The sequence below is a fragment of the Xiphophorus maculatus genome, chromosome 17 (assembly GCF_002775205.1).
Source record: "Xiphophorus maculatus strain JP 163 A chromosome 17, X_maculatus-5.0-male, whole genome shotgun sequence".
Lineage (NCBI taxonomy): Eukaryota > Metazoa > Chordata > Actinopteri > Cyprinodontiformes > Poeciliidae > Xiphophorus > Xiphophorus maculatus.
Window position 1 is genome coordinate 13,465,507 of NC_036459.1, and position 72,089 is coordinate 13,537,595.

A 72,089-nucleotide genomic window follows, 5' to 3' on the forward strand; every position below is an offset into this window, starting at 1 on the left:
ACTAAAACTACATCCACACATCGAGATACTTTCAGCCGAGGCAGTTAGTGTCGACCTAAAGCTTCTGAAAACATAAAACAGAGCAAAACAGGAGGGGAAAAAAGCTTTTACGTATTTTAAGAATTATTATATTTTAGGTTCAGTTATTTATTACATTCTCCCTGCTGCAGGGAATATTTTCCTCCTCGCTTTTCATATCTTGGCTCTTGAATGCAACTACACTGGTACGCAAGTCATTCAGTCCAACATGGAGTCTTTGTAGGGATTTATATACCGATGGAAATTCGATGCGACGACTTTTGGATGGCTTAGATTGGCACGGAACAAAAAAAGTGCATTTGTATGACGGATTTTGAAACGTACAAAAACTTCACTCTTTGTAGTTTTTGTAGTCATAAAATTAAAACTTGCCTAAAGTTTTAATTAGCATGTTTTTAACCAGTGATTGATGGGATTTCTCTTGAGCTTTTTCTATACAATCGAACTCTGAATCATTCTAGCATGTTAAAAAGCTCAATGTTCACTGGCTTAATCGGACAGAACCAGAAACGTGGTACGTATAAATAGATCAGGCATCGGACCGATAATGATTGAACAGCCGACAAACAAAAATCAAAAAATCTTTGAAAGACTTTTAGGAAGCATGGAAAGCTACAGTCCTAAATCACTTTGAAAGGTAACAAGAAAATCCGACGCTTGGGAAGGAAAAATACAAAAAATGAGGAGTAACAGTTCAGGTTAAAAAAAAAAAGTTTTTTTGCAAGACTCTGATTTTGGATCAAAAGTATTCATACACTGTTTTGGTTAATTTTGTACTAAAAAGGAGCTGAAGATGGAAGCTTGCAAATAGTAAAAGGATGGAAGAGTACAAATGCATGCCATGGCGAAACATAGTAGTGGCAGAATGATGCTGTGGGGATGCTTTAATCCACAGGGGACATGGAAATGTTTCCTATTGAAAGGCTCAATCCAAGTCCAGACTCAAATCTAGTACAGAAACCATAGCTAAATTTCACTTCTTTTTTCTCCCCCTCACCCTGAACACACCATTCCCATGGTAAAACACGGTGGTGGCAGCATCATTGTAACAAACAACAACTTTGTGTTGGTCTGTTAAATAAAGCCCACCGAAATGCAGAGAAGTTTGTTGTTGCAACATGAGAAAATGGGAAAAAGCTTAAAGTGCTTGGGATACTTTAACAAAGCGATGAAAAGCAAATAAGAAATATGATTTTTTTTGTAAAAAGTGCATTGTTAAAGAACATTAACTCATGTCAGATAGTGCGCAACACAGTGAAAAGATAAAACCGTAGACAAATTAAATACTAACCAAACTTTATATGAGCCCAGCAGTGTAAACTTTAGAACCAACTTTAGCACATAATGTTCCAAATGTTGGTTCAGGAGGTTTTATCTTCAACCAGGTTGCCTTCAACGATCGCGCCGTTTGTCCAAGGACGCCGTTCATCAGCAACTGAGCCTTCAAATGCCACATTGTGGCAAAACGGAGAGAAAAAGAAAAAAAAAAGCAGCCGACCTGTCAGCTGGGTCCAAGTTCAGACGACGGTGGCATGATTCTTGAGATAAGATCGGCCAAACAGGACGGGAGAGAAAGAAAGGGTGAGAAAAGTAGGACAAGAAAGAAGTTTTTCTTCCCCTATTCCCTTATTTCACAAAGTCCGGGTGTAGTCGTGTGCATCGCCGCCTTTTAAAACCTTCAAACATCAGTTTCTTCAATTTTAAACCGATTCAGAGAAACGAAGCACCAGCAGAGTATGTTTATGTTTTTTTTTTCTCCTTCATTTTTTTTCTCTTTTTTTTTTTAAAAGGGAAATAAATAAAATAGGTAATCAGAAGGAGTTTTCAGTGTTCGGGACTTATCGATCCGGTTCGTTCATGTTTACGGGCCGCCCTGCGGGGACCGGGTCAGGGCTGCCGGTTGCCGTACATCAAGGGGATGATGAAGACGGAGATGTCGTCTCCGGAGCCCAGCCGCTCGTTGGTGATCCTCCAGCCTCTGTCTCTCAGCACGCCCCGCGCTCGCATCACCAGGTCTTGCGCCGCCATCGTGTACCTACGGGCAGAATTACCGTTCGGACTCATTTCCGCGTGGGAGAAGTGGACAGAGAGGAAAAGCCGAAACCACGCGGGGGAAAGCGGGAATCCTCACCTGTGCAGGTCGTCGGGGTCGCAGTTGGACAGGAAAGTGGTGACGGCTTCGGCTACCTCCTCGTTGGTCAGGACGTCCCAGAGGCCGTCGGTTCCCATCACCATGACGTCGTCGGTCCCGTGTTCGTGCTGCGTCAGGTTGTACACCTTCACCTGTGGAACACCGCACGCCTTTGGTGAGTCCATGTCTTCGAATGATTTTAGATTTTTATCGAAGTAATTTAGACGCTGGAAGACTCACTCACTTCTGCCACCGTCCGCATCCCCGACGGTTCCCGTCAAATAAATCGAGTTAAAGCGATGTTGTTTTTGTGAGATTGTAACTTGAAAGCCACGTTTTAAATCAAACGAGTTGTCCAAGAATTTTTAATTTGTAATTAATGGCCCACTGTTCCCCCAAAGATATAAAAACAGGGCTCCCACGCATTTGTTACAGAGTCCTTTCTGTGAAAAAGTTAATATATAACTTAAAGGAATTTGTGTAGAGAGCAAACTTTACATAAACCCCATACCCAGAGGAAAAATGCAAGAACGGATGGACAGAAGGACACAAGAAATTAAATGAGAAATTAAGGGGAGAAGGAAGATTTAAAAAACGACACAAAGGACAGAAGGAAATAAGGAAGGAAACAAGAAATTAATTGTGGAAGGAGAGGCGGGGAAATAAAGACACCAAAAATGAGGACGATTAAAAAATTAAAAGGTGCAAATGGATAATGAGAAAGATATAAAGGAAACACAGACGGGAAGAAGGAATTACATAAGGAAGGATACAAGAAAGAGAAGGAAGGAATAATCCAAGGGAGGGAGGATGGATTGAAGAAAAGAAAAGACAGATCAATCAGTGGAAGATAAAAGTGAGATGTTCTAAACTCGTGCCAAAAACTAGCAAATTGTATCACCAAAATGTTTTTTTTTTGTTGTTGTTTGCTTTTATCTTGTTTCTTATACAAGCTAACTCCCTGCGTGTTTCCAAAGTGCCCGGTCCTCCACACGCCTCTTTGTTCTGGATGTTTCCATGACTTAAGGAATTGAACGGCGTTATCGTAGCATCCCGACACAAACAACACACAGGAGGCTCCGCTGAGCGCCGCGTTAGCGAGCGGAGGAGGAGGCAGGAGGTTTGACGTGAACCCGCCGTGAACCCTGGTGATAATGAATTAAAGATCAAGCGCAGAGCTCAAGAGAGGGAAAAAGAAAACTCAATAAGATGAACTACTTCGGGAGATGAAAGCGCTTTGAATCCAGCGCCAGACGGTTCAGACAGGTGAGTTCAAGTTCTCCGGCGGCAGAGAAGCAGCGTGATGAGTGCGGTGCATATAGAGGAGGACGTCGTGCCTCCTGTACAGCGAGACATAAAATAAATACACAACTCTGCACGAGCAACTGGAGCAGAGCAGTATGGACCAGCGAGGAGGGATGGAAAATCTGATCTCTGGAAGCAGATTCAGCTTCTCAGAAATCTTCTTTTCCTCCTTTTTCTGTTTTGGAGTTAAATAACAGAGAGGTGTTTGCTCTGACCTCAGGAATACAGGACAGGAACGGCTTGATGTAAATGTTGGAGTCGTGAACTTTGAGGTCGTGGTCACCGAGCCCCCGGGTCACTCCGATGGTTGCCAGGACCCGCGCCTGATAAACAAAACACGTGAATGATTGACTTTAGGCGCCCAGATTTATGCCAATCATGTGAAATGTGAAAGCTCCGGGCATTTAAATATGAAAACTAAAATATGTGCAAGTCTAATATCTGCTTCTGAAGCCCTGGATCGACTCCTCTATGATGTGCTGACATCTTCTTTTGAAAATAGCAGCTTTCATTGGAAATGAGGCAAACTGGTTTATGCAATGTTTGCACTGGAGAGGTGACTGAGTTCATGTCTGGCTGCAGACTGCGCCGCCTAAAACTCGCCGTTAAAACCTCTTCCTGCGTCAAAAGTTCTGAAATGCAGCCTTAGGTTCATGAATTAAGTGGACAGAACTTTCCAAGATGGAAAATTGTACAATTTTTGAATATGAATCAACTCTGTTTGAGAAAAAGAAAAATCTGATCAAGTTTGGATCATCTGATGCCTGTTTACATAATTACCCCAATTTCTCTAAATTTCAAATCAACCTAGATAATATTTTCTTAACCTGAACCCTACTATGCTTGTTGATTCATACCTGGTTAAAATAATTTAAGAGTGATAAAATGTGTGGAAATTAGTATAGTAAATATGTAGTAAATTAGAATACATCTGCTGATGAGTTTGTCAGACTAAATGTTTTGACAATAACAGACTTTTAGCAGCTATTAAACAGCCCGAGGTTTTTAAAATATATTTTTAACTGGCCTGATGTAATATACTAATGTTAAATGATTTGTTTTCATTAGGTGTTGGCAGAAAATCATTGTGACTAAGAGAAGTAAAGTTGTTAAACCATCCCTCTTTGTCTAATTAATCTATGTAATGTGATGGAGTTACTGAAATGCATAAATGTGCAAAAATAGTCTTTTTTTTTTACAGATCTGCATCTAAAATATTCAAGAAAAAACGCAATTGGAAAAGCTGACATGTCCGGGTGCAATGCTACTTGGCCGGTGTTTAAAAGCAGAGTCAGTGAGTGAGTGGTATGCATGCCACACTTTCCAGATTTCTATTTATTAAAAAAGGAGGAACTCGGTAGAGAATTTTGCCTCCACCTAACAATTATTACTACATTGTGCATGTTGGTCATAAAAACATAAAGGCTAAAGAACCAGTTACCTTTTTGCCTTCGCCGTAAATAAGAGGAAACTTGAGATCTTCATCCTCAACAGTCTTGTATGCCCTTGAAGATAATAAAAAAGACTTTTAAGTGAAGCATAACCTGCCATCCTTCATTAATGGAAGGTCAACAAATACAATACGGTTCAAATTCGAATTAATCTAAAGGCAAAGATAAAAAGGATGACTTGTGTTGTCTGAAATCAATGCGTTTTCAGACAAGTAGAATTCTGATAAACATTTGAGACTAATTGATATGTTGGTTATAAATTAATGTAAGTTGGCATAGCTAAGTTATGACAAGTTATTCTACAATGATGGAGAGACATAGCTAACTTATTATAAAAATGAAATAAGATGATTGACTAAAAATTAGCATCAAACAAATGAGGTCAGCTTCACCAATATTAGCAACATGTCAGGAACAGCAGTACTTTAAACAGATGACAGAGTCATTTAATAAAGTTAAAGTTTATGGTGAACTTAAAGTATTCAACAAAAAAATAGACACAGCTTTTTTTGTTTTGTTTTCAAGCTAATAAAAAAGAGCTAATAGCGTCAAGGAATAGTATTTACAATATAGCATTTCTGCTATGACTAGTCTTTTAAATAGGAGCTAACCAAAAATTAGCAACACAAACATTTAAAACTAGTGACTATTTTACCACAAAAGGGACATTTATTGATCAAATGGGTAAAGACCAAAAACAGAACAAAAATATTTTATGCATGTATAAATGCTAGCTGAAAATTTAAAGGAAAAAGTAGCATTTGAAGCTTTTCATGCTAGCCCAAAGCTAACCCGTAGCTGTCTGACCACAACACACCTTTTTTACACGCCATTTCAAGTTCATCAGTCCTCTTTTTTAAAAAAAATATGTTCATTTTCAACACCTTTTTGAATTGAAAATGAACCAAAATGTGTTGAAAATGTGACTTTAAAATCTGTCAATCTTGTCCAATTTAGCCTAAACAAAGACCGATTAGCTCACTTAATACATCACTTTAGACGTTTATTTAGACTTCTATGTTTAGATGAGGTACTTGAAAAAGAATATAAACTATAGGCCTCCTAGAGAACGGTATGTATAAAAAGTTTTACTAAGATTTTTTCCTGACAGCAACAAAATTACAATATATATATATATATTATTCCAGCTTTTTTGACCATAAATTAATTCCTGCATACAGTTATAGCCTCAAAAAACAAATATTTCGCAATTTTTAAATATGCTTAACAACAACTTTTATTTTCGTTAGTGCAAATATGCTGCTAATGATATTTCCCATCCTCATTTTATACAAAAAAATGAATAGATTGTTATATTAGGGCTTGCTTTTTTTGGTCAGATTGTCAACAACTACAACAAAGGTCAGAGGAATTTGGTCAAATAAATACAAATAACACTTAATTCAGTTTCTCTTTAAAAAAAAACACCTTTGTTTGCAGAAAAAGACAATACTGAGAACAAGAGGCTGGGAGAGTATGAAGCATTCAAAGCACAAATTCAAAGAGCAAATCTGAAAAAAACAGATTTAATACTTTGATGTCGGCTTCAAAAACCTCGTAGCCGCTTGCTGATGTGCTTCAACCGACGAGATCAGATTTGGCACCGAAAGTCAGAGGAAAACATTAATAACTTCAAACGGCTTCACATCCACCCAGAGTTCCCTCTCTCTGTCAGACTGTGCTTCTGTCTGGCCATTAATCTTTCTTCGACGCAAGCGGTGAACTTTTCATGACCTCCCCGCGCTCAGAGCAGCAGATTCTGTCTGTCTCTCTTTTATTGTGCCTTTAAGCAGGAAAGTGTGAAACACCAGCATCAGCAGTCCTCCCACCCCTTCTCGTTCAGCCTCTCGTCACACTCTGAATTGTCTTCATAGTCTTTAAAATAATCCCTGAGCACAATCCTGCTCTAGACGACACATCTTGTTTAAAACGCGTCATCTGTCTGTTGGCTTCTGCTGCGTGGACCGTATGGAACGGCATAAGAGAGAAAAAAAAAAAAAGAAGTCACAACCAGACCTGAAAGAACTCCAGCTTGTTCTATGGGGGTGATGCAAATCTTAGCCCAAACATGCAACACTTGCAATGCTCAGAGTTTACTCCTCATTACAGAGAGGAGCTAGCTTGAAAACGGCAGCACTCTGCAGAGCCTTGTGGAAGCGCTCTGCGACGGAGGAAACTCACCATCCGTTCATGGTGAAGTCCCTGTAGAGCATCCGCTTGCCCACCTCCTTCCTCTGAACCCTGCGGGGGAACTCCAAATGCGTGAACTCGTTCCCCAACAGCTGCGGCTGCATGTAGCCCTGCAGGACGGACAACGACGACGCATCGAGTCAGGCAGAGAAACTTCATCCGCACTTTCAAACAACTCAGATTTTCTCGTTTAAACTTTTCCCACATTTTGTCGACCGCGAAGTACTTTATGGGACAGACTAACAAAAAGAAGTGCAAAGGAAATTCCTGAAAGTTTCTGAAGAGCATGGTGTGCATTTCTTAACCTTCATTTCCCCCGATGCCCCTAGATAAAATCTAGAAGAAAAAAAAATAACACATGAACCTTCATTCCCAAAGTGGGAAATGTGAATGTTGCATAAGACATAAAAGATATGCTCACAAAAAATTATAAACAAAATTTATAAAAATCAATGTATGCATAATATGCCGAAAATTTTATTTCTGCTCACGTTACATTTGAATTAATTTAACACTGCAAGCTTGTGCTAAAAAAGTAAACGACGGTCTCACCAACTCCACTGTGAAATATGGTGGTGGCAGGATCATGCTTTGGAATTTTTTATACATAAAAAGAACCTTAAAAGTGTAGTATGGATTAATATACATTTATTCTGATGCCCCAAAATAAAATCCGGGCTAAACATCTGGAAATTTCAGGAGAAAACATATAAGACTTTTTCCTTCCCCTTTACAAATAATGCACTACTTCCCCCATAAAATACATTAAAAGTTTGTGTTTGTAATGTGACAATGTGTGGAAACGGTAAAGGGTTGTAGATACACTGAATTTACCACGTATAACAAAATATTCCATGTGTTTTGAAAAGAAGAATCAAGTAAAAAAAACCATAACTGTCCAACCAGGAACTGCAGTCGCTGGCGTTCTGACTCTGGCGTGAACTCCGTCGACATGGAGACGATCTCGTTGCCTCTAATGATGATGGCCCTGCAGGACGCGGCGTGGAAGTTTTGCGATGAGAAACGACAGAAGCTTCTCAGTCATCAAAGAGGCTTTGACTTCACAGTCGAGTCTGAAACGTACCTGCTGTCGCCTGCGTTCCCGACGTACAACTTCCCCAGCAGGTAAACCACGGTGAGCGCCGTGCATCCGCCGCTGATGCTGTACACTTGTTTCTCCCTCTCGAGCTGGGCGTCCTGAGAAAAAGGAAACCAGCAGACGGTTTGATGACACACAGCGTAAGAAGACAATCAGAAAGTCTCCAACGTCCACCCAAGCTCATGTAGACAGCAGGGGGGGGGGACACGTTTCTATTTTTGGCAGAATAAACCTTATATTTGATTCAAAATGTCCTGGAATTTCAAAAGGGTTTTCTGCCACAAAGTTCCCAGAATCATCTTTCGCTTCACAATAGATCCAACAGATGAGTTTGTTGCTAAAAAAAACCCCCCTAAATGTAACCAAATTAGCTAAACTGACATGTGACTGCAGGACAGAAAAACATTCTCCTCTGTATAACATTGTCAAATTTATGGGAGTGGTTATTTTCTTCAACAGCAACATAAATAATTCAGATATTATATTTTATAGAGGTTTCCATTTTAAATATAAGAGCTTCTTTTCACTGTAAGAATAGCAGAAACGGGGGTTTAACTTAGAAGCTTCACATTGATTTTATTTTCTGAGCCTCAGCTTGCAAAGCCTACCACTGCCACCTAGTGGACACACAGCAGAAATGCACCCCAACGCCTTAAAAAAAAATCCCTCAACGTCTTAAAAAAAGGAACTCGCTAGTCGTTGTTTTAATGAGAAAATAAATATTTGAAACATCTGAAAAACCCCTTTTCCATGGAAGGAGAAGTGAGTGATGCAGCACCAGTAACGGAAACATGAGACATCTCATGTTTGGGGTTTGCTTCTTACTCATAATTTTGAATACCGTCACAAATGAAGATTGGGGTCGCAATTTTCCAGCGAGGCTAACTCTTCCCAAAACCCAGGGACGTTAATGTGAATTTTCCCGCTTGATAGCACAAGACAAAACAGATAGTGAAATGTCAAAAGCTACAGGGGCCATTCTCAAGAAGAGAGGAGATACACGAGAAAGTCAACACACTGACTGTTTTCTATGACAAAGAAAACAGGGAGAGGTCACCGTAGTTCAGGGCTCAGAGATTGATTTAAAAAATAAAAAAGCTATGACGAAGAAGTGTCGGTCAAAACTGTAAATCTAGACTCCTTCAAAGGAACTGGCAAAAAAAACAACAACGTAATTTTCTTTTCGAAACTGCAAAAAGAGCTTTAATTTAAGTTAGGGAACAGTATTTATCATGTCGCTGATCATCTAAATACATTTTTTAGAAGGTTTTTAGTGTTGTCGCAATAAAGTCCAATTACTGATGCTGAAAAACTCCTAAAACTCTCTGTATTGTCAGAGATTATAATTTTTTTTACTATTTTTCTAAACTGTTTGTTTTGATAAATATCAGTAAACTTGAAAATATGATTAAATGCAGCCACAGTGCATTTTAGACATACAAATCACAACTGTTGATGTGACTGGTGTACTACAGAAGAGTATCATTTATTTGATTTTATTTTTCCTTTATTTAACCAGGTAAACCCCATTGAGATCTGGATCTCATTTTCAAGAGGGACCTGGGCAGAAGTCTGCAATACATAGCAACCTGGTTACAAAATTATAAATGGAAATGAGTTTTTAGAGCGTGATTTGTGTTTGTGTGGCTATCGTTGCTGTTCCATGCAATCACAGCAGTAATAAACGGTCTGCATCGTCGCTTTTTATCGCCGATAATATCGTGATAAAACCTGAAGTCTGTATTTCTAATAATTTGAGTTCCCTGAATGCCTCCAAAGCCTCGTCCTCCATCACGCACCATCTCCTTGAAGGCGTTCTCTATTGCTCCGATCACCAGGCTCTCGTGTTGGACCTTCTTCTCCATGTAGAAGCGCGGCGGAGGTGGAGTGCTGCACGGCGAGCTCGGGGCGCCGGCGGCCCCCCGCAGCGAGGCGGCCCGCGTCAGGGCGCGGTGCGGCCCCGGGGGGTTCCCCTGCAGGTAGGGGCTGCTGTCGGGCTCCTCGCCCAGCACGGTGGGGGGCGGCGAGTGGAGGTTGCGCAGGATCTCTATGACGGCTTGAAGCTGGCAGGCGATGTGGTGCTGCAGCAGGCGGGAGGCGACGACCGCCGCGCCTGAGCCGGCGTGACCGTCGAACAAAGCCCAGTAGTGGAACACGAGCCCTTCGCTCTCCTGCAGATGAAACGTGGACATGTAAAACTCTGTGTGATGGAAGCCTAAGAATATAACTCACCATTGCTATAATGATATGTAGTAGAGAAATTGAGAATATGAAAGTTCACAAAGTTACCTAACAAAGACGTAATAAAGACTTCTTATCGTCACGTTTATCGTTATCTCAACAGTTTTGTAAAATATTGTGATAAAACTTTAAGCCCCTTTCGCCCATTCCTCCGCCATACTCAGCCTGAGCAATTTTCAAGGTTTTGGCAAGTTTCAGTAGGTTCAATTTGAGACTTTTAAAAATCTTTTGGATTTAAATTTAAGATTGAAATGTAATAATTGATCTTAGGTTTGAACTATTTGATAGGTTAAATACAACTTTGTCAACCTTCACTGTTGCTTTTTTTTGTTCCGGCAGCCTGCTTCTGTATTTTACACCTAGATTTACTAACATCAGACTCTGGGGAGCCTCAGGATAGTTCCTGAAGCAGGGTTATATCTAAATATTACATCCTTCATTTCAAGGCAGCTGTAGACTTTCCCATAGTGACGGAGCTGTCAGAGAAAATGCAGCAAGATCATGTGCAAAACTGATAAGAGAATACCACCAAAACTCTTGCAAAAGGGTGACGAAAAGGGTGGTTCTGCTAAACACTGATTTATAAACGATCGTAACATTTTTCTGACTCATTTTAAAAAATGTTGAAAACATTGCTTGATTTCTCTTCCACCTCAAAATCCAGCCCCATTTGAAACCACAGCGAAATATAAAGCAGTCTGTGATTGTGAAGTGACGTTTGCAACACACTTTTTGTAGGTAAATGGGACAAAATCATACCAGCAAATGTGAGCTTGTGTAATGGCAACGTTACGCAGAATTCCTCTGGGCTGTGGCTGCTAATCTCCCTATAATGTCATCGTTAGCAGCGTTGGAGGAGGTTGTAACCGATGACTAACGCTGGCTGGCTGGCGTTGCTGTGCAAGGAGACCCGCCATGACTCCTGCTTTCCAGCAGTGAGGGAGCCGGTGAGGTCAAATCTCCATGTAGGAGCCGTCATCGTTTCTGCTCAGTGTTATCGGGCCGTCACAGAACAGAATTCCGTTTTTTTTTTTCTGTCTGTGATTTCAGGGTGGAAGCAGGGTGTAGATGTCTGTGTTTTATCTCTGTTTGGATGAATCCTTGACTCCTACGTCTCTGTTGCTCCTATTACAAACACAAAGTGGGATTCAGGAAACGCTGCTAATTCGTCACAGTTCGGTTAACCGAATATCTGGAGAAGGTCAATGAACTCAGTCGCCTGCATTCTACCCCTATTAGACTGGTTAAATCATAACTAAACTTTGAATCGTAATGACTAAAATATGATGACGCGTTTATGTGATCAAAACATTTTTTTTAGAATATCAGAGTTTACTGTACTGTTGCACTTTGCTCAATTTTCAAAAAACCGCAACTATTTTCGTGTCATCTGACTCGCTCTGCGTACTTTTACACCCTACAGCAGATGTCTGAGAGTGAGAGATTTCCAGTACTCTGTCAATTTTATGACGTTCAAACAAAAGCATGAGAACCAACTTGTTCTGTAGGTATTAGAACTGCACTGGAATGAGTTAAGAACTGGATTATCAACAAGTCACATCAAAACAGAGAGTAAACATGTCAACGTTAGCCTAGCATTTTAGCAGAACATCGTTAGCAGGATCAAGAGTTGATTGAATGTCTTGCGTTGCGACAGATAGGTGGCATTTTAGGTGATCTATTGCCGGAAGCAAGTACAAATTTTTATAAAGCACTTTTCACAGACAATGTCACAAAGCGCTGTGCAACGCAAGTCAAAGTTATACAAAGTATTTGGTTAAAAGCTGACCCAGATAATCAGGAGGCTGGCCGTTCATAGCCTTGTAGGTGAATACAAGAACTTTGACACAAATTCTAAAATACACAGAGTTGGTATAGGACCGGGGAGATATAAGTGACACAAACAGATACAACAGGATATCATCGGCATAGATGTGATAAGGAATGTCACAAAAAGATTGAATAATTCGAGCAGGATGAGGAATCTTGAAAGAAAATAATAACGGGCCAAGAACTGAGTCTTGTGGAGCCCCACAGATTAGAGCAGAGCAATCCAGCATCATATAGCGATCAAAATATTAAAGTGTCACTTAGATTAAATCAGTGCAACTTCAAGACACTTTCGAGAATTTAATCTGTCTGTCTTTTTTGAAAGAGAACTACTTGTTCTCTGGTTTGCAACCATGTTCCTACCTCGCCCATCATGTGTTCCACGCGGAGGCCCAGGGCCTCGCCGTTGGGGAGCGAGTTGCGTCTCTTGGCCGTCGGGGTCTTGCTGGGCGTGGACGGGGGACAGTAGCTCATCGGTCTCCTTCTGGCCACGACCACCTCGCAGCAGGCCTGGTCCTCGTTCAACGCGCTCTTACCAGCATTGATCACCCTGAAAAAAGAATGTAGAGGTTCTCAGGCGATATTTAACTGGAGGCTTGCCCTCCGCTCTTTCAGAAGGAGTTTAGAACATATTTTAGTACCCAGGTTTGCGCCACAGATCCCAGGTGGCTGTTTGTGGATCACTGCAAGGTCACAGCAATTACAACCTCTACATTTATCGGAAGCAGCTGCCTCTGCCAGTTTTTTTGTTTATAATCTAAATCAAACTGTTAGTTTGTGCTATTGCTCTGACTAGAAAGCTCTTCCTTATAGCTACTGCTGAAGTGGCCTGCAGCATCATGCATTTTCACCTGCACTGTAAATATTTGTGTGTCATGCTTAGATTAATATGTCTAATATTTGGAACTACACAGCTGTGACTAAGCCTGTCGCAATAGCCAATTAATTGCGTGATAAATTAAAAGGTCAATAATTTCCATCCTGACGATGATACTTTTTGAAGGGCAATTTTGTGTACAAACTTCCTAATCAATTTCATTTATGGTTTCTGTTATGTTTGGGTTTTTGTTTCCTTTCTGTTTATTGTGTTGGGTCATTTATTTTTCTTTAAGTTATTTAAAATATCTTCCAGCTTCTGTGTTAAATGTTCTGTACAAAATGTAGTGTTTATTGATCTCTGAGAGGGCAAACTTTGATTACTGTGCTGTTATTAACATATTATTTGAAAATGGTCTTAGAACAACAATGTTGCAGTTTATCACAATAATTTCTGGGACAAATTCAGCAAAATTTGTCACTGTGACTGTGGCCAGCCTCCTGATTTTCTGGGTCAGCTTTTAACCAAATACTTTGTATAACTTTGATGCACTTTGTTTAACTAGATATGATTTGCTTATCTAATAATATGTTTAATGGGAGGAAATGAAGCACATTGTGTGCCTGACTGTAACAAAGTAGTTAAATATTCATTAGCTTAATTATTCAGAACATAGATTAGAGGGCGCTCCTGTTGGAGGCACTTCAGGCACTTAGCTTGTTGATATTAGCGAATCTTCATCGGTACAGACAGAGAATCTGCATAGTGTTACATGACACTAAATATTATTATCAGTTAACTTACCACAGTCAGTTAAACTTCGTACTTTACACTAAGTACACTTATTCACTCTAGGATTGAATGGTGGAGCAGCAGCCCTGATGTGTTATCTCTTACTTCCACAACTTAAAAATATATTTTTAGGAATAATCGGAGTGATTATATACTGCTAAATCCTATTACCAAGGTTTCCCCCAGAAAACTTGCAAAGCCCGGTGGTTGGGTGCTAGGGCAGTCATTCATCCAGTGGCTTTTTGTGTTTTTGAGTTAAAAATGTTTAAAGTTCACAGGAAATTTGAAAATATCACTTGATAATTATGTGTTATTGGAAGATTAATATCTGAACACCAACTATTAAATCTTTAAAAAATGCAAACATAAAAAAAACAAAAAAAAAACTTAAATAAGCAATGCTAAGCCTGGTGGGGGCACAAGTAAAGCCTGGTGGCCCACCAGGCTTATAATACACTGGGGGAAACCTTGTAAGAAAAAAGGTAAAAGGCTATACACCAAGACATAAAAAATATATATTTAGTTGAAAGGTACAAAAAACACAGTCCTTCTGATTGTTTCATGCAAAGCGTTCCTATCATACACCCTGCATAAATTTGTTTTAGCTACCCTCTCAATGTCATTAAACTTGTTGAAAAGCAGTTCAAAATAGCCAGTTTAATTAGACTCAAGAAAACAGAGGGGATAAAAAGAAAAAAGTAAAGCCGGCGTGTCTGACAGACGTATCTGGAGGCTGTTGTCAAAGTGTGATTGTGTGAAATTGGCAGGTCTATTAATAGACTCAAACTGTGGGCTGTTTTCTGCTCGGCGGCGTCCATCTCTGCTCCTCAACCCCAAAGATCTGTTAGCTTCAGATAGAAATAGAGATAACAGGAGGCAGAGGGCTTGGAAACCAACATCACTTAATCAATTTAATTCTGATGTTTAACAGTTTTTCATTCATAGATTGTCTATTTTTACACGATTAAAGGAGTTTCAGGTTTGATGTGAGTGCAAAGACTAGAAAAAGACTAAAAAGACGTGTAACTTGGTGGTGAAGATGGTCACTGTGTCTCTTGTGTGGCTGTATCAAAAATGTTGCCAACAATTTAAAGTGGGCGTGGCTACTGCACTGAAGTACGTTCTGTTGATAAAACTGGTGGCCTATCGCACTTATGGATGGAATATTTAGCGCTACAATAAGATCTCTCTTGGTGTTTTGTCAACCTTTTTAATCATTGTAGTAATTCGTTGTGTCACTCAGAGCATAAAAGCCTTCAGATATGAGAAACTGAGCACAATGACTCAGCCTGGCTGTCAAAACAATATGGACCAGGCTTTCTGATTTCTACCCTATTATCTGCTGTGCAAACTTTGCACGTCTAAACGCTGATTGCAAAATGGCTCTTCCCATATACGCCGATGGTATATTGTCTCAGCTGTGTTGCACTGAGGCTGCAGCTGGTGCCTATGTTTGCATTGGAAGTGCTCCCACAACTCATTTTGTCCTGACTTCAACATTTGCAGAAAGAAAGACTTCACTGCCATAACCAGTCAAATTTGTAGTTTTACTCAAACCTGCCATTGTGAAACGCATCTCATTTTCTGCGCTATTGTAAGGCCTGTCATGCTTTTTTTTTTTTTTTTAAGCATAAGATTCGATGTAAAAGTTATTTTAGGCAAACCAGTAGGCTGTAAGATACAAAAACCACAAGTACAGTCCTTATGAAATTAGGACATCTAGCCAAAGTATGTATGTTTTTTCTAAAGTATGTGGATATTTAACTTTAAGTAGCAGAAATAAATAATAACAGGTTAAAAAAAAAATATTTTAACATATGCTTCTGGGAAATAATAATAATAATAATAAGATAAAAACTAACTTTTACCCACTTAAAATGACCATACAACATCTAAAATAATCTTAATTAGCAAAACAATCTTAATTTATGCTGTTTAAACTGATTGAATTCACTTCAATAAAAAAACAGGGTCCCACTGTGCCAGGTAGTGAGTAATATAGCAATCCCCTCAAATGTACACTGTGTGATAGCATTATAAAACAGCTTCTCGTGAGAACAACTTCAGTTCAGATGAGACGCTGACTTTTAACTTCTTTGTATTTTATTATCAACTGGAAGGATATTAAAGTCCAATGTGCCTCCAGAGGCAAAATGGTTCCTGTAATGAGAAGAAAAGGGGCTTTAATTACAGATAAACGCTGATCTGAGCTGAACTCATTACCTCCAGCAATCCGCTCGAGACCCTCCGTCTCTTTTCTGAGGATTACTGCGAGATGAGCGCGCGATAAATTAAAGAACAGACGGAAAGAGGCGTGGTATTTTAGCATCAGGCAATTTAGGTTATTTCTCAAGGTTAGCAAACTTTGTTGCGTTATGCTACAAAAACATCCTTTTGATAGTTGGAAATAACCCCCCAAGCTTGTTAAAAGTAAGTGCAGGTCAGGAGTTGGCAGTGTTTTGTCTCCCAAGACTCCAGGTGTTCACGAATAGTGTTTAAGATAAATTTGAAATTAGTGTTCACTACAATAATTTTCTGCCTGTTTTTCTTTTTATTTTAAACCACATGGCCATAGTTAATAGATAAATCACTTATAATGGCAAAAAATTATGAAGCAATGCCTTCAAAAATTAGGATTTTTTTTTTTATGGAAACCTTTATAGCTTCCTGCTGCAGGCAGCTGCAAACCGTTGGAGAAGTTGGACAGGCCAAAACAAAAGGAACAAGGCGGTGAACTGGAAGAAAAGTGACAAATGTTAAATAAATGTGAATTCATTTGTGATGTGCACATCAAATTGTGTCGAACAATTCTCACACCTGTGGAGGTTTGCAGCTCCTCCAGAGTGACCGTGGGGCAACTGATTAATAATAGATTGTCTTCCTGAATTGCTCTGACTGAATGTAGTTCCATTTATCTTCTCATTAAGCCTGACCAGTTTAAGTGTCTCTGCTTACAAGCATCATCACATTCGGAAAGATTTATTAGGCTGCAAAAATGCTTCCAAAGCCAGTTTGACCGACGAAGAAAAAAAAAGGACAAAACAGAGAATTTTTTTGACCACTCCCTAAATTTGTATTTTTTGTAGGATTTCAAACCTAACTTAACCTAAAACCTTAACTACCAGAATATTCAATAATTTTACTTAACTCCAATCCAAAACAGCACAGATTTCTGGGGGATGTAGGCAAAGGAAAGGTTTTAGACCCCAACCTCTATGCAAGGTTAGGTGGCACCAACTCCCTCACTCACTCTTTGGTTACCTAGCAGCAACCTGTTGAGTAAGGCAGCAGCAATTTCATGTGCCTAATAACTGCTTAAAAATAAAATCAACGTTGTTGAGTGAAAACTGGATAAAACAGAAAAGGTCACGTCACCATTGCGGCGGTATTTCGGACATTTAAAATAATAATCATTATTGATATCAGCCGATATGAAAGGGTTATGTCCCGATTGTACGGTTTTTTCAGCCATATCGTCCGACCCAAACTGATATTTGCAGGAGAAAAAGCATCACCAATCCGCACGTGAAAACCCAGCATGTGCTCGGAGGACGGTGGTCCTTTGGATGCGCTGCACCCAGCCAAAGGCTGCGTGGATGTGGGTCACAACAGGTGCAGCCTGAGCCCCTGCAGCTTTACGTTCCCCTGGGGCCCCCAACAGCCAGCGCACAGCTCACATATTCAGTAAGATTCGCACAAAGAACACGGGAGCTGCTTTGAGGTCAGCTGCATTACTTACTCAGCGTATCCGGTGGCCCACGGTAATCTCCTGGTTTCCTTCAGGATGAGGATGGGCCGGGCTATGTGGTCCGCGGAGCACTCGATTTCATCCGCGGACAGTCCCAGGAACTCAGGTCTCATGTAGGGAAATTTCATCGGCAAATCCGAAGACGAATTCCCGCCCCCACCGGAGCTCCCCCCGGTCATGATCCCACCCATGAACCCGGCCACGGCCGTCTTGACCCGGGTGAGCATGTTGTTGTTGCCGCCGCCGCGCCGCGCCGCTGTGTCCGTCGGCCGGTGCGCGGCGCCGCGGCTCCCTTTCCCCGGATTCCCCCCCAGCTCGTCCGCGCTGCTGCTCGACGACAGGGCTCGAAAGGAAGCGGTGGTTGCTGGGGGGATGAGGATGAGGATGAGGAGGAGATGGAGGAAGCTCCTCTGGTAGTTAAGGTCTCATTGATTCAGAGCAGACAACAGTCAGCCGCCACCGTGCAGGGCGATGATAACAACAACAACAACAACAACAACAACAACAGCAGCGACGCCGCTGCTGGTGTACCTCCATAAAGAGTCATTGATAACTGCGTGAACGCGGAAATACGGTGGCAGATTAAGGGGTCACGTGACGCATCCATGGATGAGCGCTGCAAAAAAACAAAACAAAAAAAAAACCACACAGCCTGCACCACGCATAAACTGCAGGCGTTTGAGTTTTAATGCAAAAACGCACTATATAACCTACATTTTGACTCGCCACTTAAAATTTGATTTAATTATTCATAACAGATAAAAAAAAACAAAAAAAAATCTTCAGTAGGTGACAATGATAATAAATCCCATTATTTATATTGCTCCCGCAGCAGTGGGGTTTCAAAGCGTGTTGAATCCTCTCTGTGGTTAGACTTAAAGGCTATTTTTTGCAGTGCAGAGTGAGCAGCTTAAGGGACTTGACAGAAGGTCAAAGGTAAATCAGTCCCTGACAACCAGAGAGATCTGAGAGGACTCCCACTGCTGCCACTCATCGGATGATCTGAAAAATGTTGGCTGGTCACATCATGAATACGTGTAAACAGGATTTTATGAGGCCGGTATAAAATGGCGTGCAATTGTTAGTTGGTAGAGGTTATAGCAATATTTTCCTTCAGAATCCGTTTTTAAATATGACTTCCAGACATTTCTGGCAGTTTTGATGTCATTGTGGACATTTGTGTACTAGACATTGCACTCATTTAGTTAGGTCAAAAATCACTGGTCCATATATATATATATATATATATATATATATATATATATATATATATATATATATATATATATATATAAATGGAGAGAATTAAAATGCTGCCAGTAATTATCAGATTTTGTATTTTTTCAGCATAAAGCAGGCAACCTAGTATTCACCAGCAAGCTTGTTGAAAGGACAACAAACAGATGAGATACATGTATTCTTTTTCTGGTTCTCGGGTGTCCCGCCCCTTTCTAATGCCGCCCTGGGCAACCGTCATATCAAGAACCGCCACCAGTGATTAATAAAGCCAGCTCACACTTTGGGTGGATCCAAGTGACTTAAAAGCAAAATCCATTTATCGTCGCTAAAACATCCATTTGTCAGAGTGATCGGAGCCGCAATTTAAAACATCTATTCAGAAAATGTGTTTGAAATTTAGATTTAGTATCTTATATACCATAAAAAATGAGAAAAGTGAGAATTTTATTTCAACTCCCACATTAGCTTTGGGGATAGAAGCAAAACACGCCATATGAGCTCCTTCATTAATAGTTAACTTTAACTTTTATGCAACTGCTTTCAAAGACATTCTTTTTTTAAGTCAGTATCTGGAAGCTACAATATATAATAATTATAAAAGATTCAGTGGTAAAAAAACAAAAAACCTTTTCATTTATAAATACTGTGTTGTTAATAAAAGATTTGTGCAAGCAAAATGTTTTCACTACATATTCCATACAGCTGCACTTTATGGAGCGGCACACTTTCTGCAGTACGCCCTAATTCCTTTAGAGGGCGCTCTAACATCAAGGTGCAGAGGGAAATTCAATATTAACCTTTCAGGGACAGTCGAGGGGCTTTCACAGCGTGTTTCCAGGAAAAGCTTCAGCCTCTTCTGTGGAACACTACAATAAAGAGGTCTTCCCTCAACGCTCCAGTCCGTCTGCTATGTTGTCTCAACAATTGATCACATTTTTGGCTCTGAGCCAAATGAATAATGTTTTTTTTTGTTTGTTTGTTTTGTCCATTTAATCATGTTTGGAAAAACTGCCAGGTCTGTCTTGCGTTGTGGGCTTTCAGGCTTTCATCTTGTTCTGACATCATTGTTTTCACCGCTATCATTAGAGCCACATGTGACTGGATTGCGTCTTTGTCATTGTACTTAAAAACTTTTTTTCCCCACACCCTCTGGGTAATGAAATGGTGAGAATGTAGCAATCTAGATCATTAGTTCCAGTGAAGCTTGTGATGGGCATTTATGATCTTTGGCTAGATTTAAAACACAAACAGCAGCTTCTGCTCCCACAGGTTTTTACCACGACCCATATTTCTTTTCATAAACTGATAACATGACTGTTTAATAATCTTTGATTACCCTGAAAGTGTTGGGTGCAACGTGTCACACTTCCTTTCCAGCATCAGGTTCGTGTGAGGATCGAGACAACTTGTGGTGGTTCCTTTCTCAAGTGCGGGAAAATACGGGCTTTGTGAGAGAATGGGGACATGATGTATTGCACACATCGAGGAAGGAGCATACGAGGAAGTTCTTTAAAGGCACAAGCATCTTTAAAAGATTTATAGCGAGGACATGAAGTGGCGCGACGCCCATTATGGTAATTTTAAGATTTATTCAAGGGGAAATGTCGGATATTGTTGGCGATAATCAAAAATGACATTCATGTGATTACTGTTTGAGTTGATGACATCATAACAGGTGGAAACAGAGGACCAGATAGGTATGCAAAAGTGAATACTATGGCCACTTTCATGTACTTTCATATTTCAAGGAGGTATTTGATGAATCAATAATAAGATATCATTAGAAATATGTGTATAATAAAGTTTTTGGTTTTTTTTAGGGAGATCAAATTGAAAGGCTGCTCACAAAATGCTGCATTTAAGGTGAAAAACTCTATCTAAAGGGACTTTGATTGAATAGTCTGGCTTGTAGTTTTAAAGGAGCATTTACAGGATAATTTGCTTACCAACTCTTCAAAGGGAGCCTTTGAAGTATTTTGAGCATTGTTTCTCCATATCTCAGAAAGTAGAAGAGCGTCGAGCTGAAGAGGAAGCGGATTTCTTGACATTCATAGGGAGTTGCCAGAGGCAGCAGCTCTGACTAAAAGATGGAAAGGTTACATGTGGTTTGAAAAATTATCTATTGATGGTAACCAAAACAACACACTCTGAGATGTTTTTTTTTTTACCTTTAGGCAGTATACAGGAAATATGTCTCTCTGTACAGCGGCTGCTTTGCCCCGTGGCTTTGGGAAAGGTTTGCAACAATGAGCTCATCGTATCTGAACGTTTTGTCTCTGACAAGAATTTTATTGCATTCTTTTCTACGAGGTAATAGCTATATATATATATAAATATATATATATATATATATAAATAAACACAAACGTAGGTAAGTTATTGTGCTAAACCTGAATATTAAAATGACTTCTAACATTAAGATAATGAAAGACTGTTGAAGATTAAACCCTAACCTAGCTTACTAAAGCAGTAATATTTAGGTTTAAATCTAATTATTTGTAAGTTTATTCAAGCAGTGTCAAAGAAATTGACTTCATACTAAAATGGTTGTCAACACAGCCCAATATTAACATAATTCTGTTTTTTTTAAAGTTATTTTTAAACACAACTGGGTTACAATTTTTGACCCACTGTTTGTTTAAAGCTGCCCAACTTACCTTGTATTTGACGTAATAAACCATCAATTTTTCTGCTCAAATGTAGCTAACACTAGGTCATGCTAACCATTCTGCAAATAAAAGGCAATTTCTCTCCCTTTAATTTCACTCTGGGATCAAAAAGGTATTTTTGAATTCATAAACGTGTTAGCTTTAGCCAACACTTAACAAACCGTGTTTCCTGCTTTAGAACTTTAGTTCTTAGCAAAACCATCTGACATTAGGGTCAATACAGAGCATCATTTTACTGTTTTCCCAAGGCTGGGTGTGATTTCTGGTCCAGTATGTGGTTCAAACTAGCTAACCTTGTTTCTAGAAACATTAACTCAAAGCAACAACATATTTGTGTATGCTAATGTGAAGTACAGCTTGTCATCTTTGCTATAAAATGGACAACTTTCTCCAGAGAGCCAATAGTAAAATTCCTAAGTTACAACAGGTTTACAACCTAATGATTAAAGGTTAGAGGATGTAGTGCAGTGGAGCCCCGCCTCCTCTCTAGCTGTCACTTCTTCATGTGCTCACCCACGCTCCAAGCACAGATGATATCCCCATCCTGCTGCCTAGCAGACCTCGCAGACCTCACAGACCTCGCAGACCTCACAGACCTCACAGACCTCACAGACCTCGCAGACCTCGCCCAGTTGTGGATCCCGGCTTGACAGCACGTTTAAAAAGGAGCAGCAGTTCAAATCTAAAAAGACATGATTCACTGGATTGCCTTGTTGATTTCCTGCTGCTGCTTGAATGGAGCTGCAGCAGAAAGCCCTCGGCTAGAGAGAATCAAGAGATGTCAGACCAGGTGTTCTCAGGTAAAGCCTTGCTCTCAATTACTCTCATGCTGTCACCTGTTAACTAGCTACAATTAAGCCTCCATCTGCTGCTCACTTCACTTAGAAAACAAAGAGATTTCCAGTAAAACTTATCCTTGTGCAGTTTCTCTTCCCTCTGTGGTCATACAGATACTGCTTGCTTTGGTTTTCGGGGATGTTTGCTTTACTTTCAGTAAATCTTTCTGTGGAGTTTGTAAGCCAAGTGTTGAGGTAAGCACTGTGAAGTAGGGATAACCTTTCAGTGCTCTCAGTGACAGTAAGGAAAAGGACAATAATGAAAGAGCATAGTTGGAAGGTGACTTCCCCAAAACTGAGTCACTTGGGATAACAAAGACATTCTCATGAGGCAGCATACTGGGAAACATACCCAGGTGTTTAGGGAAATTGAGTTTGCTTACGAGTAGATAAAAAGAAAAAAAAAGAAAAGAAACAGCTGACCCGTGTCTGTGTTTACTTCTTTTCATTCTCCCTTCACTGGTGCTGTTTCAGCTCGCTCTTAAAACAACTTTTACGGGCTGTGCAAGTTTTATCTTGTGAGTTGCATCTTTAATCTTTCTTACATCACTGTTGATGTCTTCCTAAAATATGCAGCAAGCAATTCCCACAAAACGTTCAAACATTGTGACGTTTCATAACCCCGTAGGCTGACATCATCCTCCTGCCACCCAAACTGTGTGACTTACTTCACGTAAACCGCTGTTGGACGTTTGAATGAAGTTCAGACAGGTGCGGGTTGTTTAGTATCTCTGTGGTTTTCATTGTAGGAAGGACCCGTCTCTGACCCTTCGTTGTTTTGTAATTTCGTAGTTGTCGTATAAAAAGAATGAAAACATGTTTTTTGTTCTGACCACCCACCAGTTTCAACCACCAGTTTTGGGTTTCTGTATGACTGACCTTTTTGGGTACACGAGTGCTGGTCATTTTGCAACTTTTTCTGGTTTTGTAGCAGTTCTTTTTCCGAAAATACATTGATTCACTTTTTACTTGGCCTTTTTGTGGTAATTTAGAGCTTACTGCTTTTCCATGACAACTCTTTCCTGCCAGAAGTGATGCTCTCTGTGTACTCACTTTGATTTAAAGAACATAATCTGCACTTGGTTCACCATAGGAACATGAGGTTATATGACTTGAATAAATAAAAATCTAATAACGTCTCCTGTCGTAGGTCATAATCTGTCACGTTTTATGGGACTGGACTCACCCAGAGAGGGATCAGAAGTAAAACAAATCAATCTCCATAATTTCTAAAACTGCTTAACCACCAAGAGGGAGAAACTGTTATCTAACGGTTTAGGTACATGCAAAAAAAAAAAAAAGGCAAAAAAGTTTCAGGTCCAAAATAGGAGACCAAAAATGGGAATATCTACGTACTAAATGAAGGCATAAATCGTCAATGGGGTGACTTCATCAGGAGTCAGAATTTGGTGACTCTTGGTCAGAATTTCCAGAGGTCAAAACTCTCATGTCTCTGTTGATTTAGCCGACATGTCACACATGAGTCGAGATGATCACATTTTATTCCAGTCAATAAACACAGTCTGTCAAAACATCTGTGGCCAAAACAAAACAAAAGCATTTCCAGTCCGATCACTTCCCTGGGATGACAAAGTCAGGAGGTTTTTTATTTTTTTATTTATTGTACGTCCTCAGTACTACTCACTGATTTACCCCATTAGCAATCCAAAGCCGTCCCGTCACAGAAAAAGAACAAAAGCAGAAGGAGGCACCGGGCCAAAATTAGAGACATTTAAAATAAACATCTTCCTGGTTAGATTTTTACAAAAGCTGCGCACGTGTCCACACCTTAAAGGAATGAGGATGCGGAAAAACCCTTCTTCAGGTCACTATTTTTGTTGGCTCTACTGCTCACAATAATAATGGCAAAGGATTTCACCTGACCGCCTCCCTTTCTTTTCTTCTTTTTTTTTTTTCCTCCGCAGGGACTCAGCTGCAAGACCCGTCCAGATTGTGAGTATGAATGACGCGTGCGCAAGCGTCGTAAACGTTTCTGTACAACACCTCAAGACAACATCTCAATTTGTTGAGCAACAAAAGACTGTTGTTCTTTTGTACTCTGATTTATCCAGAGTACAAAATGATTCCAGTCATTTTACTAGGATCGCAACATCACCAAAGTTTCACTTGTATGCCAAATATGTCCTCCAAAGCATCCGACTCAGCGTCCTCGTCTCTGGCTTCAACAGATTGGTTCGCGCCTGCGTGTCACGACCCCGATGAGGGCCTCAACATCACCAGCGTGATCCACAACGTGAGCATCTCCACCGTCATGAAGTGCGAGGACAAGCAACAGTGCAGACTCCACCTGAAAATCAGCACGGTTGTGCAACTTATGGGTAGGTAGCGCCGACGACTACATTGACATCAACTTTGCCTATGCAAAGTTTGTCAAGTTCTGACGTAGCTTCCACGTAAGCTGCGCACAACGCCTCTCAGAGGTGTTTATGTCCTTTGACCTTTTCAGGGTTCTGCAACGTTTCAACCACTACAACTCTGATGCAACTTACCTGGTTAGACAAACCGTGTTCTTTCGTGCGTTTCAGAAACAATCGACACTTTTGAGTGGGAGGCAAAGGAGAAAAGAAGCAGCAGAGTCATTCCTTTCATCCACAACAAACCCCAAACATACGGCCAGTCCTATAAAGCATAGTCATGTGTGGTGGAGGGATCAGACCAGAATGCACACAGGGAAGCGGAAGTCTTGTGATAACCAAATTAAAGAATAGCTTCAGCAAAACTCTTCCAGTAACGCACAGCGAGAGAGAAAACCAGATGAACACAGGTAACATGGGGGAAAGTCTGATAAGGACGAAGGGTGGGCGTGCAGAAGCAACAGCTGGAGGAGCGATGAGGAGATAGAAAACAGCAACGCTGAGAGACAGGCCGAGCAACGGAACATAACCAGAGCGGAAGAAAGGAGAAAATAGACCTAAACGAAGGGAAAACGATGAAACTAACAAACGGTGACGCGAAGAAACTATGGCTGTAACGTCGTCGTTCAATCTTTGTTTCCGTCTCTCCTCAAATGTAGGTCTGTATGTAGGTCAAGCAGAAGGCGAAAGATAAGTAATAAAAAGAAAACAGGAAATGCTAATTTAATTCCCGGTATGAAGCCATAAAAGTTAAATATGGTAAAAACTCTTCGCTTTATTTGAACTATCCCGAGGGTCAGTTCCTGCTGACATTTAGCCAAAATCAGGAGGCCATAAATGGCCTGACGTAAAGTCGCCTTAGGTAACATTTGCCACAGATTTGACCTCCATGTAGGAGACAAATTGTGGCTGGATCTCAGAGAGGCACCTCCAAACAAGCCAGTTTCATTAAGCCCCTTGGGCTAAGTTTAAATTCCCAGTCAGGTCAGCGTGCCTGCCACACTCCATGTTGCTACATGTGATGCATGCAGCAAAGATCCACTTAAGTCGTTTGCATTGACTATAGAATTGGGCAAATTGAAATTCTGAAAATAAATATGCTTAATGGAAACACGGCAATTTTGAAACAGATAAACCTCAGGTTTTAGCGCTGCGATGAAGTGGTTTTTCCAGGAATATCGAAATAGATGGTCTGTAATGGAAAGACTATTGGCAAAAACCACAAAGAAGCCGAGAGGAGGTAGTCTTCTTCGTAGTTTGTAGTTTGTTTTTTCCCCCCAGACAATATAAAGCATTCCAACATGTCGAATCCCCTAAAAACGCTGCATGCGCTTCCAAGTGAAGCGGGGGCTTGTCGCTCCAACGCCCGAATAAGACGCTAACGTCTGATTCATCAGCTAGCATCGCATGCTAGCGCCATGGCTGAATTATGAATATATCTCACATAGCTGTTTAAATCCGTCGCTGCCGTGATTCTTAATGACTCAATGCGAGAACAGGCTTACTCAAGTGTGATTTTAATTTTATTTTTTATGTAATTGAAACACAACAATTGCGAAATGTTGTGTCTTTGACATTAGCAGGACACAGACAAAGGTTTGCGGCCATTTGTGTTGAAAACGCAGCTTGTGAGTCGAGCTTGTAGAGTAACTGTGATCTTCCTGGAGAGTGGCTCTGTTCTTGAATTTCTTTATTGCTTTTCGAGATATTTTTGCCTGCTTCCTGCTGTCTGACAGGGTCTTTTAAGCGATTTCTGGCTGAAATCAGGCCCAGATGTGGCCAGTCAAATTAAAATATGTGATTCCTGACATGAATCGTTGATATGAATCGCATAAAGCGAGAATATTTTCCATCTGGCAAAATAAACAACCCTCTTCACTCATCAGTATTTTTTTTCTTATTATAATTGGTGAAGCATGTTTTTATCAGTGTTATGAGTAGAAAGCCTTATGCATACAGTTGCCGTCATTGGAGCAAAAAAAAAAAAAAAATTAATTAGCTGTTGACATTAATACATCTAATCAGATCCTGATGACAACCAACTCAACTGCCATGTCTTGTTTTTCATTTTTATTCATCCTAAACAAAGACGAAGGTGTGGTGGAATATCAATCACCAGCTGTGATGGTGGACTTTTAAAATAATGCCGAGTTCCTATGCACCACGTTCAGCTGCAAAAGCACACAGTTGAGTGAGAATATGCCCTTTGCACCCGGAATAGGCCCTTCTCTTCTTATATAACCCGAGGAGGAAGTTGTAAGAGTAATTCATAGGCTGTAGTCAGGCAAGCCTGGAGATTAGTCAGGTTATGAACACATTTGGATGCAGGGGAGTGGAGGAAGTCTCCCCTGCGAAACCCGTCGCGCTCCAATAAAAATGGCCTTTGAAGGACAAAACAGGCCAAATTGACATTTCATGTTTCTAGCAGCACTAATAGTGTAAACAATAAGGTCAGATTCTTCTTCCTTTTTTTTTTTATTAAAAAGGGCACATGCAGACATATGCATTACATCCTTGTTTGTGTAAGAGACATCCTGCAAAGTTCTTCCCTGTTTGGACGGAAGTGGGGAAATCCCTCAGGTTGGACTGAGTGTGCAGTCCAGTCATCTAGTCACTTGCCAAGGCTTAATAGTTTTCAACAGTTCGCTGACTAGTGAGCATTTTCTTTGTCATAACCAAGTTGTTTTTTCACTGACTTGTTTCCTTCTTCGTTTTGGATCCAGACTCCGTCAGCGGCGTTTCCATTTGCACCAGCACTGCTGGGATGATGACAAAATGCCAAATCGTGCAATTCACCAAAGCATCGAGGAGATCAATGTCTGGACTGCCGGTAATGTTTGCAGACACTTATGCTGCTCTGCAGTACATTTTTAATAACATACAGCATCCTCCAGGGTCCAAAAAGAAGCCTTGCGGTAAATCATTGCTTCATCATAGCAACATGATGTTACAGAAAAGCATTGAAAAAGCCAACGTTTAAGTACATTTTTCACATTAGCCTCACTTGAACACCTTAGTTACTGCCCTACCATCACAAAAGTAAAAGATTTATTGGAATTTTGTGTGCTTTATTCATAGAAATCAGACATTCTGACTGCAAAAAAGTTGAGTCGGATGGGTGTGAATGAATCGAAAGCTCAGCATGTAAAAAAGCACCTTGTCTCCATTGTTAAGTGCAGATGAGGACAGCTTCTCAGCAAAGTTTCATATGCAAGACAAATTTAAAGTTAAATGTGTTTTGTGAAGGGTTCGTATCTCGTAGCTCATTTAATGCCAGGAGATATCAACACTCAAATTTCTATTTTGCATCGCATTCACACGAGAATAGCTGTATTCAAAAGATGGTGAAGTCACTGAAGCGTGACATGCATGTCATAACCGGAGTTTGTTTCTTTATTTTTTCCTCCCCATCTTTTGCCTGTAGGTGACAGTTGAGAATGATTACACTGAAGTGTCTCCAAACCAGCACCTACAAGTAACGGTGAAAACAGTCCCAAGTTACTGTGGCATAACTTGGGCTAGCAAGTACCGTACCCCTGGTAAGAAGAAAAAAACAAAACACCTCTTCCTCTTGGTTAGCCAAACTATAGCAACACAGAAATACTTGCAGGCATCCAACTGGAAGTGCAGATTACATTTCATTAAAACAAAGGCAAATGAGGTTGCAAGTATTTCCTTTATGTCACAAATGGAAACAGGAACTAGCACACTAAGAGTTAGTCAATTGGTAACCATGACTGAACATAACTAATTTGTAAAAATGAACAGGGGTGAATATAAGTTAGCCAAAAACATCACAACCAACTGAGCAATGCCCGCTTTGGTGCCTTTTTTTTTTTTTTTGCAACCTTTTTGTAATCTTATTTTGGTATGAGTGTTAACTGAGTATGCCGAATACTCCACATTGTTTGGTGTTGAGTCATTTGCGATATGGTGTTCTTCAGAAGGGTTTGAGATTGTCCTGATAGAGTAAACCACAAAACACTGGCGTGGAAGAGTTGTTTTACATGTTGCACCATCTCTTCCGCTCTCATTTGATAGCTTCGTTTTTCTTTTTCCACAGAATGCTCGCATGAAGACTTGAGAAAAAATGTTCCTGAATGCATCAGTGAGTACATATCCTGGTTTTCTCTGAGTCTACAGAACATTTTATGTTTGCAGGATCCATCTATCCTCCCACTATTGTACACTTCATTCAGTTGTTGACGCAACAAGTCATGAAAGGAAACCTCGACGTCTCTCTCCCCCAGCAGTCCTCTTCAATTTATTCTGCTAGGCAATAAGGCATTTCTAAGCCATAAGGGACACGAACAGTTCATCTAGAGAGTTCTTGGTCTATTTTGGTCTCTCCACCGAGTTCAAAACCACTTCACCCATTCTCTAAGGCTGAATCCAACAGACCACCCTACCCAGAACAATCATTTCTTCAGACCATAGCAAGGGTTGTCTTCTTTTGCTCAAGATCCATATCTTCTTGGGAAAGTTGATTGTTGAAATAGAGACAGGCTGGTGAATCAAGAGCTTCTTATCTCGTTTTGCCATGACAGACAGGAGCAGCTCCCAGGTTACTGCAGTCACTGACCTCAAGATACTTGAAGAAATCCTCCTGACCCAGGAGGAGTGATTCATCTTTTTATGCATCCTTTGTGGACCACATTGTTGGAATTCCTTTTCCACAACATCTCAAAAGAGGAAATTTTCTTTACAAATTTTCCCCACACGACACTGACTCTACAGAGCAAAGGCAAAAAGTCGTAGGGTGTGTTAAGATGCAATTCTAAGAAAAAGAATTGCTTGATTGTTCCCATACAGCGGAGTCTTGAAGCCAAGAGTTTCTTTCAACAAGTACGGGCCATCTCTCACTGTCAGGGTCAATAGGTGGTGACAGAGTTGAAAGACTGAAATATAAACTTCAAAGGCAGGGAGGCTACAGGCTGAGCAGGCGTCTCTTAACAAAACAAATATGAAGGTTCTGCAGAAAGCAAGGACTTTGAAAATCCCAAACACTTAGCAGAGTATGCAAGTTGGACGTCCAGATGTTTCCAGATTTCGCCATGTTGAGGAACAAAATCATCATTTTGTGTGATGACAGAGTGGCAGAGGAGATGGGATCTCAAGCGGAATATGGGGAAGAATGACTAACTGTGGAGCTGAGTAACGACCAGAGACAAAGTCATGTGTTGAGGAAAACTTCTTACTAAAAAACCCAGGAAGCAAACAAGACACAAAACAATTACATCAAAGAAAGAGCAAGAAAATACCTTGTTGCATTTATTTTCTATGACTGAAGTGGATATTTGCTACATTTAAAGGTGCCGCTTAAACAAGCCCGTAAACATCTACAAAATACCAACTGTGCAACTGAGTGCTCTTAACGTACTTAAAATGCAGACAGTGATTGAGTCTATATGTCAGGAAGGAATTACAGCAAGAAGTGACTTATCTCTCATCCTACAACCAGTATGTCATTTCTTCATCGCTATCCGTTTGACTAAAGCCGTGATCGCTGCAACCAGGCATATATTTGCTTGGAAGTACAATTCTGCACTGCAGATTTCACAGACCATCTTCACAAACAGTGTGGAATAGAGGGGTGGAGCTAAGTGGCTTGGTTTGTTCCAGCCTTTGTAAGAAAGTTGTTTTCTAATGATATTTTGACCAATGTGGGTTTTTGACATAGTCAATCGCGCTCATGTTCCAGAAAAGCACAACCTTGGGTGTACTCGATTAATTGTTGTGCGGGGAAAAAAAAACTGGTTTTCTACTGCTTTGTTGCATGTCTCATCAATGTCTTTGAATGCAAAAATTACTATTTCGTGTTTCAGAAAAGGGTTATTTTACTGTTTGCTGAGGAATCATTTCTTGCTCAAAATCCTAAAGTGCTGAGCTCTGACACCTGAACTGGGGTTTTCAGGACTGCACATTCTTTAAAACACGGTTTGAGATGTATCCTATTTATGAAAACAGAAACAAAAACCATGTAGAATGCTTTCCTTGGCATTAGCAAAACATTTTATTATTGCTGGAGCAGAGAAGGCGGCTGGTGGAAGGCACCAGTCGAGCAATAACCTCCTCCTCATGCCAGGGAGATTACAGGAATTCAACCCCACACTTTCTATTCTCATTGCCAGCTTCGGTTTCTGATTGTTGCTTTGTTTTGTCTCTTTTAGCTGGCAAGCTGGCTTACACTGCAAACCCAGAAAAGAAGGAGCTGGCAGTCAGTGTGTCGGACATGCTTGAAGGTTACGACTACCATCTCCGACTCTGCCTCAAGGATTTCATCTGCTCTGGCACGGGAGCTTACACTCTGGTTAGAAACTATGACTTGTGTTGTCAAAACTAAGGGCAGCGAACCTTAAAAATCACTGCACGATGCTTTTATTAAAGAGTTAACAACTGACAGAATCACAATACACTGTTGGATAGCTTACCTGGACACAAAATGTGTTGTCGGATAGTCTGCAAACCTGCTTTTGTTGTGAAGTCATTCCTACCTACCTCACCACGCCTATATTTAAAATAGCAACTTAACTTTTTTAAGTTCTACTTTAGACTATCCTGTATTACTTGAATCTCTTCTTGTGACTCATCACTTATACACTTTCCATACCTCTACTCTGACTCACTTTAATCAATGAACAAAGGTTAATGCCGCACTCACCGCACTGTTACAGCCCTCATAAAAAGTGCTTGGTAGAAACTACTTTATTGGATTTAAAGGGAAGAAAAAACAAAGACGGATTTTCTTCCTTTTCAGATAAAAAAGGAGCGACCCCTCGAGACAGCTGTCCTTCAATATTCCAGACCTTTGCCTTGTCTTTGTATTGAGGTAACTTCCTTACCAGCAATCCGGCCTTTGGATCGATGAGTAATCGCTTTCATGAAAGGATGCCAACTTTTATTACTCGTTATGTAATTCCTTGTAGGGCTGGTCAGCTTTTATGGATGCCCCGAGAGTCCAGGTCTGCCCATTCAAAGACCGTGAGTCGAAAAACAATGGTGTTACTCATGCGTTACTATTTCATCGTGTCGCTGAAACCTTATTATACGCTTGACCTGTTTTCCCTGCAGGTCTAGAAGAATTGTGGTTTGGAATCACCTTTGATCCGCTGGAGGAGGCGCTGATATGGGAGCCAGCTTGTCCCGTCGCAGCTGTGGCTGGTTTATGTGAGAAACGAGAGGATGGCGTCTGCGTGGATCTGCCCGATTCATCACAGAATGTCAGCAGAGATAAGGTATAAGATACACATCGTTGTGCTCATGTTGGTGCACCACTACAGTTCAAGACAAGCATTGAATTAAACATGACAGACATATCCTGAGATGGTTAAAACTTTCAGAATGACGGTTTTCTCATCAATGACAAGTTTGTGACGGCTTCTCTTCAAACGGGCAACAGCAAGGGGTCAGAAATGTGGACGTGGAGGAATACTGGTTCGCTAATGTAAAAATGGAGCATGATGTCAACATTCACACTACACTGTAAACAGTTTCCCTCTTGCCGAGCATTCTGGATTTCTCAAACCGAGCGGCTTTCAACAAGAACTGTTTACGTGTTGTAGTAAACTGCGTCACTTTGCACTTTACGAGGTTTCTATAAAGTAATGAGTTTATCCCGACATTCACTTTCAACCTACAAATGCTGTAAACACTGCAGCCACCTGTGTAGCCACAGGAAAGCCGGAGAACCAACCTTCTTTGGCTTAAAGCCCCAGGCGTGTCATTTGAGTTTCACATTCTGTATTTGCTATAAAAATAGCCAATGAAACAGAAAGTCCTGTTGGAAATTTGAGTAAAATAACCTAATTATCTAAGATGAAACTTAAGGTAAATGACCTTTGCGTTCACCAATGTTTTTCAGATCACATTTGCTAAAGTGGATCCCCACCCTCAGCTGTGCATGAAGGTAAGGATTTCTATCTCTTCAGGCGTTTTTACACGACATAAAGAAACGACATCATTGTTGCAATACCTCTTAAGTCAATATATACATGAACATCTTTCTGGTTGTTTAGTTAGCAAGTCCTTCTCTTTATTTGGCCCAGACAAATATGGAATGAAATGTTAAAAACTCGTCAGGCTAACAAAGTTTAGCCTAAACAAACATGTTTAAAGTCGGGCCTGGTTTGAGTCACTTGGGCTTACCAAACGTAAGCTAGTGTTTGAAATTCAGGCTTAGTTACTAACCAAGCTAGCTAACCAAATTTATCCCGACTTCATCAACTAACCTCCAGCCCGCCCCCAAATTTCTCCAAACTGTGGCTAAATGCCCTTTTATCTATAGCTCAACCGGTGGATGGAGTTGGAAACTTTGAAACTAGAAACTGTGCGGAATTGGAACAATTAAGTTAATTTGGTTCTTTCCCAAAAAACAGTCAAATTGCTTCCATCAGGGTTTGGAGCTTGTTGAGGACATCAGGAATTTATTAGTGAGAGGAAGCATGCAATACTCATTAGCAGTGACACGGAGCTGAAGTGCAAGGTGAAGCCTTCAACTGACAGCAGCCTGTTTTACAACTTCGTTAGTATCGCTGAAAAAAAAAATGAGATTCTAAATAAAACCAGAAGGGATTAGCCTGAGTTTTGGAAATTTCTAGGAAAATCTAAGTGAACTGGAGCCAAAGCTACCTGGGAATTCATTATCAATAAACCACATAAGGGAGATTTTTCTCAGCTTTCCAAAGCAATTTACTCCAAATGTTTTATGTAGTTACAAAAGTCTGAAATATTTTAAGAATATCATATTAAATGACACACACATGCAGGAGACTATTAAAATGTCTCAGAATTCTGTCTGCAATTAGCCGCAACAGCTAGCTGGAAACAAAGCAGAAATAATGTTAGTTCCTTTCAAATGTTTTCCATGTGTAGCGGAAACGTTTTAGGACTTTTCCTGCATGTTTTTAACATTTCAAATCTATCAGTTCACGGCAGGCTCTCAGTCCTGGATCCGATGCCCCTTTGCTGACAGCATCAAAGGTGCGTTTTTGTTTCATATCATGATGCTGATGAAAATAAAAATGTTTCCGAATGAACTTCTGCATTAGGCCACATTTCAGGAACTCACTGTAACCTCTTTTATTTTGTTTTTTCATTTTTCTCTAGTCTGGGACGTGATCGTGTCGAGCCAACATGGCTATGAAGAATTGCAGATTCTATCACGAGTTACGGCAAAGTTCTCCGTGGGGCCGTGGGGGACGTCTGCAGAATCACCAGTGGACCAGACGACCTACACGATACTTGTAGACGTTGTGAGTATCATCAAGTTATATGAATTTAATGAGCTCTTGTCCTGTTCTTCTTTTTGTTTTTTTACTAAACATGCTTGGACTTGTCTTTCCTGCAAGTCAATGTTTTTGTGTTGCTCCAAATGTCCTACATATGTTGCTAGGAAGCAATAGATTTTCTCTCGAGTGTCTCCGTTATCAACAGATCCATAAAAGTAATTACGCTTCCAAGATCGTGTTATGATGTGTTTCTGTCAACACGCCAGCCACGTAGAATATGCAGGAAGTTGTTGCATGAAGTGTAAAATTTCATCTCATTTCCATGCAGAACACTGGCATGGGTAATTATTATCGTGTCATTACTTATTATCGTGTCACTGACTCTAGGCTTTTGACCTCACTTCCAGGAGACATCGGAGAGATGTAAAGGTTAATCATAACAATAAGGAAATGTGTAGTTTAGATGTTGATCTGGGAAGTCTTGTTTTGATTCAGGAGGAGAGAAGATAGATTTGAGCATTCGCAGATCTTACAGTGCTCCAGCAGAGAGAAAACAGCAACACAAACAACCCCAAAGTCTGCCATAAAAAGGAAATACCCCCTCTGCCCCCCCCAGCAATTATGGGAACCTTTAAATCCCCTACAGGATCCGATTGTAATGTTTTTATTGTTTTCTTGTCTTTTAGGAGAAACTGAAACCTGTTGACTTACAGCTACGAGGCAAACAGTGCAATCTTTGTCAACAGGTTCGTTCAAGCTCTTAAAGATTCTTAAAAATGAACGGCTTTTTCTGCGCCTTCCGTCAGGCAATGGCGCTGAATGCTCCTTTTGTATTCGTACAGGTGAAGAGGATTGATGTGAAGTATGCCGCCACAGTCGTCCACTGCGCCAAGCGCTGCAGTAAGTACGGCTTTTGTTACTGCCTGTCTCAGACCGTCAAAGAACCTGTCCATCTCTGTTCATGGGTGGATTTTCTCTTTTTCTTTTAATATGAGGAAATGCTCCAGTTTGACATGCAAGTTGTTCCCAGAACTTATTTTTCAGGCATTCATCTCCATCTGATCTTGACGCTTTTTGAGAGCAATTACAAAAGCATGAGCCCCCAAATCTTTTTTCTGTGCTTGTTTTTGACTAAATAGAAGCAGGACGTACTGTACCCGAAGGCACTGGCGGAACATCTTGTTTTGATATTCTTCTTCGCTTCGTAGTTTGTAAAGAGCAGAATGTGCACAGTGTCTTCTTGCAAGAATTGAAATATATGCAAGAGTTTATTGGCATTATGGCCAGTAGTGTAACTTCAAGAAGAAGTTCCTCGAAGCTTATTCCCTACACAGCTGATTCTCATTCGTTCAGTGTCAGCATTAAAAACACGGATCGTGACATCATGCACTAATTAGCTTGTTGATTATATCACTACGTAACAGTTGCAACTTTTGTTAATCTTCTCTTTGCTTACAAAAAACTGGGTTTTAATTATTATTACTTTTTGTCTAAATCAGTTTTTGGTAATAAAGTCATGGTGTTTTTTATGTTATGTTCCCCCCCCCCAAAACTAACTTACTTAAAAAAAAAAAAAAAGAACAAAAAAAAGGCTTAGGCCATTATTTTAGGAAGCCCGGTGGTTGGGGTGTTAGGGTTATCATTTAAAAAATGTTAAAAAAGTTAAAAAATGTTTAAAGTCGACTGGAAAGTTTTAAATATAACTTGATAATTACGTCTTTTTGGAAGATAATGCTTGAATACAGACTATAAAGTCTTAAAAAATGCAAACATTAAAAACAAACCTAAAATAAATAAGCAATGTTTAGCTTGGTGGGGGCCCGAGTAAAGCCTGGTGGCCCGCCAGGCTTATAATACACTGGGGGAAACCCTGATACTATATAATGTTTACTGGCTGTAAATTTGGGAAAACCAAAGACAGATTATAAGGAAAACAGCTGGATGGACGAAGACGTAGACAGGTGTGTTGGTGGATGAATTAAGTATGAAAATGATGTACGTCATCAACTTCTTCCAGATTTTAAACAAATTCCACAAAATACAATTGGTACTCTTTAATAAAATCCTAATTCCGTGTTTGCTTCTCAGCTGACAGAATCTCACTCGTGCAAAAAAAAAAAAAAAAAAAAAAGGAAAAAAGAAAGCAGTGTCCTGTTGTTTCAGCTAATCTCTACTGAGGCGAGGTAGCAAAGTTAGAAAATACAAAACTTAGCTGCATTTTCATTCGTCCAGATTCATTTCCTTTGTCATTACAACCAGGATGCAGACACATCCTCACACACACGCCCACACACACACACACCGCCCTACTGAGATTTGGACTTTAAAGGGGGAACACTACATATATTTTCCATGTGAAAACCGAAATGTAAGCTGCATCATTTAAGTCATACACGGACATAAAATCTAGTCTCGCTAATTTCAAAAAGATAAAAAAAAAAACACGTGTCATATCAAGCTCAATTTCTCGTTCCAGTGTCCAAATTGTCTTCCCCGGCTCCTCCTTATGACTTGACAAAGATTATTCTACCAGCTGCCGCTTGCCTCTCTGGCATCATCATCGTCACTCTGGTGCTCTGGTTACTGCTTCGAGGTAAGTGCGTAGAACAAATGTTGCCGTTTGTGTTATCAGTTCTGCTGACACATTGCAGTAGGAGCGCTGTATTGGTTTGGGCTCGGCTCCAAATTCGCAACCTTGCAAAGCCATTAATCTTTTTTTTTTTTTTTTCTTTCTGCTTGGTCACAATGAATGTACAAAAACTCAGCAACTCAAACAGTTCAAAGCTGTTGTTGTTTGTGTACGCCGGCGCTCTCCTTGCCAACCTTGTGAAATATTTGCATGCACATAATTGGCTTCCTTTTTAAAAAAGGGTGGGTTGGCGGACGACTTAAAATCACCTCTATTTAGGTCAGCGTTCATTATAGCATGCACAGGTTTGTTCATCCAGCTCATCTGCTTTCCTATCTGCTCCCCCCCCCATGTGCTTTAGTTTATCGCAGTAGAAAAGGAAGAACAGGCGTCTCCCTCTCCGAAAAAACAGGTAACACTTTATTTGGTCAAAACGTTCAAAAGGTCAAGCTTCGCCTAAAGCGCATCTCTTCTCTCTCCCTCGCGTCGCTGCAGGCGCCGACGTGTTTGATGTACAGACGCAGCTCCCGGTCAGTCGGAGGGTCCGCAAAACCAGCGAGGCGAAGAGCGGAAACAACGAGAAGGCCAACTTGCTCCTGAACTGACCCCGGAACGGCGCTTGGGTCTGAAACACCGGTTGCACTGTGCAGTATAACAGATGTTACAAAAAATCCCGCCAAAGTTCTCCATTGAATCCATTTGTGTTCCTTCTTCCAACATTTCATGTTTTTCCACTGTAAATATGCTCAGTAGCTTGCTTGTTGTAGTTCACTGCTGTTTTATACTCGTACTTATCTATTGTTGTGCTCTGCTGTTTGTTTTGGTGAAAATGAACTGAACGCTAATGTCTTAAGTTAAAACCCGTCAAGAGGAAATGCATATTTTTTTTGTCCTTATTTAAGAGTTTATTTTCAATAAAATGTTGAAATGCGTAAAAACGAACAAATTTGATTTTTACAAGAGGTTTTGTGCAAACTGTGGGGAAAAAAAAAATAACACAAAAGCTGGAGAAACACCCGGTCATATTCAGCATGTTCTCGAATTTCATGGAAGGTACGCTTCGTTTGTGCAGGTGTGAAAACGTAATTAAACTCCGATGGGGACCAAAAAAATTAATAATTAAGTCCGAGTATGGCTGCGGTCGAGTCCAGCACGATTCGAATTCACACGCTCACGCAAACAGACCGGACAGACCTCTCTATATATAGTGTGCAGGACATTCTGGGTAAATACAACCAAAACAAACGCGCCCGCACTCGTGGTCTTTTACAACCACTGCAGTCTGACGCCACTCCCTTTGTTGTTTACATTTTGTCAAGAAGGAAGTTGCGGCCACATCTTCTTCAGACGCTTTCTGTGATCTTCTGCAGATGTCGGAGAGCGTTTCTGCATAAAACTTGGCAACAAACCTGCGGCCAATCACACAACACTTCAGACAAAGCTCTGTCAAAATAGTTCGACCCAGGCGTGAAGAGACGTTTGCTTTTCCGCACTTTTGTTGAAGTCAGTGCGAGGTTTAACACGCAACACATCAACAATAGAACAACACTTCCCACAGTGAAACATAGCAGTGGCAGAGTCATGCCGTTCCTCTTCTCTGGCTTGGACGGTGGTTGGTTGCTACGGCAGCTGCGCTCGGAATAAAAAGGTCATCAGACAGATAGACTTTGTACAGCCTTAAAAAAAACAACCTTTGTGCGGTAAACTTTCCAGTTTCCTGGTAAAAGTTTCCATGTGTGTTTGTTAGGCTCTTGCTACTGTTTGAAGTGCCTCCCTTTTGATGCCTTTTGTCTTTACCCAACTCCCGTGCAACTGAATTTATGGAAAAAAAACCACATGAATCAGAAGACTCAGAAAGCCATTAGGAACATTGTTAAGTGGCACAAAGCAGATTTATGCCGTCATGCTGCTCAGATCCACCCCTCTCCCAAAAAACAAACTGAGTAATGTAGATTGGCAGGGGAGGAAACGTTTACACCCAAGGACGAAGACTGTCGCCACTCTTAAGTAATTCCTGAAGAACATGTTCTAAATTGCACACAACACAATGTTTCAGATGATCCACTTCTCCTTTCATCGCTGCTTTATTCTGCCTGCGCCTGCAGCGGCTCTGAAGAAAAGCTTTAATAAAAGACGCCCAAACAGACATGCACACGCGAAGTTGGACCTGTTCAGTTTTTTTTGTGTGCCTGCAACAAAAGGAGCATCCTGGACGTGTTTTCTTGCTTTCTTCCATAGCCGTTAAACAGCACATTAAAAACAAACGCGGACTGATTCGTTTTTCCAAACGCACATCAAGACGAGAAGAGACGCTTGTGCACAAACAACCATGACCTTCAAGCTGCAAACCCAGTAGAAACTGGGATGCGATGGAAATGAGCGCACCGACTCAGAACCGTGTCTGAATGCAGTTTTCTAGAGAACAAGCAGAACCAGGACCACCCAGTGTGTCTTCCCCCCCACATAGGCAGTTTATGCATATTACTGTTATTGGTGCCCAAATGTTTTTCCAGCTTATGAAACTCAAAACGCATTCTCTTTTTATTTAACTTTAACAATAGGCTAAATATGACTTCCCCCCCCCCCTTTTTTTAATACTTTATTTTTGTCATTTTAGCAGTTTTAGAGATACGCATACGTACAATGAACAGTTAGAGCCCCCTCTAACAAAAACGACAGAGCCACTAGTTTGACAGGAGCAGTTGAGTAATAATCAACAAAAAAAAAGGACAAAAAAGAAATAAAAATAGGTAATTACATTAATTATGCCGTTGGTGTCAAGCTCCGATGAGTGTTCCATTTTTTCCAGTATTTATTGTTGTTATAAGTGGCAAGTCTTAATGAAAAAGTCAGTCTCTCCAGTCCAAACATGATGGCGGTTCCACCTCAAGCCACCTGCGAGTTATAGCTTTCTTTGAACCCGCTAATAGTATTAGTAGGAGGCATCTATCAGACTTCTGCAGTTCCTGAGGTGAATTACCCAGGAAAACCACAGTAAAGTCACAGCGTAAATTTAAGTCCATTTTAGTATTGATTTCTTTTATCACTTCTGACCAATAGGGTGCGATCTCAACACATTCCCAGAAGACATGAAAATGTCCTGCAGACACATTCCCACAATTCCGCCAACATTTTGCCTTTTCAGTATCGTTACAATGTTTACTTTTAATGTTAGGCGTAACAAAAACACGCACCATGCATTTCCAGGAAAATTCCTTCCACAGGCCAGAACTTGACGTGTGAATCACAGAATTGCATATATTTAACCAAACATCGTCAGTTATTGTTATTTTGGCCACTTCTTCCCATTTAACCTTAATATATGTTGTATAAAAAATTTTTGGGAGGTCTTCCGTTGCTTGAATCTAATAGGATTTTAAGTATACCTGTCTCGTCCTCCAAGAATTTTATACTTTTATTGTATTGTTGTCTTAGCTGGAGGTAACTAAAAAAGTCGCATTTTTCCAGGTTATAGTTATCTTGAAGTTGTTTAAAACTTTTTAATTCACTATTGCTTGTAATCTTCCAGCAACTTGTTATGCCTTTTTGTGACCACTGGGCTTTTTTTTTTTTTTTTAAAGTGGAAATCGCTGCAATACCAAGTATTTTGGTCTAGTTTCTAGTGCAAATATCCAAGTACAGTTGAAATAAGACAAACGTAACTTGTAAGCAGGAAATAGAAGCGTGTTGTAAGTCAATAATTTCTTAATATTTATTTTAAAAAGTATTAGTTCCATTGTCAAATAATCTGCCAACTGATATTACATTTCCGTGATATTACATTACATTACATTAATATTACATTTCCGTTAATATTAGGGAACTATTGACTTAAAACAAGCTCCTACTTCTTGCTGTACAGTTGCTTGTAAGTCAGTTTTATCGGTAACACTTTCTTTGTGTGCATAACACTGTCATAAATATAATATAACACCTGTTATGAACATAAAGATGAATGGTTATGGGTGTTGTCACGAAGTGTCATTCAGTATCTAATGACATTTTTAATGGACTTTTAATACACCTTTTAGTACCACTTTGCGGTAAACGTGTCCTTATTTTCCGACTTACACTTCATGACAACATTCATAAAGACTCCATGTTCATAACAGAAGTTATGTCACGCTTATGACAGTGTCATGTCAGTCTTATGCACACCCCTTCAAAAAACGTGTTACCCTTTTATCTTATTTCAACTGTATTAAGATATTTGCAATAGAAACTAGACCAAAATACTTGGCAACATTTTGTATTTTTGCATTGAAAAACACATTAGGTTGACTGAATACTGTAAAACTGGCTTCAGATACGAGTGTGTTTGTGTGTTGTCGCTTGACCTGTGCACACCCTTAAACCAATCAATCATCCAATTTTATTTATAAAGCACCTTTTACGCTAAAAAGCAGCTCAAAGGGATGTGCAGATCAATAAAAGCAAACAATTACCCAACAAAATCCCACATGGAGAAACACACAACTGTGTGGAAAATGCACAAAGTCTGCAGAACTGATCCAATTCAGGGAATGCAGTTAAAAAGATGGCTCCTCAGCCTGCTCTTAAAGACAACAGTTTCTGCGGCCCTCAGGACTGGATGACTTGAAGTTGCTGCAGCTCCAAATAAAACGGACGTAGCACAAGTTCACATGTGTGTCCAGGCAAATGAGCAAAAGCTTCTCGTAACAGTGTGTCCATCCTGGGCACACGAGCTGCTGATGACGCTTGCTGTGAGTAAATAAGGAAGTAAGCACGAGCTTGCAATACAAGTTTCTTGGGAAAGTAAAGTCAACATCCGGAAAAAGGTCGGACCGCTTTATCTCGAAAATTTCCGTTCTGTTTACAATATGCAAATCAGGCTACCTTGTGAACGAACAGAAGCCTGTTCGTTCAGACAGGTAGACGGCCGCCACACACTCAGTGCAGCCAATCGTGTCCCCATGCAGGCTCTCCGCACACAAGGAACTCTGATACTGAAAATGTTTGACTAGGCCTGTGTCCTCCGTACGGCCACAAAAAAACCCATTTCCTTGTCTGATTTATTGTAAAATTTATGGCGAGATAGCGTTGTGTTGGAGACAAAACAAGCCTGATGAGAAATTGCGGCCCGCTCGATGCCACAAGGAGAGTGAGACGCCCCACAAAGCACACACACTAGTTTAAAAATAACCATCGGATCACAAAGCAACATTTGTTTCATTCAGCATTTGAACAGGGAAGACTTCCTCCTGAAAATATTCCACTGAGTGTTGAAGAAAAACTGGACAGAGATTTATCTAGAACCGCGCCGCTTGCTTTCCAAGCAGATAACTTTGTGAGGAAATGGCAGAAATGTATCTGATCAGAATCAGGAGAAAAACAAAACGAAGAACATCCACAGCAAGTGGCAAGAATGTTCAAGTAATTTTTCCAAGTCAAGTCTGGAGCTTCTAGTACATGGAAAGAGATTTCTCATAATCGTTGAATTTCCTCTACTTTGACTGCACTGCGTTGCTGATAAATGTTAGTCCCCCACTTGTTTTATTCATAAAATGCACAAAGTCGTTAAATACTGAATTTTGGAGACATCCAGGTGATCATAAGTGCAAAGATGCAGCTAACAAAAATAGATTTTTCTAAGCTAGCAGTAGCTCATGTTTGTGGCTGATCAAGATTGTTCAAAGGACTCAAGTCTGAGTCAAAATGCAATAAATAAGTCATCTATGAGTCTGCAGAGCTTAAAATCAAATCGTATCACGCCATAAAGTCTCTGGTCCAAGTCAAGTTATGTAAATATGTAAAGAACAAGTTAAAGTCACAAATGTCTAAAGCAGGACTGCAAGTCAAGAGACAAAAATATCTAAAAGGACAAGTCCAAGTCAAGCAATGACAATACAAAATTCAAATGAAGGTAAAGTCCTGAGCACAAGTCAAGCCGCGATGCTTTGGAGCAAGACTGCAACTTAGGATGGACCGATTCGCATTTAGCGAAAAGTTGCGAGAGCATTCATGAAAAGAAGCTGGTTTGGGGATTAAATCCAGATTGTTTTTCCAATTGATAGCATTCCTCTACCCAATGCACCTAAATATTTAAATCGGAGTGCCAGTCCTCTTATTTACACACCACTTTTGATGTGATTAAAGAGGTGAAGCAACCAGAACATGCTGACGATGCACGGCTAACCTTCGTGTCATTATTAATTAACATTATTAATGCGGAGAGGCCCGGCCTCAACCCAACTTCAACTGTCTCAAGTTTGGACTTGACAGAGGGAAGAAGAAGCTCCATAAGTGGTAAACAACTGGCTTTCATGCATAATTCGAACACACGATCACCAAATAAGATGTTACTCTGTAATTAGTTCCACCTGAGCCAAGTCAGACTTGTGCGAAAAAAAGCAATTTCCCCTGGCAGTGAGTCATGTCGACATATAGTGGAGAAATTTTGACCCAGAAATATTTAGTTTCAGCCTCAGGGGGGAGGTTTTGAGTCTGAACGGCTCGTTTGATATCATGACGCAACGACTTAATCAAAAACTTTTTTTCCCTGTACTTTGACTAAGCCACTTTAAAATACTAATTTAGTTTTTTTTTTTTTGTTAAACATTCAGAAGTGGTTTTGCTTATGTGTTTTGGTCCTAGTGATCTTTCCAGGTGTGATTAAGGTTGGATTAAGGTCACAACCTGAAGGTTGGGAATTTTCCATCAGAATATGATAAATTACAGAATTGCTGCTCCTCCCAAGGTATCGCTCGGGCAAAAATGGCTTCCCACACTTTGGGATGTCAGTGAGTTAATTTCTAATCGTTTCCTGACTGACCTCTGAGCAGAATGCGCCGCTTCCCAACGACGTCATGTTCTCAGACAGATTATATTTAGGAGACTTGATTCAAAAGTAGTAATCCAGCCCGGGCGTGGTGGGTGACATTCAACTCGGCTTTCTGAAAATGCTTAGTCACAGTTGAAGTGGGAATTAACTTTCAGCCTGAAATCATCCCTTGAAAACTGAATCTCTCTGACATTTTGATACTAAATTGAAGTGTTGGGAAGGGGGGGGGGGGAACATTTGGAGAAAATTCAGCTCTGCGAAAGAATTCACACCCCTTTTACTTTGTCAAATGTTGTGAATTTAGTTTTATATACAGTATATGCCATTCTTTTCAAAAATATAGCTCAAGCACAGTCAGTGTGGATTTGCTTTAGGTCAGGACTTTGACTGGGACACATTCTCCCACTTGAGCTATGGATCCCTGCTGTTTCTCCAGAGTCACTATTCTGGCTTATCAGGCTAGTAGGCGGGTGCCACACTTTTCAGATATTTCTTCTTCTTCTTTTTTTTTTTTAAAGTTGAAAATATAAATTTTGTCGATGCACAAGTGCAAACGTCAGTCCGTGTTTTGATGTTCACCGCAGGATTTCTTTTTCTCCTTACTTCCTTGTGAGTAATTTAAGACTTCATTGTCAAGAAGGAGGAACTTAAGGAAACAAAAAATTAAAAACAGCCCGCAGCAAAGCTTTCAACAACACTGAATTTACGTTCCTTGGCAAGATGCCATGCCAAGCCTACATCAGTCAGTTGGCAACTGCCAGTATACACCAGCTTAAAAGTGCAACCATTAATTGCTAATTAAGTTCAGGTTGGTGTACCACAATTCTTATGTGTTCTGAAAATGATCCAACTTGGAACAAAAGGTGTCTTGTTGCAATGTTTTTTTTTCGCAGCTTGTGTGGAGAACCCTTACGCAGTCATTGTCAATCAGGTGTGATGCAGTTTGAGGAGCCAAGTTCGCTTGACGTTCAGGAAAGGGCGACCGACAAGGGAAGATTTTTTGTTTTGAAACAACTGGTTCAACAAGCCGAATATGCAGAGGAGAAACGTCGAAGAGGAATCAGCCGAGATATCGGGACGAAAACTGTGGAGGTCCGCCTGAAAGCGTCACATCGAAATGGTCGCCGTCGTGCCCTGCAGCAAGGAAGCGGGAACCGAGGGGGAGAAATGTGTGAATCAATCAGACGACAAAAGGAAATCCGTGAAGATTCTGGCGGAAGCTGGAAAGAAAGCATCACTATTCACCTGAAAGGGCCCGAAAAGACTGCGGTATGCAAATGCACTCGCCGACAAAAGAAATAAATCTTTTGAAAATGATTTCCTGCAATTCGTTTAAGCTAAAATTAAACTGTCACGATCGCCGTTGTTACGTCACAAAAATGGGGAAGTGACACACAAGCCTGAGAAAATCAACTTAGCCTTAAATTTATGGGGGTGGCAGCATCATGTTATGGGATAATGACGGTGCGACTTGATGATATCATGGCAACACCAGGAAAGAACATGATGGAAATATCACAGCAACATCTCAAAGTCAGGCAGGAAGTTAAGGCTCAGGCAGAAATTCGTCTTCCAAAGTGGAAAATGCCTCTAAGCACGCCAGGAAATGAGTAAAGTGACTTGAGGACAAGTGACGTCAACATTTCAGAGTGGCCATGGAGTCTTGCATTTGCAGGAAGAGCTGTGAAGGTGTGAGTCAGCAATGTGACCAACAAGCCTGACTCGGTTCCTCCAGTTCTGAGGAATTGGCCAAAATCCCAGCAAAGTAACGGGAGGCGCTTGTGGAAAGAAACATTCGACGCCGTACGGTTTACCAGGCAATTCAGTGAAATGTCACGGAAAATTTCTTTGCAAACTTCCGAAATTTAAAAAAGCAAAACAATCCCTAATTTTTGTTCTGATATTTAGTAATTTGGGGGAAAAAACTGACGATCCTAAAACAGGAAAAGTTCAGTTTAATTGAAGCCTCATTTAATTTATTTTTTAAATAAATTTTATGTATAAAATGTTTTCCGCCAAATGTTCTTGTCGTTTAGGCAAAAGTTGTTGACTTTAAATATTACATTTCTTCCCATTGGCAAGTATTTACATTTAATCCTCCAGATCTTTATTTTTGCACTGACTTTTCATAAAATGCTTAATTTTCTATTTTGTCTTGCATGTTTTTCACACGTAGAGTTTTCAGAACATGGATTGAATATCCATCAAAGACGACACAAGTGAACATAAAATACAGTTTTTAAATGAAGTGTTTCTTACTAAGGGATAACAAAAAGTCCAAACCTTCATGGTTGTGTGTGAAAAGGTGTTTGCGATAACTTGCATCAAGTCTTTTCCAGCTCATCTTTGCAGAACAGTTTTAAATTTGGAGAGTTTGGAGAACTTTTTAAGGTGATGCCCTTTTTCATGCCACAGTGTATTTTTCTTATGCTAGTCAGTCTTCACCAATTGTTGTGTCCTTCAAGTCTGTACTTGACAAAAAATGTGGACTGAGGAGCAATTATTTCATTGTTTGATCGCTTTGCAAGCGAAGTGACAGGTTTTCAATGACTGAACAGTTTCGTTCGGGTGACTGGCTGCCTTACGCTCCCATAGGACTGATGCTGTGTTCTGTCTTTGTCTCCGTTTTCTGTTTTTTATGAGCAGCGTGCGTCGGCGTGCCCCGCTTGTCATAATAGTTGTGGACTCACAAGCAAATATCTGAAGTGTAACTGCCTGAGTTTCAAGTGTGGCCCCGAGCAATCACTGCAGATTGTGTAAGCAAACTTGCCCAACTAGGGGTGTGTGTCCATACGGTGGGAATGCTTCAAGAAATTCCTGGTAAATGCAAATATACCATCTCAGCTTTTTTCTCCCCACGCCCAATTATTTCATTTGACAGCATGAATGCAAATAACAAGCTATTAGCAAAGCATGTAAAATGATGAATGTTGATAGATTTGCTATGCAGGTCATGGAGATAAAGAGGCAATTACGGATTTGTTGTGACACGCCAACTGCACTTGTGTACCAACACTTAAAACAAATGTGGTGTTGAGGTGTGTGTACTGTGTTTCTGGATGTAACCCAGGCATCTTGTTTCTTCATTTTAGGATACGACATTAAATGTATGTGTTGTGGTGACAGCAGTCAGCACAACACGTTTGTTTCTTTTTTTTAAAAGCGGCAAGCAGGCATAAAACTTTCAGTTTGTGGCTTATGTTTTCTAAGTATGTTGGTAGTCGTGGTTGTCCTCGGGCTGTAGAGCAAAGGTGTCAAACCAGGTTACGTGACAGGGCTTCCCCCAGTGTATTAAAAGCCTGGTGGGCCACCAGGCTTTACTTAGGCCCCCACCAGGCTAAGATTGCTTATTTCTTTAATTTTTTTTTTTAATGTTTGCATTTTTTAAGACTTTATAGTTGGTGTTCCGGTATTAATCTTCCAATCTTTCAATAATACACAATTATCAAGTGATATTTTCAAATTTCCTGTTGACTTTTAACATTTTTTAACTCAGAAACATGACAGGCCGCTGGATGAATGGCTGCCCTAGGGAAACCTTGCATAAGGTGCAGAAATTAGAAATGTTCTGATTCGAAGCCTTCATTTGATCAATCTAGATGTTAGACATAAAAATTTGAGAGAGAGAAAAAAAAAAGGATAAGCCTTACTATTGAGGGGTAAGGATTCCTAACTATTTCCTCAGATGGAAAATCCAGTTTTTTAAATTGTGCTATTACATCACTTTCCTTCCAAGACATAAACCCCAAAAATAAGACTAGACATAAATGTGTCAACACTTCTTAGTCAAGTCCCATTATAGTATTTAATAGCCTATTAAATACTAAAAAATGAATTCTTGTGCAACGCTTTAAAATACTTTTTTTGGAAGTAAAACAGGAAGTAGCTCCTCTTTTGATCTGTGGCGTTGGCTGACCACAAAGGCTGTCTGAAAGCATTCAGTTCCAAAGCATTGAGGAAGCCTCCACCCATTCATGTGGCAGCATTTGGATACTACAAAATAAATATAAATAATGAGAGTGGCAGACAAGATACCAAGCAATAATGGCCTTTAGCAAGAACTAATGCTAAAGCTAGTCTTGTTAGCACACTATCAGAGCTATGCTAATGGTTGTTCTGCGGACTATGTTTAATCCTCCGGATGTTTGCACTGATTCTTTTATTAAATACAAAGGTCTGTAGTTTCATTACAAGTCTTCACTTCTTATTGTGGCCATCAAGCCTGGGCTTGACAAGAATGGGGGCTTATCCGGGATCAGATCAACTGTACTTTTTGATCTTTAGTTTGTCTTAAAATCTGACTAATCCAAATAAATACTTTGGTATGCATTACATTCAAACCTGAGCCGAACTATCTTACACTTTGGAATTTGTGAAGCCTTTAATCAATTTGTATGTATGAACAAATATTGAACGTGGACTCTTAGTTTTCCCAAAAATACTGGTGCAATTTCAACTCGTCCAGTTTTTGTTTCTTAGATGTCAGTCCTAATAATTGGATTCACCATGTGGTCATTATCATCATTTCATTCTATGAATACTTCTCAACATTTTCATGTTCATAAAACCTATGTTATTATAGCCTTATAGCGCCGTCAGTGAAAATTCAGACTCGCATGACAAATTTCACCTTTATGTTAAACATCTTGTTTTATGCCTTTTCTGTTGCTATAATCATAATATCTGCCGCTACTTCTTGGTTGTTGATGTACTTTCTGCATTGATGATTGAATTTAAGGTTGACTCCTAGTGTGATGGTTTGCTCTCTTATTACAGAGAAAGGTTGTTCACTTATGTTCAGCTGAACATAAATTGTCGCAGATGTTTGTCGCTATAATACAGAGCAATATTTTTAAACACAGCTTGGTTTTTTTTTAAGGATTGAAAGATGATGCATAATGCAGTTAACCTTTCTTTGATGTATCTCTTCTGCAAAAGCAGCCTTCCTTTTAAGATTTTAATCTTTTAGACCAAACTTGTTCAACAGCAAGATCTTTAGTTTTAGACAAACTGTTTTTATTAGTTTCGCCTTAAAAGAACAGATTATCTGCAATGATTTTGCCTTTCTAGGGAAGATTCCTAAACATGAATCAAGGCTTTAGCGCGATACCCGATCTGGACTTCCAAACATTAAATCGATCTTTTGTGTCAGGATTTCATTATTGTGTAAGAAAACAGAATTAGTCCAACTCCCCATGCTGGGTCAGCCACTCCAAGAACTTAAGTTAATCTTCATCAATGCAGATAGAGCATCTGCATAGTGCAACATGTACCTGCAATGTACATACTTATGGATTTGTTGCTAAAACTTTTGTGTTGCATTCACCTAAAATTCCATAACATTTGCATATTGGTGCGATATATGTTGCTTCTCTTTTTGTTGCAACATTCTTGCTATGTCATAGTTTTGGCAAGAGCAAAGAGTATGTTTGGAAAACATGGAGAACCACTAAGATGTCAGTCAATTTGTTAGATAAAGAAGCAAAGAGATACTTAAAAGACTAATTTGAGGCTTTTAAAATCGCTGTTTATGGTTTTACTTTGAACACGAGTCTGGCACGTTTCTACTGAACTTTAAATGTAATACAAGGAAATGATTGGTGCAGAGAAAACTGTGTAAAATTAAACTTGACCTGCAGTTGTTTCCACATCATCCTGAGCCCATAATTTCTTTGGACAAGTTCAGAGTTGTTTTACTCTGAGCTTTAATGTAGTTGATGTTGACACCACTTACTGACTCAAAAGGTTTGACAGCATTGTTGTGTGGATTTCCACAGACACAATGTGGAGGCAAATGGGAAAAAAACAAGAACGTGGAAAAACCCCACATTCCCTTTTTTTTCTTCATGTTGGATTTAAAGTCGGCCTAAATTTACCCATTGTGAATCAGTTACGCAAATAAAATTATCTCTATTTGAGAAGTAGAATGAGAGATGTATTCCTTTTTACTTCATTGAGATTCAGAAACTAACATATTTCTGAATTTGAAGATTTCGAAATATGTTGTTTAGCCAAACACTTGAGATAATTTTGAATTTCTCCAGTGAGTTGTTTATTTACGCCCAAACTTTTATTCACAAACTGTTGTCTGGAGATGCAGATTCAACATTTCCACATGAGGTTCCTTGTGATGTCATCTGTTTTTTTCCAAGCACCTCAGTTGACACCCACACAGGATGATGCTTCCTCCCTCGTACCTTACAGTTGCTAGATTCCCGCCCTTTTCTACAAATTAACAATGATCGTTTAGACCAAACACTGCACCTGCAAGGATCTGAAAATTATGCCCAAGGATAAACTTAACATGTGGTGATCCACAACCGTAAATATTTGAAGTCATAGTAATCTTATCATATAAATTTCCTCAATGTAAATGAAGTAAATAGAAAACGTTCCCTTTCATTATCCTGGCATTTTGCGTACAAATAATTTTGATAAATCTAACCGACCTAAAACACTAACATTTGATTTATCTCAAGTAGTATGATATTTATTTTTCGTTTTGGCTCTTTTTTGTTTTAAATAGCTGATAGTTTCAACTGTTTTTACTGTCTATGTTGTCTCAATTGTTGAGAATAAAAGGTCCACCATGTGTTCTACCAAATTTTTTTTGCAGCTGGATTTTAGTTTTGCAGTCCCAGAGGCCCAACCATTATTCATTTATTTTACCGCAACACCCTTACAAGCATACATTTACTATTAAAAGTCCAAAAAGTTATAACTACCTTTAACTACTCCTTTTCTCTCTGGGTTTGTTTTTGTTCTTTATTTTTATTTATTTATTTCGAACATGACAGGAGCATAAAAATCACACACATGAACAAGGAATGCAAAAGACATATTTTTGTAGCACAGCAATCTTGACATGCTTGAAACGGAATAGGAAGTAATAAGAAACTTATGAACTCCTACCCCGTAAACTCATACTATATTTTCAGACGGCCCCTCATTATTAAATAAAAAAATAAAAATAAAAACATAGGTTAATTAATTTTCTATTTTATCTGGGTTTACATATGTCTAATATATACATCCATACCCACATGCGTTGGCCTGAATTTACAAATACACATTAGTGCTATCTCTCAGACATATTTCTATATCTTGTGAAAATGACAACCTTATATTTCCTTTTAAATTGTATTAAATTTTGACTTTGCTTTAACTCTTCCATTTAATTTTACACCATAAATTGAAACACAAATGCAACACTGCTGAGTACTGGCCTGTTAAGTCATCCCATGTTTATTTAGGTTTTGATTTTCCTCGTTACCGACTGAGGACAAACTGTGAATCGCTAAATATCTGCGAGCATCATTTCTGGAGTAGGCCGGAGAGACAACAGAAAACATATTTTACAGAGCGTTTATGGAAAAATCCCATAAACGTGGAAACTCAGGCAGGAAAGAGGGCCTACGATGACAGCTCGTCTCTCTGCACACGAGACTAAAGATGACATTGAATGTAGTCCATTTGAATGCCTTTTGGATTTAGAGTAAAGGATGTTACTGATTAGGCAATTTGATCTGATAGCTACAGAGATGTAAACACAGTTTGGTCGCTGCCTGCTGCCACAGGAAGGAGTGTCTTCCCTTTCTTTAATTAAAAAGCAAAATAAAGACTTCAAGCTAACAAAATGTAGAACTGTAGCTGCAGCAGCAGACAATATTTAGATTTCTGCAACAGGAATACACCACCACTTCTATAAATGGTAGATTTAATACAGACATGTTGAACACTGCCACCTTCTGGCTAAAGGAATAAATGTTTTAAAAAGGTTTATTCTCCATGTTTATATCGTCACCTTCCTGAAATAATAAGTAATGGCCTGAGTCTTTTTTTTTTTTTTTTGGCAGAAAAAGTATTTGGAAAAAAAATAAAAATAAATAAATAGCCACCTATTTCTTTCCAAAAGATGATTTAGGCAAAAACAAACAAAAAAAGAAAGAAAAAAACTTTTGCCAAAAAATGACATAGGTCATTATTTTAGGAAGGTGGCAATATGATATCAGCTTTTATTAAAAATAGCAATATTTTCCTTTTTGAAGCCGTTCCCAATAATTTAAGCATGTTGAAATTATGTTCTTGCAAATCATAATAAAGATTTTTTTCATGTCACAAACGCCAGAGGGTTTGAAAGTACATTACATACGTGTACAAAGTCGGAAGAAAGATTGATCCAGGAGTACTTACTACGTTCAAGAAAATGTAGAGTTAAGGAAGAAGCTTTTTTAGGGGGTTCATCTGGGACAAACTGCTGAACAGACGAGCTTTGAGCCACACTTGATGAAGCACACAGTCACAATTACAGCTTTTTCAATTGTTTTGTCTAGTAGAAAGACTGAATTCAACAACAAAAGACAACAACGTGCATCACCTAAGGGAAGATGAGCAGTTATTAGCTGACAGCAAATATTTAGAAGCAAAATTAACAACAGATAAAGTGAAACTGGAGAGTAGTAGGAGAACGTAGCAGAGTGAGAAAGAATGCATCTTCAGCTTACAGCCTACGTTTAGAGCAGCATAGCTACAGAGATTCTTTAATCTTTCTTAAAAAGGAATGTTTTAGTAAACAAAAACGGGAAATTATCCGTATACTAACAGACATGTTCCCCAATTGGAAAACTGCACCGAGCCAATCCAAGCTGTCATGTAAAAAGAGTAACAGGGTGCAATAGCCGAAGATGAACTACTGCTGCTTAGTCGAAACTGTTACGCCTTCATGATTTATGTAGCTACATGCACTTAGCTTCCTCCATGAGCGTTGCCCTATAACAACTATTTATAAACGCAGCTGGGTTTCCCCTGCTAAGGCTTATCTGAGATGGACAGATGAAGAAAAACATGTTTATTGACCTCGGCTGTAAATGCTAAAGATCGGAAAGATGTCCAGGACCATTGCTGTAAAATCATCAAGCAAAAGGAAATGCCTGCAGTGGTTTGACACTGGGTGACTTACAGATATTGGACAGACGGGGATTTGTAAAAGCTACTTATATCCAAGTCAAGTGTATTTGTGTGGCAGGATTTTAGCAGCAAGAACATTCACAGAGCTTTATATGATAAAAACATCACTTAACTATCAACAAACATTAGATTTGATCAAATACCATTGTCAAAATCATCAAAAGTAATTTTTAACAAATATGGATAATTCAAAATCCCTTTGCAAAAAAATTAGCAAAGTGGAACACAACTATGTATAACGGTCAAATATGAATAAGAGGCTGATCACTTCCAGTGACACTGAATTTGTATTTATTTAAAGAGGACTGAATAACATTTTTGCTTTCTTTATTAGCTGTTTGTGTTGATCTATCAGAATACAGTGAATTGATTCTTTAAAGAAAAGTAAGAAGACATTTTCTGACACCTTCAGGAACTTTATCCTGGGTCGTAACTTTGCTGCCGAGTTCATAAGGTGGAGTCCGGCTGGTGTTCTTTTGGACGTCAGATATTTGATTCAAGAGATATTTATGGATTGGGTTATGAAATACACACTGGGTGCTTTTTATGGGCAATTTGATGGTGACGGAGAGAATTTACTCTAGAGTTTTATTGGAAATCATTGTACGATGATTGCAGTTGTACAAAGATTTACTGGAAATTTTTTGTACAATTGGATTTAGGCAGTTGTGATGCAATACTTTTGCTTAAAAAAAATTTAAAATTTAAAATTGTAGTTTCGCAGAAGTAACCACAAGATGGCGACAAGACCCAAGGCTGGTGAAGCGCTCAGCTACAGCTTTTGTTTGGATAGTAACTTGATGCAACAATAATACCATTCATCTGACCTTAAAGAAAGGAGCCAGCATGAATGTACAAGAGTACAACTAAGACCATTCTAATCTTCATGCCAATCTAATCTGCAGGTGCAGTTTTCACCTGTTGGGATTTTGTGAACTCTTCATTCTAATGGCCATTTTTAGTTCTATTGCTAAAAACTGAGCTCGACGCGTGAAGTCAAAACTGACATCAGTGGTTGCTGATTGTATGTTTTTCTCTATTAGTCACCAGTTGGGCAACTGAATGCTGCAGGAAACAAAGTGTGATCACATCCTGTAGTGGGACGTGAACATTGACTGTTTTTGTAATTAGTGTCAATTTTTACATATATATTTGCTTATATTTTAAGGATATGTTTCCATGTTACCCATTTGAACAGCACTTTAACTAGATATCTGAGTCTTCGTTTACTTCAGCAGGTTATAAAAATATTTTGATTGATTGTATACCACTGAAGTATATTTTATTGCTGATGGCATATCCTGTAAAGGATATTAGTGGCTTATGGGTATTTCATAATGTTCAATAGAAGTACACTGTTTGGTTTTGTAATTGGTTCTTCTACATGGATCAATGCAGTTTATACAGCATGTCATAACCACTACTAAAGGACAGAATGGATCGATACTTTCATGGTGGTTATGTTGAATTTTAACCCAACCATTTGAATGACGCTACTGAAATAAAGAGTTATTAGATCAGGGAATGTATTTCCAATGTGTTTAACTTTTGGTGAGCCTATATGAATTCTAGCCTTGTATCTTTTTTTCCACCTGACAGCAGTGGGACTAGGTGAGGTCTTCTGCTGCTGTAGCCCATCTGCATCAAGGCTCAATCAAAACACTACTCTGTATGCCTTGGTTTTTGCTTTAGCTGCCCAGTAGATTGACAATTTCTGAAATTCCATATTAGAAAAGATTGTAGCTGCATTTTCATCGACCATATAATTACACAATGTGTGATTTTGAAAGTAAGCTTGCTTAATGGAACCACGCCAATATAGGGGAAAAAAAAAATCTTTCTTTGATACTTTTTCTGCTAGGATGAGTTGATTTTCTGGCTGAATCAAAAGAGGCTAATTTAAAAAATAATAATAATTGAAACACTTTTCACATCACGCAAGTCACGTGACCAACAATCGGATGTTGGTCGGCACTGGTGCAAACCTCAAAGAAGAAGACGGGAAGCAGTTGGATCTTTTTTAATGACTTATCGCGTGAGCAAACTTATTCATGTGCGATTTTAATCGCGTTTCTTATTTAATAAGAACACAGCAATTGCCAAATTGTGCTTTTTCGACATTAGCGGAATACTGACAAAGTTTTGCGTACATTTCTAAGGGAAACACAGATTGTGCCTTACTCAAACTCACTTTAGTTCCCTTTCCTCCCTGGCCCAATGCTTGGTTTGACCTTAAACAAGTCATTTTCATGACATTTAGGTACATTTAGGTTCTTTGAGATGGTTCAGATTCTCTACACTTATATTTAAGAAAGTGGCTGGCAACATCCTCTCATGTTTTGGATTTATTCTTCCAATCATTTGACAACAATGCCATGCAGTCTAAGCTTGACTGGGTATTTCTGGGAGAGAAAATGCTTTGGTTCAGAGCCAGCAGCTGTTTGTGGTAAAACTTTCTTTTAGAGTTAGATCCTTCAGGCGAAGCATTACCTTTCTGTTACGCCTTATTATGTCTGTCTATCTCCGGCTGCTCATCTCTGCCATCGTTTAAGCCCGAGCGATGAAAGAATGACAAACACGGGAGACCAGAGACAACAGACGGGGATGAGCTAATCCTTGTTGTGTAAAATTCCAGACATTCCGATGGGATGTTGTTCCCAGAGAGGGCTAATCGGTGCGCGCCGGCGCTGCACTTGTGCCAGGGCTTTGCTCTGAACAAACAAATACGGGGCCTCCCCGTTGTTGTATGGAAATTTTAGATGTCAAAAGCGACGAGAACCGCTAAAGCGATTCTCCCACCCTTAAGTATACGTGGAAAGATACATGAACGGACACGTGCGTGGAAACAAAGAGGGGAGCACTGGGAAAATAGAGCAAAGGTGAAAGGTTCAAAAGCGCAAACAAGGACTTTAGATAGAGCCATGTCAAGACTAAACATCTTCGTAACAAGACTTTAGACTATAAAGTCTTGTTACGAAGATGTTTCTATAAAGTTTATAGAGTCTAAACCTTGATGCTACAATGCTACGAAGTGTTGAGTAAAGTTTTAAGTGTGTGTTTAGGAAAAAGGAAGGGAGAGAGAGATAAGAAGAGGAGGAAAAGGTGAAGAGTCTGAGTGATGACAGATGACGGGGTGAAGGAACTCCTGTTGTTGAAAACATAATAGACGGGGCTTTGTCAGGCTGAGATGACAAGCCGGGAGAGAGAAGACAGCAACTTGTCGGGAGGGTTGTGGAGGTGGGATGGTGGGGGGGACAGGAGAGCTTTCGAAGGAAAAACAAAGTAAAGTGCATGACGGTGGGTCCTGCTGATCAGAACAGGAAAAGCTCTGCCGCTCACAGAGGCCTCTTTGTGCCTTTTGTGAGTCACTGTAGAAAAGGCCACAGCTGTAAACAGTCGAGATCAGTCCATTAGGCCCCGAGGTACCGGAGCTCCAGTGTTGACTGTGTATCCGGAAAAGGAATGGCAAGCTTGAGTCATCAATAAACAGAGCAGTCGGACGAGTGTGTGACAGTGTGTGAGTTGGGTAGGATAATGGGAGGCTAGAGAGAGGAGGAGCGCAGGGTTTAGGGGGATAATGGTGCAGAGTAGCACGGTGCTATGATCTCATGCCTCTTGCAGCTGGCACACGTCGCCATTTCCATGGACTCCTATCTCTATGTCACCCCGACACTCCATTAGTAAGTCTTCCCCTTTTTGTTGGATATTTGTTCTTATGCCCCTTAAGCCTCCTTTAAGAGATCATTCTGGATTCATAAGTGAGATTCCTTTAAAATGTAGTAAATAACCTGCTTGGCATCTTAATTTAGTACTAGTTTGCCCCAGATGCTAAAGCTAGTCCAAGCTAGGCCAACGCCAGACAGACCGTCTTAAAACAACTCCAGCGTCCAAACATAACAAAGGCTCATTCTAACATTTTATAAACCTTGGAACTGTTGCCAAGTTTGCATTGGGGAGATATTTACAATTATTTTACAGAGGAAAAGAAGGAATAGTTGGGTCGCAACCTGTAATCCTCCAGCCTGTAGCATGTTCAAAATGTGTAACGCATTTCAAATGAGAGCAACCAGCACAAATATATATATATATATATATATATATATATATATAAAAGCACCATAGCAGTTCAAGTAAAGGCTGTTTGATTTTAATGTTACTTCAGTTCCAGGCCAGAAAACACTTTAAATCTCACAGGAAGCTCAAAAGATTTACGTATTTAGAAGGAAACTATATTTTCCACAACAGTGTCAGACAAATTAGACATATTTGAGACTTAAGAGTAAATAACAGAAGAACAGAAGGTTCCTCTGCTTCACCTTTTTAAACTTTCAACCTGGATTTGGAAAAGTTAGCAGCCATTTGGAAAACCTCCAACGCAACATCTAAAGCGAATACGCAGAGAGCGTTACGTTTAGCACCGTAACGCTAGACGCTGTTAGCATGACACCGTTTTCGTAATGCTAGTGGATGTCAAACAAAGTTTAAGAATTTACTTCATTAAATTACTAAACAACTGTTTTGCAGTGAGTTCTTTCTCACTCAGTGTCATCGTGCTTCTACCTCTAATATGTAAATAATTAATGAAAAGTGCATAAAATATTTTGACTGATCTACTTTTTGGTGAATTTGGAATTCGCCAAAACTGGAGATCAGAAATTAACCACAAAACTCTGATTGCTGCCTCACCAAAGTGGATAACTATCCATCCCCCCTCTATATACGTAGCAACATTATTGCATCTAATTAAATCCAAGCTGTACATATACCTTCTGCTTCTTAATTAGAAAGACCCCCCTCATGCCCCACCGCCAGTCAGCAGGAGGTGTAGGGGGAGATCTAATTATCAGGGATTCAACAATAAATGCAGGTTTATGGTGCAGAGCTACATTTAGAGGTTCTGAGTAGTCAGAAAATAAATCTCGGGCCTGTGGTCTCAGCGGAGTCATTGGCTTTTGTCAGCTTTGCTGACCTTTAACCTGTCACGACCCAGGCACACGCCAACCTGCAACCTCCCAGTTCCCTAACTGGCTTTTGTTTCATGTCAACTCCTTATTTTCTTCACTTCTTCAGAGCCACGATGCAAGTCATTTTCAACGAGCCTTTGTTGGGGCCAACAAAGGCTTGCTTTTCTGCACAAAATGCTCTCCAAAAACACAAATCTGTCAAAAAGCAACCTGTGACCCTGAAAACTTTACTATGTGAGGTTGGACTATGAGCCGACAGGTCAGCTATGGAGCGTCCAAGTGAGACACTGGCAGGGTCATCCGGACTTACCGGTGGGCAGCAATAAAGGCAACAACACAAAGACAAAGACCACAGTGGGACACAATGAGCTCACTCAGCAACCACATTGTTGCACAAATTGGAGCCAAACGTGTCGGGTGGGTAACATGAAGACTTTCTGCAGGGTTCCAATTAACGGATTTTCCAAGTCGGAATAAGCATAGAAATAGAAATAAAGAACGTTGAAGTGAATTTACGTATTTTATTTCCTTCTAAAGTACAATACCCTGAATCCTACAAATATAAAAGGCTTCTATTTAAATATATTTAGTTATGGTCTTCTCTGTTGGATTTGAAATGCAAAACTCTTGTTCTGATTGTTTTGGGTGTTAATTTACTGACAGAACTCACATCTACTTTTAAATAAAGAGACATTTCAGATATCTTGAAAACCTTCTAAGACTAGGATGTTCAAACTTCAACTTCTTTATGTTGAACCATGAATCCTAACCTTGAGCAGTTCTTTGGATGTGTTGAGTTTGTATGATGAAATCTAGACAACCCTGTTTCTGAGATATGTTACCGATTCTTCTTTCATTTCTGTCAAACAGAAAATAATGAGGCTTTTATTGTTATTGTAATTAGAGATATATGATATTATTGGCATAGTGTCGGTATTGGCTGTAAAATTTAGTATCAGACATTATTTGTTAGCATTTTAGCATTTAGCATAGCAGGCTCAGTTCACAAAGATAATGCAGCATTTTAATTCCACAGTAGAGAAAGCCATATAGTTTCAGTAAGCAGGTGTTGGACAAAAATATCGATAACGTCCTAGTGTTTCGTCATTGTGACATTTAACAAAGAACAACGCAGCTGAGGTGTGTTGCGTGTGTCAGACCGCTAATGCTTTGATTTGCTTGAGAAGTCTCTCTCAGAGTAAAAGCTCTGCTACGATTGGTCCGGGGCGGGGGGAATAAAAAGTTAGGGTGGCATGTAAATGAAATACAGAAGCTGCGTTTCTGCAGGGGATGCGTGTGTGAGTGTGTGTTTATTGCCCTCCCGCTGCGCGCTAAGCAGAGTGGGTTGGGGGAAGAGGCCCCGTGGGTGGATGCGTGCCAGGGCCTTCCCTGCGAGTTCTCTAAGCTCGTCACTTGACGGGCTTTGCTTGATAATCACCGATGTGCCTCGTTGTATGCGCCTGGCAGAGGAGCTGGCACGGCTTCAGAGGGATCGCCGAGCCATCATGGCATTTGTTGAAATGGCCCCGTTGCTCCACACGGCAATCGCTCCGAAAGCGCGACAGCAGGACCTCATAAAAGAAGAATGAGTGTTTGATAACAGAAAGTGGACGTTAAGTCTGGGTAATTAAAAGAGAAAGAAAGGAGAAGAAAAGAAAAAAGGCTCGATACAGACGCAAATTAATTGTTTCAAAAGTCCGGGCGAAGAAACGAAAGAAAAGCAGAAATGGAGCAAAAATCACATGCTGGGAAACGGTTGACGATAAAACAAATGACACTGAATTTTTCAGACAAACCCACGACTTACACTACATACAGTGTATTGCAAAAGTATTTACACCCTTTTAACTTTTTCTTTCATGTTGTGACCATATGGGATTTCATGTGCACAACTGTAAAATAGATACATGGTTTTGAATTTAATTTTGGTTGTGAAACTGAAAATCTCCCCAAAACAATACTTTGCTCAACTTCTTTACAAAATAGACACTTTTTTGCACTACAAAGTGTCTGAAAATAAATTTTCAAGTCATTTTTCGTTTTTCCAAGTCATTTTAGACATGGACTATGTGCCATTAAGACACATGAATTTATTTTAATTTAAACCAGTCCACTGTAGCAGTGTGGACTATACGCAATAATTAGGTGAATTTTGAAGTTAAGTATTTCTGCTGGATTTTATTTAGAGGTATCACAGTAAAAATGGGGCTTACTACAAATGCATGCCATTTATTTAATTTGTCACATGAAATCCGATAAAACATACTGGAGTTTGAGGTTGTAATATGACAAAACACAAAGTTAATATGCTGTGAGATGTTTTACACAACACTGTAGGTGTGTCCTCCTAGTTTTACGAATGAATTTGAAGCAAAGCAAAACATTTCACTGCTGATGTTCACATATTTCACTCAGATATAGAACCTTCTATAAGCTGAACACGTGCTGAAATCATCATATGTACTTTATGATCAACATCCCATAATATTTGCTCCAGGGTTTTATCATTTGTGTATTTACGGCTTGTTTTGAAAAGCTAGCTTAAATGCTAGCTCTGGATCAGTGCCAGTATTAGCATGCAAGTTTCCTGTTGTATCATGACGTGTTGAAGGTGGACCCAAAACCAGCAGGCAAAAAGCATAAGAATGATCGTGAGCATTTAATGAAACGAAATCAGAATCCAACTACAAAAAGGAAACGTCCAAAGGAGCACAAACTAACCCAAAGCCAAATCCAAAATTGCAAATACGTAGATAGAGAGGAACATAAAGGGAGTGACGAGACGGACTGGTGAGTAGCGACGGAGATAGAGGAGCTTAAATACTGGGAGGTAACAAATGGAGCAATGGACCTAGCCAGATGAGATAACTGATTGCCGATAGAATGACCTAAATAACCTAACTAGAATTACTAAAGGAAGATGGACATGGATGCAGACATAACAGAACTTAACCCAAAGTAACCAGTTAAGAAAAGCTAGAAACACAAGGACTAAAAGAAATAACCTAACTAGAACCACTAAAGAAAGGTATACCTAAACTCAGACATGTAAGAATAGCTGAACCTGGGGTGATGAAATAACTAAGAAATAAACACAACTAGAAACACTACAGGGAGGCTGAAATAAGGAATAACTAGAAGGATTAAAGAAAAATAACAATAATAATAATAATAATAAATAACTATAATCACTAAAGAAAGCTAGACATACAACAGAACCTAGGGTAACTAAAAAAATAAACCTAAATAGAAACACTATGAAGGACTGAAAATAAGGAAATAAGACAATAATAACCACAATAAATAACCTCAAATAAAAAAACTAAAATGACCATAAAGGGCTAAACTAAAGTGAACTAAAACCCAAACCCAAAAACCTGACATGTTAAGGAATTAGACATTTCGAAGTTCAAGGGTTCGTAATATGAACTATTGAGCCTCTTTTACCCTTGAGTTCTTTATTCACTGTGCTGGCATTTCATTCCATGTCACTAATAATGTTTAGAGTGTCTGTGGACACAGAACGCTACATCAGCAAAGCATCCTTTTACTCTGCAAACACCAGTCGCCGTAGCAGCGGTGGAAGGACGGGCGAACTCACTGGCCTTTTTGTACTACGTGATAGGGTTGCAAGAAAAAAAAAAAGGGTAGAACAGCAGCATTGTTTAGGGCTGCACACTTTATACCTCTGCAGCAATGTCTCCCATCACCTCGGTGCATCCAGATGGATGGCCTGTATTCCAGCTTGTGTCCTTTCAAACACAGAGCCCTCGTGGGAATTCAGTTCAGCTGTAATAATAATGGTAACATCCTCCCACCTCGTGAGCCACACAATCCACGCCAAGCCGTTATTATTACTGTCACCTCAGGGCCCGGATGTCTCCCTGCTGGTCCTTGAACTGTTCCATCTCTGTGAAGAACCTTAATAAAGCCGCTAATTCACTGCGCCGTATGCACATGCGATATGCACGGCGTTCTTTACGTGCATTTTGTTTTTGTAGCCGTGTTCCCCCCCCCCAGTAGTGGTCAGTTTTGCCTTAAACATGCAATATATTTTTTAAATGGTGTAGGACGCCCCTCTCCCTCTGTGCGGACATCAGAGTGGCCCTCAGGCTGAATGCCCTGTGATTATACAACAGCACCCAGGGGACATGGAGCAAACCCATTCATTTCAGAGCTCTGATGGAGTGGTGGTTATTACTTCTTCTTTTTTTTTTTTTTGCACCGCTTTATGAAGAGAAACAGAACAAATACCTTCAGCTAACTGAACTCATGGTATCATAAACTGAAAATTGCATAACCTTTGGTGTCTGTGAAGTTTTCTTTTGATATACAGGAGATAAACTGTTGAAATTAAGCATGTTTATTTCTTTTTTTATATGTAGAAAATATATTTTATTGAATTACTGACATGAAATTTACATGTCAGTATGTGAGGCAACCAAAGGAATACTCAAATACTAACTAAACAAACAAAATTATGTTGAGTTATGTATAAGTAAGCATGCAAGGAATAGCTAGCCAACTCAATCACATTTATGGAATAACTGAAAAACATGCTCTCTCTTTTTCTTTAGACTCTTATTAAGAATTTTCTGTGCTAAAACAGTCCTGATGTTTAAACTTTCAAAAACATTTTTCTTCAGCAGTGGAGTCTTGTGCAGGGAGCTTGCATAAAGATCACTGTAGCTAAGTGCACCAGTTCAGCTTTCTGCTAATTCCAGGTCTCTGTTTTGGATAAAGGTTTCTGATTATTTAGCAGATTTCAGCCATTTTCTACTATTTTCTGACATATTTACACCTGATTCTTTTCATCTTTTCAATACTTGTCCTTTGTAATTTATTTATTTTTTTTACTTTTTCACCGAATTTAAAAACCCATTTGTTTTGATTTCTTTGTGAGCACGGACAGCCTCATCAAATTTAGTCTCTGTACGTTTAGTGAAACTTTAAAAGACAATATAAGATTTTAGAGCTTCGCATAAAAATCTTTGCACGGCCCATTCGAGCAGGCTTCCAATCACGAGTTCAGTTCGTGAGGGTGTGAACCTCCTGTGAGCTGACTGCATTCAAATCGATGGGAAAAGAAAGAGGAAACTAATAAGAGCAAAGTAGAAAGATAAACACAGGAGGAATGGTGGCTGGAAATGCACCTGCCTGCTATAAATTTTCCAGATGATTTCTTCAAAACACATGTGGAATTAATCAGACAATTACCGAGGCTTTGTACTCTGCAGTGGGTAAAGTCTGCTGAATGTCCACTCAGAGTGATTCTGACATTTGCTTTGCCACACGCAGCTCCTCTGGTTAATGTCTACATCATTTGAAGCGCTGAAGAAAGACAATCTTCCCCCTGGTCTGTGGCTCAGCGGCCGACTGTAGCGACAAAGTGATTTTAAGAGTTTATGAAATAAAACCTGCTTTTAATGCCTTCAATCATAATTAAAAGCTAAAATAAGCCCAGTTATCTTTTATACAAACTATCTTTCGGTCTGGTAAAACATTGCCTAAATAACTCATGTTGTCGTGACTTCTCTTAGCCAGTATGTTCCCAACAAACTTGTCGACATCAAAGATTACACTTTTTACATTAATCATCATCAGAGATAACAAAAAAAAACACAATTGTTAATCTTTGGAAATTCAGCAGATTTGAAACAAGTCACATTGACAACCTCATGTCAATAATGGTGAGTAGCTGCTCTGTAATGGAACACACACATGTGGACAAAAACACACACACGCACGCCCCCACACACACACATTTGCGTGGCTATCTTTGTGGAGACTTTCCATTGACTTCCATTCATTTCTACAGCCTAAACCTTACCCTTATCCTTACTCTAACCCTAACATTATATACCTAATCCTAACCCTAACCAAAACTCAATTCACACCTTAGTCCTAAATCTGACCCCTGACCCAAAAACAGCGTTTCTTCCTTGTGGGGACCGAAGACTGGTCCCCACAACGTAGTATGCATCAGGAAAATGGTCCCCACAAGGTATTACAAACAAACACACACACACACACACACATGCACATGCACACAGCAGGACGGCTTATTTTCAAGCCAATCCACAATTCGTCTAGGTGTCAATCACAAGTCACGACAGGCTGTCTCCTTCCACAACTGGAACAATAAATCAAGACACAAAGACAGACACTTGTTACCACTCTCACTGAGGAGGAGCCAGGCTTCGTCTCTTTCTGTTTCACCATCTTTTCTCCTTCTCATCCCATCGCTCTCGACTGTGTGCTCATCAGCCGAAGCAGTGATTTCTTTTTCTCTAATTCTCACAAATCCACACTAAGTATTCCCTCCAAACCTTCCACCTCAGCCAGCAGGCTGCGCGACATGCATGTGACTGATGCGTGTCGTTTTGGATTTTCTATTTATTTATTTTTTTGTACATGTCTGTCAGCGCGCTTGTTATGACCTCGCTGAGGCACACGCTCCCCGTACATGGTCGCTAAGCGTGCAAATGCAATTAGAAGGAGGCGCGAAGGTGGCGGCAGAGAGCACACGCTTGCGTGCGTAAGAGAAACATATGCGCATGTGACGACTTCTGCTCCCTGCAGAAATAAAGGAGCCAATCGGCCCCGAGGTGCTTTGGAAAAAGGCGGGAGACATCGCAGCGCGGCTAACAGAGGACGGTGGGGCGCTGTGAAGGGGTAGAGGAGGGGGCTGGTCAGGAGTCAGAGCAGATGGCAGACTGGGCTGCTAACACCCCCACCTCCTTGCCCTCTTTCTTTCTCTCCCCCTCCGTCCTTCTGAAGGCGTCTCAGCAGGTTATGGAGCGGGGGCAATTAGCGACAGTCACTACCACGTGCGTGTGTTTGCCACAGAGGACCGCTCCATCAAGATGCACCCCCACTTACTCCACCTCCCTCCTTCATGACTCCATTAGTGATGCTGGAGACAGGTGGTAAATAAAAATAAAAAAAAAGAAAGAAAAAAAATGAACGCTTGACGCGTGTCAATCAATAATTCCATTTTCTAAACCCAGATCAGCATTTAAAGTGCTTTGCAAAAGGGCACATTTTCTCGTGTTTCAAGCCGCAGACGTTAGTCGGGATTTTAAATTACTAAAGTCTAACGCATCACTCCAAGTTTTGAGGAGGCACAAAGATTTTAGAGTACTTTTGTAATGAATGCATGTTTCAAAGTATAAAACCGAAGCGTGTCGTTTTAATGTTCTTACATTTTTACGAATGTGTGCAACACTCAAATACAGGCGTGTCAAACTCATTTTCATGATGAGCCACGTCAAGATCATGAATGTCCTCAAAGGTCCAGCTGTCCCAAATTGTAACAATAAAATCAATTAAAATCATTAATAATAATAATAATAATAAAAAAAACATTCTTTGCAATTCAGTTGTTCTTAAACTAAATTAAAATTCTCGTTTCACACTTATATAATCTGGCAGCTTACAGATAAAAACTACTTTGATTTGATAAAGTTATATTTATGCACACGACTGATCTTCTAGAGCAGGGGGGTCCAAACTGTTTGCCAAGTGGGCTAAAATTGTAGAATCAGAAATAGTCACGAGTAAAAAAAACAAAACAATTTCTGAAAAACTTAAAAAGTTTCTAGAAAATGTTTGACATTTGAAATTGAGACATTTCCATGTTTCATCAGATTTTTTTTTTCTAGAAAATTTCTGATATTTCTTCCAGAAAATTACTACTTACGACTACTTTAATGCTGCATGTTTGTTGCATTGAAAGAAAAAAAAAAAAATCATGCTTTCAGTTTCTTTTGGGCTCGATCGAATAAATGTATTTTTGGCTTTCTTTCAGAACGTTAGCTATATTTAGCCAAGTTTAAGACAGAATAAAAGTTGATTTGGGTGAAGAGAAGTTGGCTTTCACTAAAAGTCTCTGGATTAACTGGTTTATTGAAACTTGTTCATAAAAAACAAATACTTTGAGTTGTACTTTACATTGTCCTGTGTAAGAAAATCATGTTGGTAACTAATTTTACCCTGATTACAAATTAAAAGTCTCCATCTGCATGTACGGGCCAAATTTGTATCATTGCAGTTGGGGGCCATATAAAATCAGTCCGTGGGCCACAAATGGCCCCCGGGCCGCACTTTGGACACCCCTGCTCTATTGTGCTCAAATATTTGAAAATTGTAATACTGCTTGGGACCAACCTGGAGCCATCATGATAAAATTGCTGATGTCCAGGGGACATTACCCTTCTATTTAAATGTATCTAGATGTGGACTTAAGAGATTTCCAGACTGGATTGCAATCCTGCGAAAAAAATACTTGCCGCAACATAACATGTGGAAACATACTGGGGTATGTGAACAGCATTCCAGACTCACATAAACTGCTTATTTCACAGAATAACAAGTCATCTTCAGTCGGGAAGCGTTCTCTTTATCCTGTTTGAGCACTTTCCTGGAAAAACGGCACAAGCTCTAAAATCTCCGAGCTTCAGAATGACTGGCAATAACCCCATTAGGCGGGCAATCAGCTGCAAAAGCAGACTTCAGCCACCTTTCCCCCCTTCCTCCCCCTCTCGCTCATCCTTCCTCCTTCCCTCCCAGTGGCTCGGCCTGTCATGTTCAGCCTATGATTAGAATAATAAGACTAATTAAATCCATATCGCTGATGCTCTCAAGCACAGCAGCATGCGAGTGTGTCGGCGTGTGGGTGTGTGTGTCGCTGCCCCAGGTCCTGCCGTTCAAGCTTGGCTCCACGCATGACAGTGGGGTTACTGTGGAAAGCCCTTTTAAAACATAAACAGACCATTATAAATGCTCAGCTGTTGAATGGAGCTCTTTGGGGCTTCACAAACAGACAAGCACGTATAGACTTTCCATTTAAGGCCGCATCCAAGAGTGGGAGACTCTCGAAAAGAGCCAAGAGAGGGATCAGTAACACAGTGTATAAATAGCAAGTCGCAGAGAAAGCGCCGCGAAGGCCAGGAGGGAGAATGGCAACACTGTGCATCAGCAGGAGGAGGAGGAAACAGAACGCCTGGGCTGGAAAAGCGTGAAAACAGGCCAGGGGGGCGTAGGGAGTGTGTGGACGCAGGAACTTCGCTTCCAGCTTAGAGATCTGTTTGAATTTATATGTTTTTCACCGCGTCATAAATGACGACCGATGTGTTGGTAAAACGAGCTGTGCTCGTAAAGCCGAGAAGGTGTGTGGGAACGCCACGGATCTGAGAGCATTTCCCACACAACTGGTGACCTTCACAACAAAAACTTTTTCTAGAGTTGCTTTTATACGCTTCTGTTTGTTGACTGTCACAATATTGATGGCGACAATATTGTGGGGTGAGGCTTCTACTTTGACTAGGCCGGGGTATCTTAATTCTTTTCTTTTCCAGTCATTTTGCTGTAGATTAGCTGTTGTGTTTTGGGATCATTGTCTTGCTGATGACCCAATCCGATCGTCGTGGAGGTCTTGTGGTTTATTCATATGCAACAAGCCGTCGTTTTGTAATTTTGCTGTTATGAACCAACATGCCAATTCTAGTCTGTTGGGTCTGATAGAGATAATATTATCTTTCTATTGCTGTTTCTTTTCAACTTTTGAATCCACTTGCTGGGCAGTTAAAGGTAATTTGATAAAAATGTTGCATATAAGTGAAAGCAAAGTCAGATCAATCGGAAAAAAAACCCAAACATACTGGACTCAAAGAAATGCATTTATTGAATATACTAGAGTTGAAGTTTTGTTCTTATTTTATTCCCTTTTATTGAAATCTCTTCAAAGTTTACTTTCAATATATTTTCCCCACAATGATAAACCCAACCATTTGGAATAGGGGGGGGGAAAGAAGCTACTTTTTCAATTTTGGAGAATTAAAAAAAAAAAAGAAAAAAAGATCAGAATCAGAGTTGCAAAATAAATAAATTTCTACAAATAAATGCATTTATAAGAATAGAAAATAATAGCTCAAATTAAGATTTAAACATTCAAAGAATGTTATGAGTGGAGATGACAAAAACTAATATTGACATTTATAAAAATAAAAAAAGGAAAAACTAAATTCGTAAATCATATTTATATAGAAGTAGTTGCAGATGTGTTGATGGTGCAACTTAGTTTCACTTTGCAGAGAAGAAGAAGAAAAAAAAACTGGATCAATGTTGCTGCTAATGTTGCTCTTGCAAACCCAACACCTCCAAACTTCAACTTGCATATTTTGGCCTGGGAAATGATATTCTGAACAATTGCATATATGATTTCATGCTATACATGATTTTTAAAGACCGATCATGGTATTCATGAAATACCTTACGGAGAAAAACGACTAACACTTCACATTTCATTGGTAATTTTGTGTCCAAGGGACAGAGGTTAAAGAAAAACAGATTTCGATGTTCTGAACCAGTTTCCGTTGAATATCGATGTCACATTTTGACTTGCTTTGCTTTTCCTTGCACGTCTTTCTCTGTATTAATCAACCCAAGTGTAGCAACAAACAGAAACTGTATTTCCAGGCTGTAAAAGTTGATTTATTTGAGGATCACCTTGCATGACCTCTCCGTCTCCGTGCCTCCACAAGGCAAACTGGTAACGAGCTCATAAAGTCGAGTTAAGTTTAAATTTCTTTCTTATCGCTCACGCGGACGAGGACAAGGAGACCGACTTAAAGTCCTGAGCTCTGGAGAACAGAGGAGTCTTTCTGCTCCAAGAGAAAAGCTCACCTCTCCCTCTTTACTGGCCCTTGTTCCCTGTTTTTAAGAGTTTACATTTTCTATCAGCCGTGTGGTGCAGACAGGGGCAGCTCGGGGGATCCCCCTACCTGATACAGGACGCAGACACACACACACAGACACACACACACAGACACACACACACAGACACAGTAGCGTTCTGTCAGTGTTGCAGACTGTCTGTCTCCTTGTCGATCCGGCGGTGACTGTAACTAGGTGTAATGGCCAGCCTGTGGTTTGAGACTCTATGGCTCTATTCACCACTCCTCCCCAACCCCACCGTCTTCCCCCTTACACACACACACAATCACTGTTTACAGTGGTGTATTTGGACGGAGCTGCTAATTGAAACATTTCTTTTTCCATCCAAAAGAGTAAAAGGGCATCCCATTTTTTCCACTGCATGTGTTTTAAACTTGGCTCCCGTGTCCACTTTGGCCACGGGCCAGAAACATTACCGCAGAACTCCAAAGGGCACGGCACCTCAAATCTCTGCCAGATTATTAGAGCTACATGACTCGCTGTGACTCACACTCAGGTAAAAAAAAAATAAAAATGTGCCTTTATACCTTGCTGGAGTCTTTAAATGTATTATGCATTATTTTCCTGGCGAGTCAGTATTTACGTATGGTTCCCACTTATTCCCACAGTGCCTCATGTGAAACGGCCTGTGAGGCCAACGGTGCGCCACTGGCAAAGGCCTTGGAAACCTTTTGTAACTTTAGGGTGAAAAATAAGAAGAAGCAAGTCAGAAGTAAATGTGTTTCTGTTGTTCTGGGGGAGATAGCCGAAGGAGAGCGTTCCTTCAGGCGTAGGAGGTCAAACAGAATTCAGTCGGGACAAAGACGGCAGCTGCATTTTTCATTGCAAATGTGTGCAGATCTTTCTCAATATTCCGCTAATGTAAAAAAAACCCCAAAAAACAAAGAAAAACAACACAACACAATTTTGCAACTGTGGCGTTTCCATTAAATAAAACGCAATTGAAATCACACATAAGTAATTAATAAACATGCTGCACCATCATCCTCCAACTGCTTCCCGTCGTCATCTTTGTGGTTTGCGCCAGTGGCAACATCTGGTTCTTGATCGTTGACTCATTTGATGCAAAACAAAAAAACAACGTATTTCAATTGCAGTTTTGAATGTAGAATCCAATGAAGAAATGACAAAGGGACAGAAGAGCGGAAGGACATAACGAATATAACATAAAGGACATAAGAGACGGAAGGATAGAAGATAACAGAGTAGAAGAAGGTAAGAATGGACAATAGAAAGACTAGAAGGAAGGATACAAAGAAGGAAGAATAGCCACATGGAGGAAAGAGAGAAAAGAAGGGCACATTGGAGCAATGAAGGACATATGGAAGAATACGAGGGATAAAAGATGGGCCCAGGGAACAAAGGAAGAAAATAAGTAAGGACAGTAGGACAAAAGACAATGGAGGGAAGGTGGGAAGAAGAAAGGACACAACTGTTGTCTAGATATCTTAGAGATAATCAGGAGTTTAATCTATTACGCAATTGGCTAATGCATCACTATTAACACAAACCCTCATTTTATTGCTTGCAGTCAGCGAGATCATTTCAGGCCAAAAGGGAACGATTCTTTCCTCGTCACCCGCAACCTTCCCGCTGACCCCAATTTCACTTTTCCCGAGCCAAAACCCGGACTGTGGCGGGTTTCTTTCTTATCTGAAGAAACCCGCCAGGCAGGGCGACCCAGTCATCCGCTACATCAAAGGTGTCAGATGAAGCCGAGTTAGAAGGTTGGGAGGGAAAGTTGATGCATTGCAAATCTTTTGAAAAGGTTCCTTTGGGTCACTCCTGCTACATCTGTCTTTCACCTCACATTGGCATGATAAGGCTTGATGGACACAGCGTATTTACGTGAGAGTAAGGCCTCTGCCCTGCAGTGTCCAGAGGGCGAGATAAGAGGAAGATGGATGGATTTTCAAATTTCCTTTTTTAGGAAGGAGGGGAAGATTAAACCAGTTTTCTGTACCGGAGAGCGAGTATAGAAATGAGGAGGGTGGTCTCCCTGTAAGGGTCTAAATCAAGGGTGTAAATCAAGAGAGGTTAAAAAAGCAGAGAGAAATACTGGCATTATTTTGACTAAACTAGAGTTAAAGTTAATGATTTAAGTCTTGCAAGAACAGAACTTTAACTTTTTTTTGACTCAATCGTTCAATCGTCAAATGGACATCACCTCAGGAAATATGTGAAACAGCAAAGTGACAAAATGCTTCATATCGTGCAGAAAGAGCTACAACCAGTAGCTGACAATATCTTTACAAAAACCAAAATATTCATCTACGATTTTGCAGAGAAAGGATCAAAACACATGAAACAAAAAGACTGGTAGTTGGTTTTTACAAAATCAGCTGCTGAGTAAATGTGACTTAGAGGAATCAGTAAAGCAAAAATAGTGTTTTGCGCTACTGCATGACTAATAGGAGTTACGCCTGAGCTGACCCCTTCCTTCAGGTCAGCCCAGAGTCATTTTAAATGAGGAAGTGATGTTCTAGAATAGGATAAAACAGTGCAACAGAGCAGAGCTAGTTTCTATACTCTGCAGCAAGTATGGGACTCCTGTTCAACACCAGAGATACCACTTCTCCATTAACTGGACAGCCATTAAAAGTTGCTTTCTTTTATGCCTAACACTTTTAAATAGCCTTTTTGTTATATCCACTGTGTTTTTAATAGTTTCCAGGCCTTTACACAGTGGATACAATCTCTATTGAACACCTCAATAATTTTCTGTTTGAATATTTTTAGTGGGCCACTGAGATAAAACTTTCACCAGATGTCGATGACAACTCACATTCAAGTAAAGACTAAATGTACTTCAAATTCAAATAAATATGTTGATAACACTTTAAAAAATGGACTTGAAATCTAAATCTACCAATGGTATGAGTTACTTCTGGTTACACGTGGCGATTACGCAGGTTAAGGTTGTCGTTTCTGAGATAACAATAAAGTTAGTGGCTTAGTTTATATCATGTGTGGCAAAATGGATGACTTTGTTTCTTCCACTTAACTGATTGCGTTTACGTTGATGTTATCTGATGCGGTAAGCATAAAAAATGCTAGACACCTGTACCGGCCGCTGCTTTAACAGTATGAAGGTCGTCCAAAAGAAGATCATTTATGAGATGCAATTTAGGCTTTTAAGACTATTTACAGTTTATTCCTCTCACAGTCTTTCTATGTGAAAGGAATAAAAAGGATAAATAAAAAGGAGCCATTGGTAGCGTTTTTTTTGTTTTTTTTAAGTCGGGGATAAGCCGAAGTCAATCCAGCCCTCCCAGGACTGATCTGCAGTTGGGTCAGTGTCCACATAATCCTATTAGTAGTGGGTGATTTATTCAGATGCAACCTGGGGGAGCAAAGGCAAATAAAGACCGATTTACTCGACCTGAGGATTTTCTCTCGGAGATCTCCTGTAAATATTACACACAGAGCTCTGTGGGAAGATATCATCATGCATTTTCAGCCTCGTTTTACCTTTTAAAGCACAACACTTGCACCAATATGTTCCATTTACCTTCAACCGTCAAGTTAATTCTAAAAACTAAGGCGTCATCTGAATATTTCTTGTATTTGGATTCCAAAAGCTGAGTGAAAATTTATTTGATACAGACTTCCCTCTCTGCTACGCCGTACGGTTAGTCGCCCTTAGCACCCCCACGCGCAAAACGTGGAGCAGTAATTGAAAGTCGTGATGGTGCCAACCAGATTAAAATCTTCCACAAAGGAAGCACAAATGGAATTGCCATTTTTGTTCTTGAATGGGTAAATTTTATCCCACCTGCAGACAAGACTGTAATTGTGACATCACCCACTGGGCATATTTTGATGGGAAAGGATCGCAAAGACGGATAAAATAGAGCAAGGTTTGGTTTTAAAGTGACAATCTGTGACTTCTGCCCCAGTTTGATGTTCCCATTCTGCCCAATTTTCCCAAGGTTTGGCCTACTTCAGCGCCAAAATTTGGAGTCACACTTTTGAAGTAATATTTGGGAATTAAGATTAGT

General features: G+C 39.9%; 2 protein-coding genes across 3 annotated transcripts; one reads left to right on the forward strand and one right to left on the reverse strand.

The window, feature by feature from the left end:
• Nucleotides 1-864: 864 nt before the first annotated feature.
• Nucleotides 865-18,226, reverse strand: LOC102220648 (protein phosphatase 1H). Of its 2 annotated transcripts, XM_023350021.1 has the most exons (10): nucleotides 17,635-18,223; nucleotides 12,650-12,836; nucleotides 10,015-10,386; nucleotides 8,201-8,313; nucleotides 8,020-8,104; nucleotides 7,108-7,226; nucleotides 4,917-4,980; nucleotides 3,691-3,798; nucleotides 2,171-2,322; nucleotides 865-2,074 (listed from the first exon to the last, which is right to left on the reverse strand). In XM_023350021.1, the coding sequence occupies exons 1-10, from the start codon at nucleotides 17,868-17,870 to the stop codon at nucleotides 1,927-1,929; spliced, it is 1,584 nt and encodes a 527-aa protein (XP_023205789.1). In that variant the 5' UTR covers nucleotides 17,871-18,223; the 3' UTR covers nucleotides 865-1,926. The 2 variants fall into 2 exon arrangements, with proteins under 2 accessions (XP_023205789.1, XP_023205790.1); XM_023350022.1 differs by lacking the exons at nucleotides 865-2,074; nucleotides 2,171-2,322 and adding an exon at nucleotides 2,365-3,510 and having other exon boundaries at nucleotides 17,635-18,226.
• A 3,495-nt stretch (nucleotides 18,227-21,721) lies between these two features.
• il17rel (interleukin 17 receptor E like) lies at nucleotides 21,722-37,552 on the forward strand. The gene is made up of 18 exons (XM_023350020.1): nucleotides 21,722-22,351; nucleotides 24,313-24,340; nucleotides 24,577-24,726; nucleotides 27,486-27,592; nucleotides 28,187-28,301; nucleotides 28,826-28,870; nucleotides 30,933-31,072; nucleotides 31,520-31,591; nucleotides 31,689-31,743; nucleotides 31,834-31,997; nucleotides 32,624-32,668; nucleotides 33,687-33,741; nucleotides 33,868-34,013; nucleotides 34,676-34,735; nucleotides 34,832-34,889; nucleotides 36,466-36,582; nucleotides 36,980-37,030; nucleotides 37,114-37,552. Exons 1-18 carry the CDS (start codon nucleotides 22,244-22,246, stop codon nucleotides 37,221-37,223), a joined length of 1,626 nt encoding a protein of 541 aa, XP_023205788.1. The 5' UTR covers nucleotides 21,722-22,243; the 3' UTR covers nucleotides 37,224-37,552.
• Nucleotides 37,553-72,089: the final 34,537 nt, after the last annotated feature.

What these genes read in the sequence shown, in the direction of transcription:
- LOC102220648 (XM_023350021.1), bottom strand. Translation starts at nt 17,870, where the DNA reads ATGCTCACCCGGGTCAAGACGGCCGTGGCCGGGTTCATGGGTGGGATC. An exon ending in TGGAACACATGATGGGCGAG is followed by an intron (nt 10,387 to 12,649) that starts GTAGGAACATGG and finishes TTTCATCTGCAG; the next exon opens with GAGAGCGAAGGGCTCGTGTT. An exon ending in GGGAACGCAGGCGACAGCAG is followed by an intron (nt 8,105 to 8,200) that starts GTACGTTTCAGA and finishes CGCGTCCTGCAG; the next exon opens with GGCCATCATCATTAGAGGCA.
- il17rel (XM_023350020.1), top strand. Translation starts at nt 22,244, where the DNA reads ATGATTCACTGGATTGCCTTGTTGATTTCCTGCTGCTGCTTGAATGGA. An exon ending in GCACGGGAGCTTACACTCTG is followed by an intron (nt 31,073 to 31,519) that starts GTTAGAAACTAT and finishes CTTCCTTTTCAG; the next exon opens with ATAAAAAAGGAGCGACCCCT. An exon ending in GCTCTGGTTACTGCTTCGAG is followed by an intron (nt 36,583 to 36,979) that starts GTAAGTGCGTAG and finishes CATGTGCTTTAG; the next exon opens with TTTATCGCAGTAGAAAAGGA.